Source organism: Bos javanicus, chromosome 7 (genome assembly GCF_032452875.1).
Source record: "Bos javanicus breed banteng chromosome 7, ARS-OSU_banteng_1.0, whole genome shotgun sequence".
NCBI lineage: Eukaryota > Metazoa > Chordata > Mammalia > Artiodactyla > Bovidae > Bos > Bos javanicus.
The window spans coordinates 10,849,473-10,910,279 of NC_083874.1; the positions used below are offsets into that span (position 1 = coordinate 10,849,473).

The window sequence follows — 60,807 nt, forward strand, 5'->3', positions numbered from 1 at the left end:
GGAGACACATGGAACCGGACGGCCTGGTACAGCTGTGGAGGCTGTGCACTGCACAACTCCAGGAGTGCCATTCACGAAGACCGGAGTGGGAATGCTGCCCCCTGGCGTCAGGAAGTGCACGGAATCACAAATCTATGCCATGTTCTGGAGACAGGGCACAGGTGGCCCTGGAAAGGAAGTCTCAGTCACCCACTGGACTGTCCTCTATAGTTTGTGTTCTGTACTAGGTTTGTCGGCCTGACACACAGCAAGCCAAGCCTGAAACACCAAGATTTGTAGCAGAGAAAGGGTTTGCTCACAAGGCAGCTAAGCAAGGAGAAGGAGGAGCAAATCTCAAACCCACCTCCCTGAAGGTGAGGGGCTCAGGATATTTATAAGAAACAGCTGAGGCTTGGGGAGCGAGGGAAAAGGGATCTGAGATTTTTTTCATATTTATTTATTTATTTGGTTGCACTTGGTCTTAGTTGAGACCATGTGAATCCTTACTTGTGGCATGTGGGATCTAGTTGCTTGACCAGAGATGGAACCCAGGCCCCCTGTATTGGGAGCACAGACTCTTAGCCACTGGACCACCAGGGAAGTCCCTGGAGCCAAAGAATTAAATTAAATTAATCCAAGACAATCTCATCTCAAGATCCTTAATTACATTTGCAAAGGAATGTTTTCCAAATAAGATCACATTCACAGATTTCCAAGATTAGGGTATGGACATACCTTTTGGGGGACCATGATTCAACCTGCTGAAGGTCGTATTTAAAGCCCCACATAGGACTGAGTGTGCATGGAGATAGACGCCATCCAGCCCCACTCTGATCTTCTTGTTCACCTCTGTGTCCTCAAGGTCTGATGCAGCTTTTCATAAAAGAAAGATGTAGTAGTAATAAGTAACACTTATCTAATGCTTTGCCAAGAACTGGGCTTCCCTCATGGCTCAATGGTAAAGAATCTGCCTGCCAATGCAGGAGACACAGGTTTGATCCCTGGGAGGGGAAGATCCCCTGGAGAAGGAAAGGCAACCCACTCCAGTATTCTTGCCTGGGAAATCCCATGGACAGAGGAGTCTGGCAGGCTACAGTCCGCGGGATTGAAAAAGAGTCGGACACAACTGAGCGACTAAACAACATGCCAAGAACTGCTGTAAGTACTTCACATAATTAACATTCAATGTTGCAACATAAAAATTGATATTTCATCTTACAAAAAAGCTAAATAAACTCAACCAGGCCACACAACTAGCATTCTAATCCAGGACACCTGTTCTCTCAAATAGAGGAAAGCCCCTTGGCCCAAGTGGAGGGATCTGGCTTGCGTTAGAGAACCACACATATTACAAACACAAAGTAAACTTACTGAAGGATGCATGATGCTGCTGTCACCTGAGATCTTGCAAAGGAACCTGCATAGAACAACCATAAGTCTAAACATGACATCTATGGGAATTCCCTGATGGTCCAGTAGTTAAGACTCTGTGCTTCCACTGCATGGGACACAGGTTTGATCCCTGGTCAGGGAACTAAGACCCTGCATGCCTCGGTGTGGCCAAAAAACAAAACAAACAAATAAAAAACACATGACGTGTCTTGGTATCAATGTCACTCAGGCCCCAGGAGGGCCCTCCTGGGTGTGAGTGTGGTTCTGCATCTGCCAATGCTGGAAACAGGCTGCTTAGGAATGTGAGGAGGATTTAGGCACTAGACAAGTTTAGGGGTTAAGTTTCTCTGATGGCTCAGTTGGTAGAGAATCTGCCTGCAATGCAAGAGCCGTGGGTTCGATCCCCAGGTCAGGAAGATCCCCTGGCGAAGGAAATGGCAACCCACTCTAGTATTCTTGCCTGGAGAATCCCAGGACCAGAGGCACCTGGTGGGCTACAGTCCATGGGGTCGCAAGAGTCAGATATGATTCAGCAACTAAACCAACAAACCAAGTTTAGGTAAGAGAAAAGACAAATGATTGTGTGTCTCCATGTTCTAAGGCTGCCATAACAGGGTACCACAAAGCAGGTGACTTAAAACAAGAAAAAATTACAGTCTCACAGTTCTGGAGGCTGAAAGTCCAAAACAAGGTGTGAGCAGGGCCGTGCTCACTCCCAAGGCTCTGGGGGAAGAGCCTTCCTGGCGTGGGATCCTTGGTGTCCTAGGCTTGTAGATGCATCACTCCAGCCTCTGCCTCCAGCATCACATGATGTTCTGGGTGTATGTCTGCTTCCACATTTCACTCTCAGGGCTTCCCTGGTGGCTCAGTAGTAAAGAATCCCCGTGTCAAGCAGGAGACGTGGGTTCGATCCCTGGTCCAGGAAGATCCCACATGCTGAGGAACAACTAAGCCCATATGCCACAACTACTGAACCTGTGCTCTAGAGGCTTAGGGCTGCAACTATTGAAGCCTGTGCCCCCTACAGCCTGTGCTCTGAAACAAGAGAAGCCACTGCAATGAGAAGTCGGTGCACCACAACTGCTGCAACTAGAGAAAAAGCCCACAGCAAGGAAGACCCTGCACAGCCAGAAATAAATACACAAAATTACAATTTAAAACATTTCCCTCTTATAAGAAGGGCAACAGTCATTAGATTGGGACCCACCCGAGTCTGCCATGACCACATCTTAACTTGATTACATCTGCAAAACCCTGTTTTCAAGAAAGATCACATTCGCAGCTTCTTGGTGGTTAAGACTTCAACGTGTATTTGACAGGAGGTGGGGGATCAGAGGGTGGAAGATAGTTCAACCCACAGCACCTTGTCAAATGAAATCTAATCTTGCACAGCCAAGTATCATTTCCCAACACTGACAAGCATCCAGTGAAAATTTTTTCTTTTGTGTTCCAATCCTGTGCTGAGATTCCAGAGATAGTAACAAATTAACACATCATTTGCATTTGTTACTGCTGCACATGGAGGCAGGATTTGGCCGAGAAGTATTAAGCAATATATATGTGTGTGTGTATATTGGAGAAGGAAATGGCAACCCACTCCAGTGTTCTTGCCTGGAGAATCCCAGGGACGGGGAAGCCTGGTGGGCTGCCGTCTCTGGGGTCACACAGAGTCGGACACGACTGAAGCAACTTAGCAGCAGCAGCAGCAGCATATATATATATATATATACACAAAATATATGTGTGTATATTTAAAATACTTTTAATCTGTTAGGTTAACACTTCTATATGTGCTAACCTAACAGATGTGAAATGTAATACCAATTCTTTACAGTGGCAAGTGGAGGAATACTAGAATCACAACTTGCTTCATTTTTACAAAGTATTCAGTAGGATTTATTTAAAAGCTCAGTTTAATAGGAACTTCCCTGATGGTCCAGTGGCTAAGATTCTGTGTTCCCAATGCAGGGGCCCTGGGTTTGTTTCCTGGTCAGGGAACTAGATCCCACATGCTGCAATTAGGACCTGGCACAGCCAAATAAATAAAAGTATTTAAAAAAAACTCAGTTTATAAATAGTGTATTGATAAATAACTTTTATTTGCTTATTTAAATTAAAATATTTAAGTAATTTTATTTAAACCTTGTATATTCACTAATATCAGCAACTGTGCAAGCGCTTATGAAAACTTTGAATGTTTTAGAATAAAACTTTTTAAAATTATGATATAAAATATATTTTTCCTTCGTACTCTAGCTTCAGTAGACCAGTGGAGCCCAGGGAGGGTGAGAGGAGACCCCAGGCTCCTGTCGTCCACCCTTCCCGAGCCAAGATATATTTTCCGAGGCAGGGAGGCTCCCTCTGGCGGTAGCCAGAGTAGGGGGTACGCGCCTTGCTGTCCTCTCCTGGCCGCTAGGCGGCGTCAGAGTTACATGAACCCCTCTGGAGTCATTCATCTCTATTATCCCTGCGGCGGCGCAAGCAACCCGGAAGCCGTAGCTGGCCTAGGGGGAATGCTTCCGGGTAGGAATTAGGTGACCCCGGCTGCCGCTGGAACCTGCGGTGACAGCAGCCATGGGGGCTCACCTGGCCCGGAGATACCTGGGCGATGCATCGGTGGAGCCCGATCCCCTGCGGATGCCCACTTTCCCGCCCGACTACGGCTTCCCCGAGCGCAAGGAACGCGGTGAGGCCCAGTGCGCAGAAGCGGCCGGCGGGAGTGGGGCACGGGTGTGGGAACCCCTGAAACTCGGAGTCTCCACTGATGGACTCGAGCATCGTGCGCTGTGTCTGGGTTCAGCCCTGACTTCGGCCCGGAGAAATTCAGAGGACGTTCGTGACCTTGCCGGAGTGTGGAGGCATTGCAAGCAGAGGGGGCTTTTTGTTTGAACAAAAAGCCTAGGGGGCAAGAGAGCAGAGATGCGGGGCTAATGAGGCGATCGAACCTGGGCTTAGTCCTGGAGTGAGTGGGGAGCCATGGGAGAATTTAACACGGAAGAGATGTGCTCACTGTACCTCTGGGTAGATGTCACTGCTCTTTTTAGGTATGCCCGGGAAAACAGAAGGGGGGTGGCGGGCGAGCGGCGGGGGTACTCAGGTCGCACAAGCTGTCCTGCACTTTGCTTTTTTTTAATGAGTTAATATCACAGACATATCGGGCGCCAATCCTGGACCAAGCCAGTTTGGGCACAGAAGACACAGCAGGCACCGACTGAAGAGAACTCACTGTTCTGTAGGGGAGACCGTGGAACCTGGGGGGTCTTCATGATGGTGCCTGGGAGTATCATGGCGGGCTTCCAGGGTGGGGAGCTATAACTGGAAGCTAGACGTGAGGGAGTTGCAAAAGAGCTGACCACACCGAGACTAAGGAGAGGGGCTCTCCCCTTAGTGCTTCGTGCTTCTAAGCTGAGGAGCCATGCGACCTGAATTGTTTTGTCAAAAGGTCACGTTGTTGGCTGCCTGGTGGGCGATGATGACTTGGAGACAGGGAGACCCCTAAGGGAACGTGCGTGGTGCAGAGAAGTTGGGATTTAGGACAACGTTGAAGGGTACACTCCTCTCGATTCCTGGTAGTCCCTTCAGCCCCACCAGAACCTGTAGTCCATCAGTACGCCCACCTCCATGTCAGTCTTTCCCACTGCTCCATACACCCTTCTTTCCCTTGATGTTTTGCAGACACCAAGAGCCACCCCCACTCTGCTCTCTCTGGCTTAACAAGAGCCCTGGTTAAGGCCAGCTCTCCTCCTTGGCTCCTGTCCCTGTGCAGCTGAACATCACGGGAGAAAAACACTCAGCCTCCCTGACGTCTCCTGAGTGCTCCCCTACTTGTTCCCTAATGCTACTGGTTTTCTTGTCACATTCCCTGGCCTCTGTTCTCTCTTGCTCCCCCCTCGACCACAGTGTCAGGCCGTCTCTCTCAGACTCCAGCATATCCTTTCAGCTTGTCACTTGGCATCCTCTTAAGAAAACAGATGCAGGGACTTCTCTGACATGCCAGCAGTTAAGACTCTGCACTTCTAATGCAGGGAACGAAGGTTCAATCCCTGGTTGGGGACCTAAAAATTTTAAAAAAACAGATGCAGCCAAAACTCTCTTGGGCTCCCTTCATCCCTGCTTCCTGCTGGACTCCACCTTCTCTCCCGTTACTCAATCTGCCCCAGCTTCAGCTAAACCTCTGCTCCAGTTGAACTCTGATGCCCTTCATCCCATCCTCTCACCCACCCAAGCACTGTCCCAACCAGTCTCTCCTCGTTGGACATTGGTTTTCCCACAGCATGCAAATACACTGTTATTTCTGCTGTTTTTAAAATATTCTCCTGCCCCGCCTCCCCATCCAGCTGTCTCCCCCCACTTCAATGACCGGGCTCTGGTCAGGCTTCCTCCCCACCACCACTCTACTGTATTGCCAAAACCCATTGTCAGATTCTTAGTTTTAACTCCATTACAGCGGCAGCAGACACAGCCCTTCCTGGGGGCTCTCTTCACATGGTTCCAAGACCCAACAACTCCGTCCCAACTCCCTGCCTTGTAAATGCCCAATATAAATCCACACTGCCTTCTGTCTCCACTCACTCTCACCCCTCCCTGGGGGTCTCTGCTCATCCCCTGGTTTCAAAGGGCTTTTGTGAGGGCTGGAGTTTTTGCTTTGTTTTTAATTGGAGGATAATTGCTGTACAGTGTTGGTTTCTGCTGTACAACGTGAATCAGCCATAAGCGTACATATGTCCAGGCTACCCAGGTGGCACTGGTGGTAAAGAACCTGCCTGCCGACGCAGGAGACATGAGAAATGGGTTATTCCCAATCCCTGGGAAGATCCCCTGGAAGAGGGCATGGCAGCCGATCTGGTGTTCTTGCGTGGAGAATCCCACGGACAGAGGAGTCCTTGGGGTCACAGTCAGGCACAGCTGAGCATGCATGCCCACGTGCAGTACTGAGCATTGCCAAGCATCTTACAGCATTTCTACCTGTTTGTTCAGTGTCTCCCTCCCAGAGCAGGATCCATTCTTGCATAGCATGTTCCCCTGTGGGTCCCCAGCACCTAGCACCCAGTGGGTACCCCAGAAATTCTGGCTGCTGACCGATTATGCCGAAGCATCTGGTATGAGTGCCAGCACACTGACGTGGAAACCATCCAGGGCTGCAGATGGACACGAGGCCTGGGGCTCAGACAAGTTGAGGGTGGAGGGCCCAAGATGGGGTCTAGGTTACAGATTGGAGACCAAAGCCATGAATTAGAATGAGCAGAGAGATCTTAGCAGGAACCACCAGAAGCCATCGCTTCAGGTTTGGGCATAAAATGTATGGACAGCCATAGAGATGGGAGGAAACCTGGGGAGAATATGGTGGAGATGAGGGCCACGGGAAAAGAATGTTCGAGAAAGAAGCAAGAGGCTGAGGAAGCACGGTGCCCTGGGGTCCCGAGTGGCTCTGGAAAGAACCAGCGTGTGGGCATTGCTGGGGTAGAGTGTGGACGCTGGTGGGTTACAGACTCTGGGCCAGAGTGAGACAGAAACTCGGCTGGGAAGCAGAGGGGAGAGGAGCCAGTGGAAGTGGATTGCAGGTAAGCAGTGGACACTACTGCTTGTAGTGATGCTACTTGTGAGGAGACCTTCTGAGACAAGAAAGATGCTGGTGTAAGCTGGGAGAGTGGTTCCCTTGATGCAGGAAGGCTGGTCCTGAGCGCCCCCTGCCAGAGGGCGCAGCTCAGGATCACCCGCACAGCCGGCACAGGCAGGGGTGTGCGCCTACTGTTTCTTAGGGCCCAAACCAGCCCCAGTTGAATGAAGGTTTATTTCATCCAGGTCAGGTTTTCCGGGTGGGTGGGGCAGCAGGACCTGAGGGTTATTAGTTCAGCTCTCCAAGAGGCGGGCACTTCAGCACTTTACATGTAGTTGCTCAGCCCACTTCGGAGCCAAGTCTATGCAGTAGGGGAAGAAGCTGAGGCTGAGAAGTTACAGCTCCAACAAGGGCAGAGCTGGGATTCAAGTCCCACAGGCAGCCTGCCCGCCACCCTCCCCACACACACCGGGTTGTGCCCAGCAGAGGGGAGTGCAGGCTTTGCTGGTAGGACTGTGTGCAGAGTGACCCTGGGGGTGGAGCAGCAAGAATCTCGTGTGGGTGTTGAGGGCAGGAGAGGGACTCTGCCCTTGTTGCTTTTGTGCACATCAGAAGGATCCTCCCACCCTGGCTGAGCCTCCCTGGTTCCCCCTCCACCCGCAGAGATGGTGGCCACTCAGCAGGAGATGAACGACGCCCAGCTGGTACTCCAGCAACGCGACTACTGCGCCCACTACCTCATCCGGTTTCTCAAGTGCAAGCGCGACAGCTTCCCCAACTTCCTGGCCTGCAAGCATGAGCGGCACGACTGGGACTACTGCGAGCACCTCGAGTGAGCCCCAGCCCGCCCCACACCCCCACCCGGCGGGGCCCTGGGCCCACGACTCCGGAGGCAGAGGACCATGAGCTCACACTGAGTTTCTAGCCATGCCCCCCTTAGTAGAAAGAGGAGGCCGAGGGGGCTGTTGGGTGGGTGGGCCTGGAGGAGTGGCCCAGCCCGGTTCCAGGTGGGAGCCCAGTCCTTGCTCTTGGCTCAGTGGTGTCAAGGTGGGGGGTGAACCCCAGACCTAAACCGCAGGCACATGGGTCTTCCCTACTTGGGGAGAGGTCCCCCCCCCAGGCCCATCAGCTCCCGGACCACAGGACGGTTGTGTCCTGACATCCCTCCTTGTGCTGTGCCTGCAGCTATGTGAAGCGCATGAAGGAGTTTGAGCGCGAGCGGCGGCTGCTCCAGCGGAAGAAGAGACGGGAGCAGAGGGAGGCGGACATGGCCAAAGGCCTGGGGCCTGGCGAGGTGGCCCCCGAGGTGGCCCTGTAGCGAACCTGCCCACCACTCTGTGGACCAGTCAAGAAATAAAAGCCTCCAGGCCCCTCGGCCCAAGTTCCGCCTGCCTGTGGTGTGCTGGTCCCTGAACCAACCCCCCAAAGAAACACGGCCGAGTCCGAGTCCAGCCGGGCAGGCAGCTTTTATTCCAGACCCTGGAGAGCAGTGGTCCCCACTCTTCCTCCAGGAGTGGGGGGTGGGACGGGAGCCGGACCTGGCTGGGCCCAGGTGTGGGGAGCCGCTGTTCAGAGCAGGAAGGGGATAATGGGCATGCGCAGGGGCGGGTAGTCCCGGAACTCCTTCAGGTAGCTGCGGTGCTTGCCTTTAGCCCAGATGGTCATCTGGGTGAAGCCCACCAGGGAGAAGAGGGCCACTGTGGGGCGGAACCGGAACGTCAGGAAGAGCGGGCTGCACACGGAAGGGACCAGGGGGACCCCAGAGAAGGACGGGGCCAGGGGCTCACCTGGGAGACACTGGGTCATGATGGCAAAGCCAATCCAGGACCCCACCTGTGGGCAGAACGGCCAGGTGAGGGCGGGCAGGGGTGTTCTGTTGAGGCCTCGCCCACCCTCGGGGCCAACTGGGGATGGCAACCGACCTCCAGTGCTGGAGCAGCCAGCAGTGAAGTGGGGGCTGCACGGTGAAGCTGCCTAGCCTGACAACCGCCCACCCTAGGCCCCAAAAGGCCACAGTCTCCCTCGCCAAATGTTAAAGTTCAAACTGCAAAAGCAGCTACAGAGCCAGGCAGCGCGCCCCCCACCAAAGCTAGCCCTCCCCAGGGGACCCCAAGCCCAGCACAGACCCTCACCTCATAGGTGTAGTTGGGGCAGGACACCAGCAGGAAGAGCCAGGTGAAGGGGTTCCTGGTGGGGTATGGGATCTTCCTAGTCTTAGACCCTGGGAAGACAAGGCAGGAGCAATGAGCCCCCGAGGGCCTGCTCCGGCGGCCACACCCCTGCCCGCGCCGGCCACTCACCAGCCGGCCGAAGGTCCCGCAGAGCCATGTGGATGGAGAAGTTGCCAAGCTGGCAGATCTGAGAGAGAGACCGGGTCAGCTCAGAGCACCCCCCACCCTGCCCCCCTGCCCCGCGACTCCCCCCAACCCCGCTGTCCATCCTGGCCTACTTACCACAAAGATGGCGAGCGCCAGTTTAACCTGCTGAGCTCCGTACGCTGAAGAGGAAGCCGAGAGGAGAGGCCCGTGAGGGGAGAGCCTGGGGGGGGGGGGCGGTGTTCACAGCGGGAGCAGGGTCCCCGGCCACTTACTGGGGGGTGTGTAGAGAGGGTGGTTGATGTAATAGGCCATCCACGCAGCGAAGCCCCAGTAGTAGGTGCAGTTCTGAAAAAGTGGGGCGGGATGGAGGGCCCGTGGAGGGCAGGACCCAGGCGAGGGGCACCAGGGAGGGCGGGGCGGAAGGGCCTGGGCCGATGTGCAGCTGGGGGCTCACCTTGAAGATGTTTCGCAAGGGCATGGTGCCGTGGGAGAAGCGGTGCACGAAGAGCGTCTCCAGCAGGCGCTTGATGTAGTGGAATGAGTGGCAGATGCAGGCGAGGCTGGGGGCGGGGAGCCAGCTCAGCGCAGGCGGGTCCGGCGGGCCCCCCACCCCACACCTCCTCCCAGCCGGCCCCACTCACTGCACCACCGTGTGCCGACTGGACGTGAAGTCGTATTTGCGGCCGTAGATGAAGGGCACCCGGAAGTAGAAGAGCAGGTAGATAAAGAGGGGCCCGGCGTACTCTGTCAGGAAGACCTGGGGAGAGGAGGGCGAGTCACCCGCGGGGCACCGGGAGGCAAGACTGCAGGGGAGGAAGGCTCGGCACTCACCGTCACCCAGCTGATCTGGGCCCCCAGGTCCCGGAAGTAGAGTGTGGCCGTGGTGCCCACGGGCAGCTTCTGCAGGACATCCTCATCCTTCAGGGACTTGCCCTCTGAGGAGAGTTGGGCCAGGGCTCAGGGGCTGCTGGGCCTTCGCCCACAGCCACCCTGGAGCCCGGGGGCAGCCCAGCAGACAGCTGTACTCACTGGGGTCCAGGCGGAGGGACTGGCGGGCGGGGTACCACTGTGGGTCTGTAGGGAGAGTGGGGTGTCATGGCACACAGCCTGGTGGGCTCCTCTGGGCCCCGGTGTGGCTCCGGGACACGGACCGGAAGCGCAGGAACAGCGGGATGTTGTCCTTCCGGAAGCCCTGCAAGGGCGTTCCTGCGGGTGGCCACAGGGGGGCGGCGGCCCCAGGCCAGCCCCGAGAGGCTTGGGCCACACCAGGGGCATCTCTGCAGGGCCTTGAGGGAGAGGCAGGCAGGATGGGGTCCCACCTGGAGGCCCCTGCCCAGAGGGGTCACAGGGGGCCGTGTGTCTGGGCCCTGGACTTACGGGTCTTGGTGAAAAGGTTCTTGATCTCGGCAATGGTGGCTTGGGGCTCCACCTGGGGGAAGCACAGGCCGGAGACAAGTCAGCTGTGGCAGGGAGTTTGGAGGGCCAGGGGCCCAGGATCTCTCTTGGTGAGGTGGGATGGACTGGGGTCCTAGGCAACTGCTATGGGAGGGGGAGGGTTGGAGACCAGGCCCCCCAACCCATGCAGCGGACACCACAGCCATGGGCCGGAAGGCCATTTTAACCAGGCAGCCAGGACGCCTCTGGACCAGCTGGGGGATGGTGTGAGCATGGAAGCCAAGCTTGCTTTGCCCCTCCTCTCTACCCCACCCACAGCTCCTCCCAGAGTGAAGGCCCTCAGTCTGTTCCAGCCCTCCCTGGGATGGGACCACCCCCCTCCCCTGGCCTGGCCTCAGAAAGGGGCAGGTCTCAGGACCCCACCTCCTTCCCAGGCCCCAGAGCCCTGCAGGGTCCACTGAAGCTGCACGGCCTCCTCATGCACCATGAGCTCCAGACCACACCCAGGGAACAGGGCGCTCTGCCCCCAAGGGCCAGGCGGCAGGGGCAGGCCCAGGCACAGGGACACACCCGTCCTGCACACCCTGAAGGGCAGGGGGTGGGTGTCAGGACACAGATGGAGGGGCATATCCATCTCCCTGGGGGCCAAGAGCTCAGGAAAGGAGGGGTCCCAGGCCCAGCACCCTCGGGCCCACGAAGCTGGCGCCATGGCTGGTCCTACCTTGTCCAGGAAGCACAGCTTCTCCCGGGTCTTGGCGTCCAGAATCTCCACCTCAAAGAAGAGAACGGCCTTTTTAGGTTTCTTGGTCGCTTTGGGGGGCGCAGGCCGGGGGAGGCCGTTGAGGCCAAAGCCGGGGCTGAGGCCCTGGCTGCTGTCCCTGGCCGCCAGGCTCACGCTCAGGTCCATGCTGCCCCGCTCTGCCCGCAGCAGCCAGAGTCCCCAGCTGCCGGCCGTCAGCCCCCACCACAGACCTCCCCACGCGAGGCGCTCTGGGCCGGGCCAGCGCGATCAAATTCTGCCGCGGTGCTGGAAGGAAGCCCGTGCCTGCCCTGGCACTGCCAGCTTCTGTGCAGATGTAACCTGAGTGGCCCAGCAGCCACGGCCCAGCTAAATATAAAACTGCCCCACACGGAGTCCCCCAGGAGCCACGCCGCAGACCTCCTGGGGAGGAGGGACCTGGGAGCAGCCCCCCCCCCAGGCCTGGGGGACTCCAACTGTAAGACTTTCCAGTGGACATGGACCCCCAACAGCACGGTGGGGAGATGCCCAGGATGGGCACCGAGGCGGGTCCCAGCCCAGTGCAGAGCAAGGGCCAGTCCACCAGGAGGAGGGGGAGAGGTCAGTGGGCAGCCCAGGGCCCAGCACAGCCCTCAGCGCTCCCTGGGCTTGGAGAAATCCCAGCTATTCTGAGAATCTGTGAGATAGATCATCCATTTCCCCTTCTGAGCTGCAAGGGACACTATGGATTAGTTTCCTCGTGCGTTCGTGTTCCCAGGGAAGGTGACAGATTCCAGGGTTCCCGGTGCAGAGAGCCTCGCTCTAAGTGTGGCAAGGGTCTGGAAATGCAGAAGCTTCCAGCAAGCACCCCCAACCAATACTGAGACCTTGACCCCCACCTCCCTGGCCCCCCTCTCCACCTACTTCTCATTAGGTCCACCCAGGCCTCATTCAAAGCCACCACCAGGGCAGTCCTTCCACCACGCCAGCCCAATACAGCATCTTTGTCCAGGCTCTGAGCCCCCAGAGCCCAGAGCAGACATCCCAGGCACCCCCCAGTCTCTGAGCCCCAGGCAGGGGTGAACGGGGGCAATGCTGGGAGGGGCAGGGCTCCGAGGGGGTCTGACCCAGCCATCCTAAGCAGGCAGGCAGGAGAAGGCATGCCAGCCAGCAGTGAAGGGTGCAAACTTGGGGGAGCTGGAGTGAGGCCTAGTGGCCCCAGCCCGTCATGAAAGGTCTGAGGGCCCCAGGGCAGGGCTTGGTGCGGATCTTCATCAGGCACCGGATGCGGCAGGCAGGACTGGGTCTGACCCCGTCAGCCCTTCCCACCTGGTAGGCCCTCGTCGGAGGCAGCATGGAGAAAAGGAGTAGGACGTGGAACCCAGGGCAGGGCCCTGGACGAGGCTCTCTGAGGGCACACCCACCCACCCAGAGACCCCCACCCAGGGAAAGGGTTTCTCTCTGACACCCCCCACTGCCAGTAGGAGAGGCAGGGGGCACAGCAGGTGGCACACAGGGCTGATCCCAGGCTTCTCTCTCGGTCCCAGCCTGGGGGCTGGTAGGAAGGTGTGTGCCTTGAGGGGCTGGCGTGGTGCCTGACAGACCAGACATACCCCAGAACCTCAGGACGTGAGGAGACCCCGAGGGCCTGCAAAGAGGGAAAGGGGATGGGCCTGGGTTCAGGTCCCAGCTCCCCGTGCCAGCCAGGGGTGGCTGTAGGCCTGTGAGCCATCCATGCTCCACCTGTCCCTCGTCACGGAGCCAGGGCAGGCGAGTCCAGAGCCCAAGAAGTGCTGGCCAACATTCTTGTTACCATGCTAGAGCAGGAGCCTGCCATCACCTGGGGCACGTTACTGAATGCCTTGGAGTCACACAGATGACACAATCAGACAGAAGGGCCAGGAGGAGGGGGCTGGTTGTGCCCCCCAAGCATCTAGCCCCACCCAGGGGACTCCCGGCAAAGGGGAGGGGCACAGGCGAAATGTGCCAGAAAGGGCACTGACAGCAGGTCCCCGAGCGGGCAGAGGGCCCGCAGCCCCGGGGCTGCAGGCATATTAATAGTTGCCGGGTCCCCGGCGGGCAACACCCACATGTCTTCGGGACCCGTGTGGTCTGCAGGACGGCTGCACCACGTCTCCTGGGAGAGCAGGCCTCCAAGTTCCTGCTGAACCACTCAACAGCTTAAAATACAACCAGCCCCTCTCCCGGCCGGCCAGCTGCTGGGGGAGGGCTGAAATCCTACCCTCTCCCCAAACCCGGGCACCAGACCAGGACCCAGGAGGAGACAGTGGGCTGTAGAAGCCCCAACTGGCTGCTGGGAAAGGAAGCAGGGCAGCAGGAGGGGGCAGCGGGGACAGGGGCCACCCCTCCCAGCGGCCGCCGCTGCAGCTGCCGCCACCACTGCCACCGCAGCGACCGCACCCGGGCTGCAAGGAGCAGCGGCGCTCTCGCGGAGGTAAGCCCGCCCGGGGCGGGGGTTGGCGGGGGGGCAGCAAGCAAGGCCCCCGGCCTGCTGGGGAGGGGGCGGCCCCAGCTTAGGGCCACTGTGGCTGGTTGTGTCCTCCTTTCTCATGTCCTGTCCCCAAACCTCCACCCCAGAGAGGTCTGCAAGGCTCTGGGAGGGTGGGCGGGGGCTGGAGGGGTGGGTACCTATTTTGCAACTGTCTGTGCCTCTGCAATTACTTCAAGAAAGGTAAATTTTTAAAGTTTAAAAGCCAGGTAGGAGAATACACACACACACACATGCACACACACGTATGCCAGGTAGAATACAGACACACACACACACACGCATGCGCACACACACACGCACACACACGTGTGCCAGGTAGAATACACACACACACACGCCAGGTGAAAAAAGCCAGATACAAAGGGGTCGCCTGTCCTGTGAAATGTCCAGAACAGGTAAACGGAAGCAGACACACAACAGAACGGTGGGAGGGGGAGGAGAACGTCAGCTGATGGGGACCTGTCTCTTTCTGGGGTGACGAGAAAGCTGTGGAATGAGACAGAGGCTGCCCAACACTGTGAATGTACTGAATGCTGCCAAACCACTTACTTTTTAATGGTTTACTGCATATTATGCGAAATTCACCTCAATAAAGTAGGGTTTTTTTGGGGGGTGGGTGTATAAACCAGTTCTAATTACCCAGAAAAAGAAAAGGTAAGAGACAAGGAGCAGCAAAGGCTCCCCACGCCCCCGCCTCACCCAGACTGAGGGCCTAAATGTGGTGAACCCCACCATGCACTTCCAATCTTCAGCCCCTGAGTTACCCCCCACTGCACCCCTCCCCACCCTCTGCTCTGTGCCAAGCACGCACTCACCCCCATGCTTGTCACATACACACCCCAGTGCCCGGGCCTGAAGCCAGCCTGGGTGGGGGCCCAGGACTGGGGTGAGGTGACCCGGGCGGCTGCCGAGCAGAGATCCTGAGCACAGAAGAGAAGGCTGCAGGCTCAGGACGCTCCCCGCCAAGGGAGAAGGCAGGCTAGGGACAGGGAGGAGTGAGTGGCAGAAGTTCCTGAAGGGGTGGCGTCTCCTCCTGTCCCCCATGGAGGGAAGGGACTGGGGGGACGTGGAGCAGGGCAAGAGCTTGGAGGATGAATGAAACAAAGCCCATCAGGCTGACCTGAAGTCTGGGCACTGGTGAGGCGGAGGGTGTGGCCCCAAAGCCTCGGGCACCATGGCCAGGCAGAGGACAAGGGCAGGGCAGGAGTCTGGCCTGGGGCACAGGGGACAGCTCAGCGATGGCGTCACCCAGCCCAGGAGGATTTCTCGCTCGGAGGCCCCAGGCTCTGGGCTCCAGCCAACAGCAACTCATGGGAGCACAAGGTCAGGGCTGGTGGGAGGGCAGGGTCGGACAAGGGGCAGGGTGCTGCCCACCCTGCAGGAGGGGTGGGGGGAGCGGGCTGCAGACTTGCCCCACCCCAGGGGAGTACCCAGAGACAATGCCAGGCAGTGGGGCCCGCCATTTTCCCCGCCTTCGTGGAAATGGGCAGATGCCGCTGATCAAGGCTCCATTGTAGAAAGGGGCACCCACTTCTTGAGCACCTGTTTCAAGCTAGCTCAAGGACCATAGCCTCAGGGAGGCAAGGCTCCCGGGGTGATCCCCACGTGGCAGATGAGGGAACCGGGCTTGAGAGCAGGACAGACCCGGGGCCTTTGCACATGCAGCTCTCAGTACCGGCGCTGCTCTCCCCCAGACCCCACAGGGCTCTCCCTCGCCACCTCAGCAAGGTCCCTCCTGACCATCACCTTAAAATAGCAACGCAGACATTTACCGTCTGCCTCCCACTGGATGGTCAGCTCCAGGGGGCGGAGACTGTCCTGTCCTCGGCCCTTCCCTGGCACCTAGAACACAGCCCGGGAAGAGCCGTGCTCCAGAAACACCTGCGGGAGGCCCCCTGCCCAAGGCCACGGAGCTGGGGCATAAAGCCCCTTCCCCACCAGCCTCTGAGCCAAGGCCTTTCCCTCACCCCTCCGTCACCATACTGGGGGGCGGGGGGGCCTGCCCACCACGCCAGACCCCAGAGCAGGAGCTGCTGCGGGGAGCTTTCCCCAGCCTCATTCCAAGGAGGCCTCTGTGAGGCCTGCAGGCCACGGCCCAGCTCCGGCGACCCTGCGGGGCCCAGCATTCTGGCCGCCAGACCCTCCTCCCAGGCCCTGGGGCACCACTGACTGAAGCAAAGGGTCAGCAATGAGCCTGCTTTGGCTCCAAGGGAACCCTCTATTTTCCTTCACCAGCACCCCCAACACAGAAGGGGTTCCCCGCTGACAGGCTCCACACACCCTGCCTGCAGGCAGCACCACAGGCCCAGCAGCCCCTGACAAGGAGGCGCTGAGGTCAAAAAGACTCACCTATTTTCGGGCTGTGTGGCGCTGGGCAAGTTACCCAACCTCTCTGAGCCTCCATTTTCTCAGCTACCAAGTGGGCCGCCCTCACCTGCTATCTCACAGGATTACTTTAAGACTTACAGATAATCAGCACCACCATTCTAGTCTGTATGTGCTTGTGGGGGGGCGGTGAGGAGGGGGGGGGACAGACAACAGTGGCAAAGTTTATAACAAGAGATAAGGGGAAAACAGAGAACCGGGGATCAGGAGTGGGGAGGACAGCCATTTTAGACAGAGCAGTCAGGGAAGGCCTCCCTGAGAAAGCACACAAACATGTCTGGTCTAGAATAACTCTCACAGAAAAGTAAATGTTATCAGACCGATACTACCAAAATACAAGTGGCAGACACACGGGGTGCCAGGTCTCTTTCCTGCAAAACCTGACGATGACCCTGAAGGGGCCCGACCACACCAAGGTCAGAGGGGTGGTGCGAGGAGCTGGTGACATTGACTCCGAACCCTAACAATAGCAAGACACGTGCTGATGGCGGAGGCGGGGCGGCACCAAGCGTCCCTGCTCTAGCTCAGCACCAGCGCTCGAGTCAGCAGCCGCGGACGCTGCCGCGCTCTCCACTGCCCCCTTGCGGCCACGGCCCGAAGGGTGCGCACAGCGGCCGGCGCTCCAGGTGAATGACCAGCGTACCTCCGTCCACGGCAGGATGAGATCAGGAGAATGTGCACTAACTGTTCTCCCACTCACCAGCCAGGCGGCCTTGGGGAGCCACTATCTCACGCTCATTCCTTCATTCGCGTATCCTTTCCCGCCTCCCCACTTCCCGCGGGCACTGCCATGACCTGCATGTGTTCTGGCGAGGGCAGGGGACAGGGAGACAGATGGTCAATAGTGGCATGTTTTAAACCAAGAGTTGTGGAGAAAAACAGAAAGGAGGCGGGGTGGGGGAGTCAGGAGCGGGGAGGATGGCCACTTCGGAGTTGTCAGGAGGCCGGCCAGTGGAAGTGGGAACACACCATGCACATGGCCACGTAGACAAGCGTTCCAGGCAGCAGGAGCAGCAAGTGCAAAGGCCCTGAGACTGCACCAGCATGTTTAACTCATTGCTGACCGAGGGGGTTTTGCAGAAACTAACGCCTGTGGCTGGTGACCTGTTATGTAAGTGATACTCATCTGTCTCTGATCAATAACAGGCAACAAAAGCCGTATTAATATGTCCCTGACCAATATAATGCAAGCAGCAGACCCGGTGTGGCAGAAGCAGTGTGTGGAGGGGGAGAGCAGGAAGGCACAAATGGGGAGTGAGGGGGCTGATCACAGCGGGGGAGGGAAGGCGCAGGCACTGTGTGCCACAGGAGGGACTCTGGCTATTACTGATGCAGCTGGGAGCCACGGAGGGTTCTTGAGCAGGGGAGGGTGTGACCTGATTCAGTTGTTCAGAGGCACCCCCTGCAAAGTGAAAGACCAGGGCAGAGGCACCAGTGGGGGCAGGAGCAGGGAGGTGACCATGGAGGGAGTAAGAAGTGGACAGGCTGCGAAGACGGAAGTGACCAGATGTGCTGAGGGTCTGGATGTGGAGGTGAGAAGGGAGGGACTCTGAGGTTCTGACCTGGGCCTCAGAAGGGAGAAGCACCAAGCAGGAGGGTGGCAGGAAGGGGAGGCACCACCTAAGCCCGGGCTGGACGAGTCTGCAACTGCTGCTTTACCCCGTGGGAGCTGCCACACAGGGCCCAGGCGCCAGTTCCCAGGAGGGCTCCCAAGCCAGAAGCCAGACCCCACTCCAGCTTCCATTTCCCCATTTTCATTCACACAGCCGGGCCCAGTGTCCCTCTGGCCCATCCTGGATGTAAACAAGACCCAGGGGCCCCAGGGCAGTCTACATCCCAGGCCCAGGCCTGAGAGTCAGCATGGACTCCAGGTCACCTTTATCACCACCCAGTTCTGTGTGTCCTACAAGGGAACCCTCCCAACAGGAAAGGGTAAGAACTGCAGCTGTTACCCAGACACCTCTCCTCACCCCCCTTTATATTCCCCAAGGCGGCCGAGGGAGCAGGCGCCATTAACTCCATCTCACAGACGGGGAAGCCGAGTTCCGAGGGGTGCTCCCAGCTCATGCAGCAGTAAACTGACCCCAGACTGCCCACCACACAGACTTCTAGAGCTGTGCCCCCAGCAGGCACATGCCCTGGGGAGACCCCCAGGCAGCAATGGCACAGGCCCCCTGTCTAGAGCAGGCTCTCGGGGACCCCACAGGGGCTGCCTGCCAGAGAAGGGCCCTTCGACCAGGCTGCCTTGTGCTGGGCAGCCTGGCACATCGCAGCCGGTGCCAGTGCCTGCACCAGGCAGGACTGTCGGGGTTGGCGGTGGAGGGCTCCTGAGGCTGGGGTGCAAGAGGCCTGTGGTGGGCGCAAGCCCTGCTCAGTGCAACCTCAACTCCGGATAAAGGGGCAGAGGGCCCCATGGGTCCCTCAGCCACTGACCTGGGCTCTCCCGGCCCCTACAGGCCCCACACAGGGCACAAGGGCAGCCACACTCACAGGATGGATGGAGGCCTGGCCCTGAGCAGTGTGGGCCCAACCGGCTCACCCCATTCACTAATGCAGAGTCTTCAGCACGTTCACCTAGACTCGGCAGCTCAGCGCTTTCGGCTCCCTCTCCCTTCCACTTTCCAGAAATGTCGAAGTCACACTACTCCTGCCAGGGCAGCTGAGAAAACCTTGGGCTCAGCTGCCAGGAAGCCAGCACAGGCCGCACCTGCTGGGCCAGAAATACCTCCTTCCCCGGTGGCTTCAGCTCTTGACCCCATTTCTCCAAGGTGCCTGGGGGCACTGCACAGCCTCCCTGAAGTGCTGCAGTGGGGAGGCGGGGAATGTCACCCAGGGTAGGAAAGGCAGAGACTGACCACCCATTCCTAGGGCCTCAAGCGGCCAGACGTCCCACCCCTGCTGGCCAGACGATTAATGGCAGGGTCTGAATGCCAATGTCCCTGGGCTCTGGGATCCAAGGCCAGAAGCTGGTGGAGCCCCCCCACAGGCCAGTAGTAGCCAGCCTTGCAGGGCATTCTCTGGGCACCCAGGTGCCCTGGCTGGTTGCTATGACCACGGAAGGCCCAAGATGAAGGAGCTGGAGCAACACAGCAAGACTCTGGGTCTGGGGCCCAAGAGGGCCACCACACTCTTTGACCAGCAGCCCACTGGTTCCCATGGCTCAGACCCCTCCCTGGGCAGTTACAGGCCTCCGGGGCCTCCAGAGGGCGCTGTCCTGGACACAGCTGCACCGTGAAGGCCCATTTCATTGGCAGTGCCGCCTCTAGTATGGTTTATCAAATGCATGCTTACCTTGTGCTGAGATCTTTACCTGCACAATCACCTGGGCCTGTACACTAAAGACTGCAACCCCAGCTAAGCAGCCCAGAAAACCAGGGCTGGGAAAAGAGGTTGCTCTTGCCTGAGGCACAGAACTAGGTCAGAGCCAGCCAACTTGGGCCGAAAGAATCCCACTGCCCACCCTCACACACACACACACACAAAAACCACTTGCATTCTGGAGAACAGGACTAAACGCTAAATAAAGAAAGGGGGAACAAAGCCTGGACCTGATTATCTGGAAAGCACCCTGCTCCTTGCTGATGTTAAGTTCCAGAGGTTTGGATTCTGCATAACAAGTCACCTCCCCAGGGAGTGTCCTTGGGAGGCTTATCTGTTCAACTCCGGGCCCCCGTTGAACCAGGCCATGCCAAGGGCAAAGGGCCTGTCACCCCAACACCACCCAGAGGGGCGCAGGCAGGGTCAGCAGCTGTTTTGCTGTTTTCTGCCACAGGCTAAAGCCACCAATGAGCTTGGAAAACCAGTGCCATGGGGGCAGAGAGCTGCAGAGACCACAGCCAGACCAGCCTCTGTTCCTGCCTGCGCCCTGACACGGGAATGCTCGCAAGAGGGCCTGACAGAGCGCATCCCCGTGGGAGGTGTGGCAAAGGGCCCTGCCCAATGACCCTGAATCCTGCCCACCTACAAAGCCCACCTCAAGAGCCCTGACCTGGACAATGCAGATGAGAAAATAGGGACCTCTGATGGAGTCAGGCACCCACAGCTTCGAAGTTCCCAGCGACAGATGGAGGTGGCCAACTCACCCTGGGCTGCCGTCCTCAAATAGGCTCTTGCCCTTTGGACAATGCTCCAAATCCTTATCATGACAGACAGACTGCCTGACTGACTGACATGCCCTCGTTGAAACTCTCAGCCAACCCCCCTGCCCCAGTCGCTCCCTACCCAGTCCCTGCCCCCTCCCTCAGCCGTCAAGCAGGGTGCCAGCACCCAGCCTCCACCAGCTCGAGCTGGCCTTGTCACCCCACTTTACAAACAAGGCAGCGGAGGCTCAGGAGTCACAGGCTCCAGGGGCAGGGCCCCACCTGTTTTTGCTCCGTAGAACTGAATGCTCGTCCTCCAGAACCGTCCCTGACCCCAGACTCTGGGAGGACGGCCCAGACCTGCAACCCTGCACACCCTGGCCAGGTCAAGGTTGGTGATCACATCTGGTCTCTCTGCATCTCTGGCAGGAAAGCGCTGTCGGGCCAGGGAGCTGGAAGAAGGGACGCTGGAGCCCTGTGGACACAGGCTGACAACACGCTGACAACAGGCTGACCAGCAGGGGGCGCTCGTCCAGGCTGACTCCAGACCCGCGCACAGCACGCCCAGCTCCACGTGCAGCAGGAAGGTCAGTTTTGCGCGCGACAGCCCAGTCTGAGACCCATGTGGCCGGCCTTAATGCCCACAGCAGCAACAACAGCTAACACCTCCTGTATACTCCCAACGTGCAAGCGGGGAGGCAGGTCCTGACACAAATTATCTCCTTTACTATTACTCCCCTCTTCCAGGTGAGGACACTGAGACTCATTCCACTGTAAAAGCAGTGACTGAATAGTGACTAAATACCTACTACACGCCAGGCACTGTTAGGGACTCTGGGGAGTTCAGCCCTGGAAGGACAGCCCGGAATCCTTGCCCGTGTGGAACTGCCACTTTAGCAGGGAACACAGACCATAAAATAGTTATAGGGACTTCCTTGACCTCCAGAGGTTTAGACTCCATGCATACACTGTAGGAGACATGGGCTTGATCCCTGGTAAGGCAATGGCATCCCACTCCAGTACTCTTGCCTGGAAAATCCCATGGACGGACGCAGCCCACGGGGTCACTGGGAGTCAGACACGACAGAGCAACTTCACTTTCACTTTTCACTCTCATGCATTGGAGAAGGAAAGGGCAACCCACTCCAGTGTTCTTGCCTGGAGAATCCCAGGGATGGGGGAGCCTGGTGGGCTGCTGTCTATGGGGTCGCACAGAGTCGGACACGACTGACGCGACTTAGCAGCAGCAGCAGCAAGGGAACTAAGATCCTACATGCTCTGTAGCATGTCAATAAATAAATAAAACGGGACAGGGAGTGGCAGGTGAAGGGAGCCGGCAGTTTCACATAAAGTGGTCAAGAAAGATCTCCCCCGAAAGGATGTTGAGCCAAGCCCTGAAGGTGATTAAGGAAAGGGCAGTTGAGAGATCGGAGGAGAGCATCCACGCAGAGGAATGCCCTGTGCAAGGGTCCTGAGGTGCCGCCTGCTCGGTGTGCTTAAGCAACAGAGCCAAGGCTTCTGTGGCTGGGGATCAGGGTAGTGGGGGGAGGAGAGGAGGTGAGGACAGGGAGCTGATGGGTCATGCAGGGTCTCCCAAGCCCGGTGAGGACTATGGCTTCTACTCTGACTGAAGTGGGAGCCATGGGGGTTCTGGGCACCAGAGGGATGTGACATGACGAGTTCTTAAAGGACCCCTCTGGACTATATATGGGAGAATAAGGATGGAACCCGGAAGACCAATAAGAAGTTATCAAGATAAAAAAAAAAAAAAAGAAGTTATCAAGATAAAGGATGGCTTAAACCAAGAGGCCAGCAAACTATGGCCCACAGGTTAATTCTGGCCCACCACCTGTTTTTGTACAAGCTAAGATGATTTCTACACTTTTAAGTGGTTAAGAAAAAAATCAGAAGCCTATTGCATGGCACATGGGAATTATATGAAATTCAAATTTCAGTATCCACAAAGTTCACTGGAACGCAGCCATGCTCCCGGGTTGACAGATCGTCCAGGGCTGCTTCTGTGACAGCCGCAGGGTTGAGAAGCCGTCAAGAGGCTGTATGGCCAGAAAAGCCTTGGGCTTTACCATCTGGCCCTTCCCAGGTAGAGTCTGCCAATCCCTGGCCTGGGCCTCATGATGGCAGCAGGGTTGATGAGAAGCAGTTATATTCCACAGGTATTCCCAAGGCAGAGGTACATGATTTGCCAATTCCTGGACATGAGGCGTGAGGGAAAGAGGTGAGTCAAACAGCCTGGGGCCTGGTGATGAGAAGACTGGAACTGCCATTAACTGGCAGGCATGGGTGTGGGGAAGTGGGAGTCACGCAGATCATGCAGGCTGAGGTTGGGGTGGGGGGTGGGGGGGAATCCAGGCTCAGTTTTGGACATGTTAAGTCTGAAATGCTGACTGAACACCCCAAAGAGATTCAGCTCACTGAGAAACACCACTCCTCCTTCCTGTAATCACATGGAAGCATCTGTGAGCAATCTGGGTGCTCTATGAACACGGGTCATGTATGTGGCTTCCCAGGTAGCTCAGTGGTAAGGAACCCGCCTGCCAATGCAGGAGTCCCAGGAGACGTGGGTGAATCACTGGGTTGGGAAGATCCCCTGAAGGAGGAAATGGCAACCCATTCCAGTATTCTTGCCTGGGAAAATTTCATGGACAGAGGAGCCTGGCAGGCTACAGTTCATGGGGTCGAAAAAGAGACTATGACTGAGTAAATGAGCACGCACACATATCCCTAAAATAATTTTGCTGATTGAATGTATCCCCCAACACATTTTTAAGTTGACAATACTTTTTCACCTGAGCTTGAACAGTTGCAAAAGATGTCATTTCTGGCCTACTGCACATATTGCAAATTCTATATAAAATTTATGGGGCTCTGTTAAATCTCACCAGGGTCTAAATACCTAAGTAGCTTCCTATCTACCATCATTCCACTTAAAAAAAAAAAAGGCTATAAACAAGCTCCTTAATATTTGCTCCTTTTTTGCCTTGAAGTTGAATTCTATTCGCTACCCTCCTGCATTGAATTTTATTCAAATACAGGATCGTGATTGAAAGTTTGTGGGGTGTTTTTTTTTGGCTGTGCTGGGTCTTCATTGTGACTCACTAGTTATCTCCAGTTGCAGAGCACAGCAGCTACGCTTCGTGGTGCTCGGGCTTCTCACTGCAGCGGCTTCTCCTGTTTCGGAGCACGGGCTCTAAAGTACGTGGGCTTCAGGAGTTGCAGCACATGCGCTTCCTTGCCCCCAAGGCATGTGGGATATTCCGAGACCAGCGATGGAATCTGTGTCCCCTGCATGGCAGGCTGATTCTTAACCACTGGACCACCAGGGAAGTCCCTGATTGAAGGTTATTACTGAGCATCATATCTGCTGCTCAAATTGAAATTTCTTAAAAACATTTTCATGACCTAAGGTTCTAAGTGTAAAGAGAAAATCCTTCAGGATGAGTTATCATTACATTATCAGCTAAACATAAACTATGAATCAACAACCATCACTAAACATTAACCATAAACAGCAGGTTATCAGCACTGCATCTCTAGATGGCATGGATGTACCATTTTCCCAATCAGGTCATGTAGCCAAGGTGACTATTTCTTATTGCTAGAATGAGATAGAGCTTTTATTCTGACATTTCTTTATTCAAGTAAACACTAAGAAGCCATATTCACATAAATAAGCAGATGAGTATAGACAGGGTCTTGTTAAAGCAAAAAAGTCCCCAATTCTGTGAACTCCTTCTGAGTTACTGGCCCAAAGTCTCACGGTGACCTAGTCTCAGAAATATCTGTAAGGTCTTCCAGCTACCGTTAGGCACCACTCCACTGTTTTTCTGAAAGCAGTGACTCGTGACCTGGTCCCAGGGCCTGGCGTTGCTCACTTTCTCAGCCCCGCGCAGGTCCCCAAGAACACACAGTACGGCAGCCACTGCCCAGTCAGGGTGTGAAAGAAAGAGTCCGTATCCCAGTCCAGTCTCAGCCCCAGGGGCTGCCCAGCTCCCAGGCAACACGTGGCCCAGAGGAGCTCCGAGCAAGCCCATCAAACCTTCCCATACATAAGCCAGAGGGCTCTGCCCCACAGCGATCCCGCTCCCTGTGCTCCTTGCAGACACCTGGCCCAGGCCAGGGAGCCCACAGAGCCCTGGACCCTGTGTCCAGTGCCCAAGCAGAGCAGGAAGGGGTTCCTACACAGAGACCTGCGAAGGGCTCAGCCACATATGGAGGGCATCTCAAACCCCCAAGAACCCCTTCTGCTGGCTGAGAAGTTCCCGTTCTTCATCTGCTCAGGCAACACTGACTGAGACCCTCACTGCGCCAGGCCTGTGCAGGGTGCTAAGCTCGATGATGAACAGAAAGACCTGTGTGCAGCATGCCAGGCACTGGCCCAGATGCTCGGATACCATGGCCAAGTGCCCCCCCACCCCCCGCCCCAGCCCACTGGGTCTGCTCAGGCTCAAGGGGAATATGGGCAAAGAATCTATTACATAACACGAGGTCAGGATGAACCAGCTGCTGGGAAGAAAAGAGCTGGGCAGGGAGCCCAGAGGACCACAGGAGGCGGTCAGGAAAGGCTTCTCTAAGGATGTGAGACTTGAGCCAAAGTGATGGCCAGCATGAGGCTCCCGGAGGAAACTGCAAAGGCCCTGGGGCAGCACACAGGTCGGCAAGGCTCGGGAACATCCAAAGACTGGATGCAGCCCAGTGTGCTCAAAGGCACGCAGCTGCGGAGCAGCCTTGGAGTGGAGGCCGAGACGAGTCCTCCAGGTGTGAGTCCCGGGAGCGGCAGTGGCTCAAGTGCCACAACCCGGTTTGGTTTGAGAAGGAACCCTCTTGCTGCTCGGGACAAGCGTGGAAGCAGTGACCGTCTTTCAGACAACCCAGGCCAGAGACCCTGGCGGCTTTGATGAGAGCATGAAGGTGGCAAGCACTGAGAAAAACGCCCTAATTCCTGGATCCTTAAGTGTCACTGACTCAAAACAAGCTGCTCTTTTTTTTTTTTTTTTTGAGGGGGGACACATATGCCAACATTAGATAAATGGGTGGACAGATACAAATCATAAGATGCATCCCAACTTCAGGAACATGAAAATGCTGAGGGGAAAGATGTACATCGTGGGACAAAGAGAGGAGAGTAACTACCAAGTGAAAGAAGACTCTGACGGAGGAGGGCAGGGTTTCTGGAATACTGAACAGGCCTAGCCACGTCCATAAAGGGAAAGGTAGTTTAACAGAAAATACTCAGCTACAGCTATTGCAGGAGGGGCGCTGGAAGCTGCCCTTGGTTGCCTGCCCCCGTCCAGTGCTGCCTCTGAGCAGCTTCACAGGTCAAGACCCTCAGAGCCTCCCCCAACCCCACAGGGCTCGGCCAGCTCGGCTCCAGCAGAGAGAGTGAAATGAAGCAAGAGGAAATGAGCCCCGGAGTCTTCAGACACCGCTCCCCACGCTTTCTCCCCAGATGGTGCAGGTTCGCAGGCCCAGCTGGAGAGACGGGAAATGCTGCCATCCACCGAGGCCCCCGGGGAGCCGGATGCAGTGCTCAGAATGCGTAGTCGCGGGGCCCACTTCTCAGATGGCGCCTGGAGGAGCCTGGCAGGAAACATTACTGGGGCCTGCCCGTCACGGTTAGTGCTTCCTGTAGAATTTCCATGTCATCCCTACATGAACATTCAGAGTTCAAGCAACTTGGAGTCAAAAACAGGGGGGCAGAAATGGCCAAGTTCCAAAGTACCAAAAGATAAGCAGGCGCCCACGCTAACGCACCGGAGCTACAAGTGCCCTCAGTTAAATCCACCAGTTCCAGGGAACTGCCAGGCACCCCGAAAGCTGGAGGGTCCTCCTGATCGCTGGATGTGGGACAGTTTGGGGGGAGGCATGGACGATGCAGCTAACTGCCTGAGCCCGCCCAGCCTGTTCCCGTGGGTCTCTAATAGGCAGGGACACAATCACTTGATCCACAGCGGGTGTGACAGAGGACAGCCTCACACTAACAGCTCTCTGAAGGTGCTAAGTGCCACTCGGAGAACCAAAACAGGAGCGGTGAGAAGGTGACAAGTGTGGCCTGGGTGGCTCAGAGGGAGCCTTTCGGAGGAAGTGACATTCAAGTTGAGACCTGAATGATGGGATGTGAGGATGGGACAAGCAGAGCTACCTCTCTGGAATCTGGCCCAGCACTGGGATTTCCCGGCTCAACCCCAGCCTGTCCCTCTGTGGATGCCACCTCCAGCCAGGAGACTGCAGGAGATCTGATTCTCCAGAGTGGACTCAACAACACACTGTTCCAGGCTATACGTATCTTCCCGAGAATTCTGCTGTTACCCTCACCACCCCCGACCAGAGACACGCTCTGCCAACCGCACCTCCTGAGAAGCATCAATTCGGCAACTCCCCCAACCCACCCCTCTTCTTCTAGATTAGCTTCCTGAGGTGTCCTGGGAGACAGCTTCTCCTAACAAGAAGACCAGAAGCTACAGCTCTCGGACCCGCTCCAGTTCAGCCTGCCTCCGGTTACTCTATGAAGCCCCAGATGCTAGTGTTAAACTGTGTGTGTGCTCAGTCTGACTCTTCAGCCCCATGGACTGCAGCCTGCCAGGCTCCTCAGTCCATGAGATTTTCCAGGCAAGAACACCAGAGGGGGTTGCCATTTCCTCCTCCAGGAGATCTTCCCGATTCAGGGATCAAATCTGCGTCTCCCGTGTGACTGGCAAGCAGATTGTTTACCACTGCCCTCCCCACCAGCTTGAAAGGCCCACTCACACCCAAAGGCCAGGTAACGTTCCCTCAGGCCCCTCACACAATGGGCATGGTCCCCAGCCATTGCTCCCTGGTCCTTTTAAAGAGGAAAACAAGAATTCAGAAGGCCCTGAGACCAAGAACTCTGCAGTCTCCCGGGGTACCTGAATGGCCCATGAGCTCTGCTTACATAAGAGACTGGTTCGAGCAGGGACAGGGCAGGGAGAGGGCTATGCCAGCCTGCCAGTCACCACAGGCTACTGAGAGGCCCTTTATCCCCCAGAGGACTGAGAGGCTCGTGGCCCATCTCTAACCACTGGACTGGGGGTGGGAGCAGGGAGTGCTGAATACCACCCACAACACAGTTGTCAGTAATAAGGAACAACTACTGTCACATGTTTATATAACACACACCACAGTGGGAGCACTCTCCAAGGAGTCAATAAACTGCTCTCTGAAAGTTAAGCTTTTGGGCAACATCAACAGGAAAAAGGACCTCCATTGCCAGTGAGTCCACAGATATCGTTGCAAAGCCTGGCCTGATCAGCCCCATCACTCATCATACAACCACTTAGCCTGGCCTCCAGACCTCTGCCCAAGCTGAGCTCCTCCCTTCCCGGAAGACTTCTTTCAGGCTTCGGCTTAGACGAAGAGACCCTGAAGGTAGAGTCCACTTTCCTGGCATACAATAGGTACAGAGAAGAAAAAAAAAAAATGTCAGAAGGAATGAACTAGTAAATAGACAATGGAGGACTTCTCTTGTGGTCCAGTGGTTAAGAATCCACTTTCCAATGCCGGGGACCTGGGTTCAGAAAATAAGACCCCACATGGCTCGGGGCAACCAAGCCCACTCACTGCATCTACAGAGCCCAGGTGACACAACAAAGACCCAGGACAGCCAAGGGGGAAAGAAAAGGGAGATGGGCTGGAGAACAGGTGATTGGAGCCTGCACGGCAAAGTGTCCAGACCAGCAGGAGCTGCTAGCAACCTGTGCCAAGACGAGGAGCAGGCCCACAGGCCGGCTTGGCAGGTCCTGGGCTCATCATGCCCAGGTTCCAGGAGGAGGGGGACAACAGGAAACAGTGGCCAGGGTGGACCCAGGGCTTAAAACCACGTGTAAAGCCAACTTCCCTAGGTAGGAACCATTAAGAATGGGTCACACAGGACCACCTCAGCCCAACACACGCGACACTGGACTCATCCAGTGCAGCAAGAACCCACTCGCCCTTCTACACCCGGTGGGCCTGACCCCAGGCAGAAGATACATTCACCCACCCGTTCACAAACCTCCCTCAATCGTCCAGGTGCCAGGGAAGCTGCAGGAACAAGACACCAACAGCCCCTCCCCTCACGGAGCTCACTCTGTCCAGGTAGGAAGGCCATCAAGTTCCCAAATGAAACCACAACCACAGCCCAGGGAGAGCCAGAGGAGAGGAACAGGCTGCAGCGGTCCCTCTCCAGCAGGACAGTCAAGGAAGGCCTCTATGATGACAATGAAGGTAAGCTCTCAATGAGAAGAAAGCAGGCACAGGAAAAACAGAGGGAAGAGCATTTCTGGCTGGGAGAAGGGCTTATGTGCAAGGCAGGAATGTGGCGGTATATGTTCGAGATGAAACCAGCCCAGCAATGAGTGAGGTCAGCAGAGGGCAGAGGACAAGAAGCTCTGAGGGTGGTGTTCTGAGGTGCAGAATGCTACGATCCTCCCTGCCCCAGAGACCCTCTGGCTGCTGCTGGGCGAGGGCCAAGAACAGACACAGTGGTGCGCCTGTAAGGAAGGAGGTTGTGACAGGCATCAGAGGGGACCAGGCCCACTCTGGGCACCTGTTTCCTGGAATGGTTCTTTCTCTCGATGTTAGAAAGTGGGTTCTGACTGTGCTGTGACTTCACTGACAGTCCTCCCACAGAGAAGGACAGAACAGCTCATTCCAAAACGTGGCTTCAAGGTGTGTGACATCAGAACCATCATGGGCTTCTGGGCTTCTTCCTCCATCTCTGGGCATACTGTTTGGCACAACTCCATCTCCAGAAGCCCGCTGGGTCTTGTTCATTAACACATCTGGAGATGTTCTAGAAAGAACGCATGCAGAAAGTATTCCAGGTAGCCTCACTGATACAGCTCTGTCCTTGACCACCTAATGATCTGGACCTTGACCCCGGACCAGTGTGCTGACACTTCAGATGGCCCAGGGGCTCCATGAGACAGGTGTCTTTTTAGTGGGGGAAAAAAAATATTTATTTATTTAGCCATTCTGGGTCTTAGCTGCAGTACACGGGATTGATGATCTTTGTTGCGGCATGCAGGATCTTTGGTTATAGCAGGTAGGATCTAGTTCCGGACCAGGGATGGAACCCGGGCCCCCTGCATTGGAAGCATAGAGTCTTACCCACTGGACCACCAGGGATGTCCCAAGACAGGTGTCTTTACCCCGGCTTCACGGATGAGACAACTGAAATGTTCCAAGACAGTCAAGTAACTGTCCTGAGGGTAGAGGTGGTGGCCTGCCTTTAAAGGGCACGGCCACTGAGCCACACTTCATTCCTTCCGCAACGCGTGGTCGCTTGGGCCCACCCACAGCAAAGCCCACTTTGGGTCTAGTAGAATCCAGGCCCTGCCATTCACCAGCTGTGAATTCACACTGCTTCCCTACTCTGGGTCCCAGTTTCCCCATCTCTCAAATAAGGGTAAGAGTACCAGCTTCACAGGTTCATTTTGAGGAGTCGATAGATAAAAAGCACTTAGAGTAAGCACTGTATCAGTAGTGACTTTCCTCACAATGCTCTGGCTGTGGCCAGGTATTAAAACATTCTCAGCTGCCACTGTCAATATCAGCAGGAGGGTGTTAAGATCTAGCTTGAACTTGACCAACCAGCCCAAGGTCTCCGGGCCTTTCTCATCTGGCCAAGCCTGTCAATCAAAGTACAGGGCTCCCCACCAAACTCAATTGCATTAACAATGTTACCACATGCACAGCTGTCAACTCTCCACCTTTCTCACTGCTCAGGAACCAGTTACTCAAGAGGCTCTGCCAGGCTCAGGGTTCCCCATCCCCACTCGAGCCCCTCACCATTCTCTCCAACAGCTGTCCCACCCTGCACCCAGCTGCCCACCCACCACCACCCGCCACCCGTACTGCCACCCTTACCACTTTGGTTCTTCCCACCCACCTCCTCATCTCAGCCCCGCCTCCTCCCCCAGGCCCCGCCTCCTTCCCCCAGGCCGCGCCTCCTCTCCCTCTCTCAGGCCTTAGGATCACGGTGTAGTTCAGCTGCTGCTAAGTTGCTTCAGTCATGTCTGACTCTGTGCGACCCCATAGACAGCAGCCCACCAGGCTTCCCCGTCCCTGGGATTCTCCAGGCAAGAACACTGGAGCAGGTTGCCATTTCCTTCTCCAATGCACGAAAGTGAAAAGTGAAAGTGAAGTCGCTCAGTCGTGTCTGACTCTTAGCAACTCCATGGACTGCAGCCTACTAGGCTCCTCCATCCATGGGATTTTCCAGACAAGAGTACTGCGAGTGGGGTGCCATTGCCTTCTCCGGTGTAGTTCAGTAGAACTAGTTAAATGTTAGCTGCTGTGCTGCACCCATCTAATGCTCACCAGAGCAGTAATTCCTTGAAGGGATAACCTGTGAGGTAGGGCCCATGGTGCCCAGCGGTGTGCAGGTCATGAGTAACTTGGGACTGGAGAAGAGGGAGGGTCTGCCTGTAGCATCTGCCTCAGTCCATGGTGTAAATACAACCCCTGCCCACGCCCTCTGCTGATTTCAAGCTTAGCAACCTGATGTCCCTGAAGGCAAGGTTGGGAAGAATGGAGCCAAAGTCAGCCACTGAGGGCACACCACCACCAGGATCCCCATTTTATAGATGAGAAAACTGGCTCGAGAGGCTACAGAACCTACGGGCTCCATACTTCGTGCCGGGCAGTTATGGATCTGAACCTAGCCCTGACCCAAAGCTTGGTAGGCTTTTCTGTCTTCCCAGGGAGGATACCACCCCACCCAAAGGGGCCCCGACTGTGTGGCTCTGGGGAAGCACCCCTTATCTGAGAGTTCTAGAACTCACTGAGGCCTGGGGGCAATGAGATTCCAAGAAGCAAGGGGGTGACTAGCTGAAGTGTAGAGCCACAATTCTAATGGTCAGAGAAAGGGGCTCACCAGGAGAATCGCCAGTGTAAGCCTCCACCTGCTCAGAGCCTGCAGGGCATAGAAAAGCCTAAAAACCACCCCAACCCCACAGGCTCCTGGTCTGACACACGCTAACACAAGAAAGGTCCCAAAAGCTCACCATGATCTGAAGCTACCCCATCCCAATCTAATTCACCTCCGGAACTCCAAGGGGCAGCCCATCCAACGTGAGGGCAGAGGGGCTCTGTCTGTCAGAGGACCCCACAGGGCCCCTCCCATCCTCCCTCCAGGGATGCTGGGTACTCAGAACAGCACAGCACAGCCACCAACCCAACTAGCATCAGCAGGGAATCGTCACAGGGACAGAAACTGGAGTCAGGCAAACAAGAGACCAAGGCCCAGCACCACTGCTTGCTGGTTCCGTGACCTTGAGCAACTTAACTGACTTCTCTGGACCTCAGTTTCCTTCCCTGTTAAGTAGAAGTAACACTAATGCCCACCTGATCAGGTGCTCACAGGCCTCAGCAACCACCGGTGGCTCTTACTACCAGCACTGCCAGCATCCCCAACATTACCATGGCTCTGGCTCTTCTACAGACAAACCTAGGTCTGGATCCTGTCTCCACCACGATGTGACCTTGGACAAGCTCCTTCACCTTTCCAAGCCTCAGGTTCTTTATCTACAAAACGGAGGAAGGAGGAGTATCCAACTCTCAGGGTTTTTGCAAGGACACAAGAAATGTGACCTGCCCCTGGTATCCGGCAACAAAAAGGAGCCCAGGGGCTTCCCTGGTGGCTCCGTGGTAAAGAATCCACCTGCCAACGCAGGGAACACAAGTTTGATCCCTGATCTGCGAAGATTTCACATGCGCTGGAGCACCCATTGAGCCCGCATGCTGCAACTACTTAAGCACAGGCAGAGCCTCTGGTCTGCCACAAGAGAAGCCACTGCAATGAGAAGCCTGTGTGCCACAACTTGAGAAAGTCTGTGAGCAGCAATGAAGACCCAGCACAGCCAAATAAAAAGGAAAAAAAAAGTGACCCAGAAAGAGGCGGATCATAACCAGGCTCCCACCCCGTCTGTAATTAAACAATCAATCCCAAAAGCGTTTTCGGAAGGCCTGCTGGATGCAGCACACAGCAGGGTGTGAGTGAAGAGATCAAGCAGGCCCCATCTCAGAACACAATGCTGCTGCTGCTGCTGCTAAGTCGCTTCAGTCGTGTCCCATAGACGGCAGCCCACCAGGCTCCTCCGTCCGTGGGATTCTCCAGGCAAGAGTACTGGAGTGGGTCGCCACTGCCTTCTCCGTCAAAACACAATACCTTCCTACAAACAGGCACCAAATTTAATGTGCAGAAGTCAGAAACCTGCATGTTAACACAGCGCTTGATGGCTACAAAAACCCAAATTATCCCTCACCTTCTACTTCAAAGGCACCCAAGGATTCAGAAGGAAAAAAGTACATGAGACAGCAGACACTTAAGATCCCACCTCCCAGGTTAAACAGATTTATATTTCACTCTATTTATTACAACAAATTCCTTAAAAAAAGAAAAAGACATATCTGAAGCCCTCACTATGCCTTTTCCTCCCGTTCCATCCCTCCCCAAGCAATGGTTCCTCTTACTGTGTAATTCCCATACATTTCTAACCTCATATTACAATTTATCCTTTAATTAGGTGTCTATCCACAAAAAAAACACATATAAATCTCATTTGGTATGTTTTTTTAAATTTAAAAAACCTTTTGCTGTTTGCTTTTTTCTACTCAACATGATGTCTGGAGATTTATTAAAAGTGAAGTGAAGTCGCTCAGTAGTGTCCGACTCTTTGCGACCCCATGGACTGTGGCCCACCAGGCTCCTGCGTCCGTGGATTCTCCAGGCAGGAGTACTGGAGTGGGTTGCCATTTCCTTCTCCAGGAGATCTTCCCAACCCAGGGATAGAACCCAGGTCTCCCACATTGCAGGCAGACACTTTACCATCTGAGCCATCAGGGAAGCTTAAAGGACCAAGTAAATCAAACTAAATTGCTTTTCATGTGAAGAAATCATGCACAACAGTTAAAATAAATGAACCAGTGCTGTGTGCAGCACTCCTCTTTTATAAACACCCCTTATGATATAGTTCCAGCAATTTCATAATGTTATTACTGGCCTTTTCTGTCACAATTATTTTGCTCCGAGGAGCTCAGAGAGATTAAGTAATCTGCCCTATGCTAGTTATTAGTGAGTGGCAAAAATCGCCCCTCCAGCCGGAATCCTAGCTGCCTCAAACAACAGATATCAACCCTCATTCACTTCACTGTGTCACTGAGCGAGTCCCAAACCTTTCTGAGCATCAACTCTCTCTCTTGTAAATTACACTCCATAGTCTCCAAGGTCTCTATCCCAGTCAAAAAGGTCTTTCTGGTGGGTGTTAATCACCCAGTGGTTTAGGGGTTGCTTTGTTGGGGGGGGGAGGGCGTTGGGCAGGTGGAGGGATGTGGAAGAACACACTTAGTCCCAAACAGAAATACAGTCTTTCTCAAGGTGTTAAATGTGAAGGAAAGAATCTCTGCTGTTTTTATTGATATGCAACAAACACCTGTAATAGAGTTGATCAGCCTGCTGTGCAAACTGGGCTGAGAGATATTTTACCCTTGTACAGCAACCCTGGAGCTACCACCTCAGTGCTTATGTGTCAAATGTCAGCAGAGAATGATAACACAGAACATGGAAATATAACAACTTTATTTTTTTCCTCCAAGGTCACTTTGAACAGTGGGTTTGAAGCTTCTACTTCCAGGAGGGACAGGGTTTGAGTGTCCTCCTGATCAAGCCATGACCCTAAGGCTGTGACAAGCTTGCAGAACAAAAGTGTCCACCCCAAGGATCCTTAGGGGCCTACCTTATCTGCCTGCCAACTACTAAAACTAACTCCATTTTGTCAAAGGCCACATGTATCTCCCATCCTCCGTCTTTCAAACTGAATGTGGTTTTTTCTCCAGGGTTACAGAGAGGCTTTGAAAGGTAAAACTGTATTAGAAGAACTGTATTAGAAGAATTTCACTCTACAATCATAAAGTTGAAAGAGGCATAAGAGATTACTAAATTCTACCTCCTCATTTTTGTGCCACGTCAAAAAACCATTAACAACTTCTGGGTTAAAGGTTTCAAAAGATTCTGGGTAAATTACCACAGAAAGTAATAACAGTAATAGTAGCAGTAGTAAAGGGAGTGGGCAGAAGCAGTGGTATTTCACTAGCAAACAAAAATCAGACTGTCTCCTTACACTTATATGAACCACCTAACATGATTAAATTCAAAGAGACAGAAAGTAGGATGACAGTTGCCAGGGGCTGGGCAGAGGAGAGAAGGGGGTTAGTGTTTAATGGGTAGGATTTCTGTTACGCAAGATGAAAACAACAGAGTTCTGGAGGTGGATGTGGATGGTGGTTATGGTGGCACAACAGTGTGAATGTACTTAATGCCATTGAACTGCACCCTTTAAAATGATTAAGACGGTAAATTTTATGTGTATTTTAACACACTTTTTTAAACCCGGGAAGGGGAAAAAAAAGTTTCTCACCTGGCTAATTTACATTTGGGGACCAGTATGGCAAAGTGGTTAGCAACTGACACTCTGGAGTCCTGAGTTTTTCTCTGTCCTGCATTTACTAACTAGCTGGGGACGTTTGAGCAAGTCATTTGACATCTCTGAGACTGTTTCTTCATATACAGAAACAATAATAAGTCTCCTATCTCACAAGGCTGTGAGGCTAAGAAAACAAGGTAACAGACACTCACTGGCAGAAACGTAACACTCTCTAAATTATTATTATGAACTTTAATAATAAATTAATCATTTAATGCTACTTATAAGCCAGCAATAATGAAATTATTAATATTATATTATCAGCTAGGTTGATAAGTTCATCAGAAAACTTCGTTTTAAGGGTAAAAGAGGCCCCAGTTAGGAGTCAGAAGCCCTGAACCTCAAAAGTGGTTGTGGGTGTGAGATTCCTCCTCGGTGACACGCAGGACTTGACAGAGATGATCTCTTAGATTAACAGAAAGCAAAGATCAGCTTTGCTGTTCAGCAGGAGCCAGCATTGCAGCTACACCTCCTTCACCGCCTAAGCCGCTCAGGGAGCCGTCCCGGGAGAGGGAAGGGGTCCAAAGGTCATGCCAGAGAGGACAGACTGCAAAGCCCCTTTCTAAGCCCGAGGCGGAGGCACGGTGCAAGGTTTGTGCAAGACACCCTCAAGAGTGAGAGCAAGGGTTCCACACCCTCGTTCCTCCCCTACCTACAATTCATCCTGCATGGGGAGCTGCGAGGAACCTGCAAGCTTCCCAGGTCCTGCAGAGACCCCAAGAAAAGGCACCCCCAAAACAGCCAGGGTTGCAGAATTATAAATACCTCCCCCGCACATGCGCACTGAAATTTACGAGTGGTCCTGGGCACAACGCGTGCCTACTGCGCCTGCGCCGTCCGGCTCCTTTTCTGGGCACAGGACGTAAAACGGGGAGCCGATTGTCTCACGAAATCGAAAAATAAGGTCTGCGGCAGTCGCTCAATCCCCGTTTTCTCTTTTCTTACCTCATAGTGCTTCATGGCTCCCCCGCACGGCAGCTGCTTCTCCTGCTACCTGCGCACGCTATACCACAGAGTACCTCACGCGGTGACGACCGCCGCGCGAGACTAACCGCGGTCCCGCATCCGCCCCGCCCCTCCCTGCCGCTCGCGCCCCTCCAGCCAATCAGTGCGCAAGGCGCCCACCTTCGTCCCCGCCCCGCAGAGCCGGTCTGCGCAGGAACTAGCCGCTCTCGCCACGGGGCTAGCCAATCAGCTTCCGGGACCCACCGTTGGGGGCGGAGCACGGGCAAGAGGGAGGAGGATGGAGGAAAAAGAAGGGTCTTGGCTATCCACCAATCAAAGAGGGCCTCCGGTCGCACGAGCCCGTTGCCCCGCCCCTTAGTGGCGTCTCTGTGGAAACCAAGGGAAGCGACGGTTATTGCAAGACTGGGGGAGGGAGCTAGCAGTTGAGTGACAGGGAAGGCAACATCAACAGGGCCCGCAGCTCGACTGGGTGAATTCGGAGGTGGGCGGCCCCCGGGGAGTACCGGGGAGCAACGGGAGATAGCAAGGGGTTGGGGGCATGAGCTGGGGCACCTGGATGGAGAGGCTGCTCCGGTGAGGGAACCCCTGTCACGAATGGGAGGAAAGTAAAGGGGAAAGAGGTGGGGAAAGCTCTCAGGCACACACCCCGCTACTTACGTGTAACCTGAGCTCTCTCATTATTCTGGGGGTGTCTTCACTGCCCTTTCTAATGCACGCCCCCGCCCCACCTTGCTAGACCCCATAGGCAGGGAGCCCACTTTTGTCTCTACCTGTACTGCCCGGTATGGTCACCTCTGGCCACATGTGGCTACTGAGTCCTTGAAACGTGGCTGATCAAAATTGAGATGTGCTGTAAAGGTGAAACACACAGAGACTTAGTATAAAAAGGAAGATGTAAAAAAAAAAAACCTCATTAATCAACTTTTATGTTGATTAGTGCTATTATTACTGATGATATTATCAACAATAATATTATTAGTTATGTAACTAATGGTATGCTGAAATATTATTTTGCATATATTAGGTAAAAATACATTATTAAAATTAAATTCCGGTTTTACTTCTTTGATATGCCTATTGGAACATTTAAAATCAGACACAGCTTGGATGTGGCTGGCCTGGCAGTTGTGTGTCTCACACTGGACAGTGCTGGTTTGGGGTCATGTCGTGCTTTTGTTCCATTGATTGTTATAAGCAGGCTGGGGAGGTTGGTTGCCACTACACACACATACAGACTCAAGCAGACACTTAAAACAGGACTTGGCACCCCTCCTTACCTTATCTCCTTTCTCCTGGTTCCAGACCCCACCCCTGAGCCTTCTTCAACTGTTGAGCGCTCCAGAACTCAGAGGCCTGGCATCAGAGACATGGTGAGAAGTCCTCAAAGACAGATTGTTGGTTCACAGGAGAGCAGGGCGGGGAGAAGGTGAGTCAGTGCTCAGCACTTACTCATCCAGGTTAGACTCTAGAAATTTCTGAAGCTACAACTTTTGGGGACCCCTGTCTCAGAATAAAGGAAGCTAGGTCATTACCTTTTTCTGGACTTCCTTGGTGGTCCAGTAATTAAGACACTCTGCTTCCACTGCAGCAGGCCCAGGGTTCAATCCCTGGTTACTGAAATAAGACCCCAAGAAATTAATTACCTTTTTCCTCGGGCCTATCTGGGCAAAACAGAAGGATTTTTTTTGTCTTGGCTGCGTGGGTCTTCGTTGCTTTGTGCGGGCTCTCTCCAGTTGCAGTGAGTCGGGGCTACTCTTTGTTGTAGTGCTCAGGCTTCTCACTGTGATGGCTTCTCTTGTTGTAGGGCATGGGCTCTAGGTGCATGGGCTTCAGTAGTTGTGGCACACAGGCTCAGTAGTTGTGATGCACGGACTTAGTTGCCCTGAAGCATGTAGGATCTTCCCTGATCAGGGATCAAACCCGTGTCCCCTGCATTGGCAGTTGGATTCTTATCCACTGCGGGAAGTGTTTTATACCTGTACTTTCCAAAGCACAGATCTTTTCCTGTTGGCAATTGTGGAGCTCATAGTATCAGGAGAGCCTTTGTGTACCAACAGGCCTTGTTTCCTGGCTTCATGGAGAAGGGTAGGAGATTACTCACTCAGAAGCCACAAGTTTAGCGACTTCCCTGGTGGTCCAGTGGCTAAGACTCCATGCTTCCAATGCAGGGGACCTGGGTTCCAATCCCTGGTCAGGGAACTAGATCTTACATACTGCAACTGAGGCCCAGTGAAGCCAAATAAATAAATATTAAAAAAAAAAAAAAAAAGAACAAGCCACAAGTTAAAATCCTACCAGGTTGAGTTACTTGAAGCATCTACTTCTGAGATGTTGAGGGGGGAGGGTTGAACCCCTAAAATCTAGCCACGTTTTGCTAGCAATTTCCAGGTTCTCCAGTGTGGTCTGAGTAGGTATGTCTTCCCTACGGCTGGGTTCCAGCTAGGTAAGGCATATGGTGTCCAAAAGGACGTCATTTTTGGAGATTCCACACACATTCCTACAGGCTTGGGACATTCTGGAATTTCCCTTTGGAGGCTGCTTTCCTGAGCCCTGAACTCACTCAACAGGCACCAAATAATTTTGTGAACTGTGTGCCAGCTGGGGCATATGAATAGTTTCCACCCGCCTCCTCACCTACAAGAAACTGATAGAAAGGCATGATCCAGCCTGCAGAGGGGAAGTCCTCTTTGGTTTTGATGGGTATTACAGGTGGAGAGGTGGATTTCCCAGGTGGCTCAGTGGTAAAGAATCTGCCTGTCAGTGCAGGAGACGTAGGAGACTCAGGTTCAATCCTTGGGTAGGGAAAATCCCCAGAGGAGGAAATTGCAACCCACTCCAGTATTCTTACCTGGGAAATCCCATGGACAGAGGAGCCTGGTGGGCTACAGTCCATGGCGTCATAAAGAGTCAGACATGACTGAGTTACTGAACACACACAAGTGTGAGGACCCCTTGTTGGCCTCATCTGGCTTCCAGTAATCAGGCTGCCAGCACGAACAGAATTCATCCTCGGAACAAAGCCTGACCACTTTGTTGACACCATACCATGGCTCTGTCTGTACCTGTTGATAGGGACAGCTAGTTTCCCCAGCACACTGGCTGATTCCTAATGGTGACAAGTAAATACGTTTGGTATTTGCTGAGCCAAATGTAACAGGCCCCTTAAAGCAGTTTCCAAAGGGGGAATTCCAGAAAGGTCTTATGCTGTGGCACTGTTGAAGAGTGAGCAGGGCCTCCTTAGGTCTCAGATTCAGGCGAACCCATGATCGTTTGGACCTGGAAGATCTGGTGTGTTTGGTTGTGTCAGTCTCACAAATTCTTTTTCTTTTTTTTAATTCCAGAGTAACTGCTTTACAATGTTGTGCAGGTTTCTACTGTACAACAATGTGAATCAGCTAAAAGTATACATGTATCTCCTCCCTCTTGAACCTTCCCCATAACCCCCATCCCAGCCCTCTAAGTCATCACAGAGCACCAAGACAAGCTCTTTTTCTATTTCCCAGGTGCAAGTAAGATAGGATCTTGATTCTTCCAGAAACCTGGCTTGGCTTGTTTTGGGGTTTGTGATCAAACTGGTTCAGAGCTGTGTGAGGGAAGGTAGAGCCTACAGTAGACAAGCCAGGGCTGATTTGCAACTTTCCCCTGTGTCAGGAGCCCCGGAGAGAAGTTTCCCAACCTTTCTGCCTTTTGAATTTTTAAATTCATGGGATGGATTTTCTTTCTTTTTATTAAGATATAGTTTACATCCAGTAAAAATCACCTTTTCTGCTATACAATTCTGAATAAATACAGACATGTAACCACCATCACAGTCAAGATATGGAACATTTCTATCATCCCCCCAAACTCCCCTGTCTCCCTTTGTCAAAGATCCCAGCCCCTGGCAACCACTGATCCAGTTTCTGCATCAATACTTTTACCTTTCCCAGAAGTACCTTAAAATGGAATCACACAGTGCACAGACTTTTGAAACTGGCTTCTTAACATAATGCATTTGAGGTTCCTCTGCATTGCTTCCTATGTCAATAGCTCAATCCTTTTTTATGACTGAATAGTATTCAGTTTGTTTACATTTCACCCATGGAGGGACATTCAGGTTTTAATGGCTGTTGGTAATGACAAATAAAGCCTTGATAAGTATTTGCTCACTGGTTTTTATGTGAACATAGGTTTTTATTTCACATGGGCATTCTACCAGGGCAGATTGTTAGCTTATATGACTGTAATGCTTTTGAAGTTCTTTTTGATGAAGAGAAGAGTTGAAAAGAGTGGTGATGCTTTAAAAAAAAAAAATTAAGGTTTTATCATCATCTGAATCACATCTTACACAAGATTACCATAAACACTCAATATGCTAAACAGTTTACACCTCAGCATTTTATTCACTAAGTGGCCTCAGGCAAGTCACATAACCTCTCAGAGCCTTGGTTTCCCTACCTGTAAAACGAGGTAATGACAGGCCAACCTCATAGGATTATTTTTTTAAATGAAGTTCTTTTTGGCTATGCTGGGTCTTCATTGCTGCACTTGGGCTGTCTCTAGTTGCAGAGCTTTGGCTTCTCATTGTGGTGGCTTTTCTTGTTGCAGAGCATGGGCTTTAGGCACAAAGGCTTCAGTAGTTATGGCTCTCGGGCTTAGTTGCCCCACGCACGTGAGATCTTCCCGGACCAGGGATGGAACCCATATTCCCTGCACTGGCAAGCAGATTCTTAACCACTGGACTACCAGTGAAGCCTGTCACAGGATTATTGTCAGGATTAAATGAGTTCATACACATTGAATGTCTGGAACCGATTTGACACAGAGTAGGACCTTGTCAGTGTTAGCTATTATTATAAGGTTTATTGCCTGGGCCCTCTCAGATTCACATAGCAACCCTGGGAGGTAAGATCTACTCTTATCCCAATTTTATGGAAGACATACTTAGCAATTACAGAGAACAAGTTGTGCAAGAGCACATGGGCAGTAAATAAGCAAACAGCAGGTCCAGGTTTTCAACTAAGGCTGACTGACTCCAGACTGACCTGCTTAGTTCTTATATTCTTATATTCTTAGTTCTTAGTTCTACCAATGAAACGGAAGCAATAGGATATATGTGTTTGTGAGTGTGTCTGTGTATTAAGAGACTTGTTTCAGGCATTGGCTCTCACAGTTGTGAGGGCTGGCAAGACAAGTGTGAAATCTGTAGGGCAGACCAGCAGGTCTTGGCCAGGAACTAATGCTTCATTCTCAGGCAGACCTCCATATTTGCTTTTAAGGTCTTTCAGTGTTTGCTTTTAAAGCCTTTCAAGTGACTGAATGAGGTCTACCCACAAAATCAAGGGTCATCTCCTGTACTTAAACCCAACTGATTATAGATGTTAACCTAACCACATCTGCAAAACACCTTCACAGCAGCAGTTAGATTAGTGTTTAATTGAATAACTGGGTACTATTGCCTAGCCAAGTCTGTGCATACAACTACCCATCACATCGTCTCCTCTTCTCTGAGTTGATAGCTCAAACCTCTGCCAAGTTTCTGTGAAAGTCACTTTTCCAGTAACATTCCAACGTGCCTGGTGAGGGAATTCCCTGGAAGTCCAGTGGCTAGGACTCTGCACTTCCATTGCTCAGGCGCAATCCCTGGTCAGGGAACTAAGATTCCACAAGCCACTCAGCCTGGCTGGAAAAAATAAAACAACAGTGCCCAGTGAGTATGTGTCCAGGTCAAAGAGCATAATAAGAGAAGTTGAGTTTGGGCTGTTTTTTTTTTTTTTTTTTGGTGGGGGTTGGGGGTTAAACAATTAAAACTTATGAGTATGATCCAGGCTTACTCAAGGAAGAGAGATTTCCCAGCCCTAAGGTTGCCCCCAAATACAGGGACACCCCTTGCATGATGTTTTTGGTCCACCAGAGCTATGTGAAGACCTTTAGAGGCCTCCACATCTGTTAACTTTTTTTTTTAGGGTGGGTTTATTAGTGGCATGTGGGATCTTAGTTCCCCGACTAGGGATCAAACCCACGCCCCCTGAAGTGGAAGCAGGGAGCCTTAACCACTGGACCACCAGAAAAGTCCCCACATCTGTAACTCCCTTTTTTTTTTTTTTTTTTAAATTTTTGGCCACACAGCATGTGGGATCTTAGTTCCCTGACCAAGTACTGAACCCATACCCCCTGCATTAGAAGCAGAATCCTAACCACTGGACTGCCAAGGATGTCCCCACATCTGTAACCCTTAAATTTATAAGTGTGAAGAAATCCACAAGCTCTGGGTTTTTTCCCCCATTATGACTCCCCCACTATCTCTTTATGTAACTTTATATAAAAAAAAAAATCAAACTCCCTCCCCTCCATGATTAGTTCAGGACCCCTGCAGTGCTGTGCCCCTGGGTATCCAGCCTAGACTCATCCTCCCAGGTTGGCTGGTGTGTGTGGCTTAGTCCAGAGTCCTTTGATGGTGGTGGTTTAGTCACTAAGTTCTGTCTGACTCTTTTTGACCCCATGGACTGTAGCCCACCAGGATCCTCTGTCCATAGGATTTTCCAGGCAAGAGTACTGGAGTGGGTTGCCATTCCCTTCTCCAGGAGATCTTCCTGACCCAAGGATCGAACCCGGTTCTCCTACACTGCAGGCAGATTCTTTCCAACTGAGCTACCACGGAATCCCTTCCTGACACGGTTACACTGGGGTCAGGGAGTGGCCAGGGATGGCCGGAAGGCCATGGTGTCTTTCTCAAGAGTTCCAGTTTGCACAAGGACAGTGGTTACCAGAAATGTTTTGCTGTGTCCTGCCAGGAAGGGGGATCCTCAGCAGCCCACCATTCAACTGGATGGTTAGTCACCCCTTTGACAGAACTTCCTCTAAGCTAGGTCTGTCCCAGGCACTTTACAAATGTTGACTCAATGCCAACTTCAAAGCCCTATGAAGCTGGTACAACTACTACCCCCATTGTACAGATGAGGACGCTAAAGGCCCTAGAAGGCTCAGTAACCAGCCCAAGATCACACAGCCACAAAGTGCTAGAACCAAGAATGAAACGTGACTATTTGGCTCCAGCACCAGTGTCACACCGCCCAGACTTCCCAAGCAGTTCTTCCAAGAACCTTTCCCCACTGTAGGCCGCCACCACCTACTCCCCTCTTCCCTTCTCAGGTGGTACCTCTTTCTGAGCCTCCTTTCCACGTCAGCCCTGTCCTTGACCACAGACACACCAGACTATAGGAGCCAAAAGGGATCATGTTGCCCAGAGATGAAGATACTGAGGCCCTGAGAGGTGTATTGCATGCCCATGTCTCCCCCACATCATGAACATAGTGGGGCGGGGGTAAAGAACCAGGTGCATTAAAAACAGCCAGGACTTTTTAGTCTGCGGAGGGAGAGGGGCAATTGAGTCTGGCCTGGCCTGAAAGGTCGGGCAGGTGGAAATCAACGAGAACTTGCCCGCCAGAAAAACATGAAGAAATCCCAGGAAATTAGTAAGGGAAAAAGAAAAGAGGATAGCCTGACTACCTCTCAGAGGAAGCAGCGGGACTCTGAGATCATGCAAGAAAAGCAGAAGGCAGCCAATGATAAGAAGTCTATGCAAACAAGAGAGAAATAATGACTATGTGGAAAACCTGGGTGCTACTGCAAACTAGTTGTATCATAAGCTCTATGATCAAGATTTTGTAGAGTGAACAGTCAGTACTTGCTATGCTAAGTCACTTCAGTCGTGTCCAACTCTGTGCGACCCCATAGACGGCAGCCCACCAGGCTCCCCCATCCCTGGGACTCTCCAGGCAAGATCACTGGAGTGGGTTGCCATTTCCTTCTTCAATGCATGAAAGTGAAAAGTGAAAGTGAAGTCACTCAGTCGTGACTGACTCTTAGCGACCCCATGGATTTCAGCCTAACAGGCTCCTCCGTCCATGGGATTTTCCAAGCAAGAGTACTGGAGTGGGGTGCCATTGCCTTCTCCGATGTTATACCTTATAAAACTATTTTAAACTTTTCCTTTCAACCTGACTTAGTCTGATGTTTCAGAACCATTCTTCAAAGAATAAAACACTAACCATACATTTGAAAAAAAATAAAAACAGCCAGGAATATTTATGAAGCTTTGGTTCCAGACACTTCCTGGCACTGGAGACTCAGCAGTGACAGGACCCAGTCCCTGACCTTATGGTGATTCCAGGCTAGGAGTGGGGGAGACATTTAACATGAAAACCAAGGAACAATTTCAGATTTCAGTGGCAGGTGTTCTTGAGAAAACGGTAAAGTGAGAGGCTTGAAGGGCTGGACTGAGAAGACCTCTGCAGGGAGGTGAGCTTTGGCTCCCGGTGCTCACCTCACTTTGCAGGGTCCTTTATGACTGAGGACGCAGATAATACTGGAGCTCCCACCTGCATTCTGCTCGCAAAGAGTTGGATATGACTGAGCATACACACACAGCTGGTAGAACAGGGCGGGTGACTATTTTTATTTCCAGAAGGAAGCGGGTATCTGGGGCTGGGGAAAATTAGGCAACTCCTGGAGACACCTGGCAATAACTCATTCCTGGCCCTGTGAGATAGGGGCGGGCATATTTGCATCTGCTAGTGAAGGGGCTAATAGATGGGGAAACAATGGAAACAGTGAGAGACTTTATTTTCTTGGGCTCTAAAAATCACTACAAATGGTGACTGCAGCCATGAAATTAAAAGATGCTTGCTCCTTGGAAGAAAAGCTATTACCTACCTAGACAGCACATTAAAAAGCAGACACATTACTTTGCACACAAACGTGCATCTAGTCAAAACTATGGTTTTTCCAGTAGTCATGTATGGATGTGAGAGTTGGACCATAAAGAAGTTGAGCACGGAAGAACTGATGCTTTTGAACTGTCGTGTTGGAGAAAACTCGAGAGTCCCTTGGACTGCAAGAAGATCAAACCAGTCAATCCTAAAGAAAATTGGTCCTGAATATTCATTGGAAGGACTGATGCTGAAGCTGAGGCTCCAATACTTTGGCCACCTGATGCGAAGAACTGACCACTGGAAAAGACCCTGATGCTGGGAACGATTGAAGGCAGGAGGAGAAGGGGACAACGGAGAATGAGATGGTTGGATGGCATCAACCACTCGATGGGACATGAGTCAGAGCAAGCTTCGGGAGTTGGTGATGGACAGGGAAGCCTGGCGCGCTGAAGTGAGGTCGCACAGAATGGGACACGAATGAGCGGCTGAACTGAACAGTGAAGGGGCGGTGTCTTCCCCAGACCCGCCCCTTCCTGGAGTAGCGCGTCGTAACCTATTGACCCAAACAGGAGGCGGGCCGCAAGGCCGGCCTGGTTGCAGGAAGCAATAAAACATGGTCGCTATTGGTGCCCGCTGAGGGTGGGCGGGGCCTCCGTCGCCCGGGGTGCGCGCCGCTGAGAAGCGTTGCCCGGGAGGGGGCGGGGCCGCGCGCAGGCGGCCGTTGGCGGCACGACCCCGCCCCGGATGTCGCGCGTCGCAGCCTGGACGACGGGGATTGGCCAAAGCCGCGTGGGGGGCGGGGCGGAAGGTTCTGGAGGGGGCTGGCGGGCTCTGGAAGCTTCCGCCGGACGGGTATATAGAGTCCGGGACGGGGCGGTGGCGGAGCCGGGGGACGGCGACAGCTGGGTGGCGGGCCGCAGGCGGGGGCAATGGGAAAGGACTATTACCAGACGCTGGGCCTGGCCCGCGGTGCGTCGGACGAGGAGATCAAGAGGGCCTACCGCCGTCAGGCGCTGCGTTACCACCCGGACAAGAACAAGGAGCCCGGCGCTGAGGAGAAGTTCAAGGAGATCGCCGAGGCCTACGACGTGCTCAGCGACCCGCGCAAGCGCGAGATCTTCGACCGCTACGGGGAGGAAGGTGCGTGCGCGCGCGCAGCCGGGGGCGCGCCTTCGCCGTTTGACAGGCGGAGAAACCGAGGCAGGGCGGCCTCGCTGCAGCATCTCCGGGGGGCGCTTCGGACGCAGGGGTTGAAGCAGCCCCCGTCCTCGGGCCACAAGGGCCTCCGCCCTCGGATTGGCGGCCGCCCGATGGGAGGAGGGGCCCTGGCCGCGCTGCTTGTTCAGAAGCTTCTAGTATGTCTGGGGCTGCCCCTCCCTGGGCGCTCGCCTCCACCCACGTCCGAGATCGGTCTGGGGGTGCGGGTGCGGAAGGAGAGGATTCGGAGGCCTAGCTTGGCTGCTGGCGTTGCGGGCCTGGGCTCACCTGGGCGAGGTGGGAGGCTCTGCCACCCCGGGGTTCAGGGCAGGGCCTCTGGCTGAACCCTGGGCACAGGCTGCGAGTAGTGAGCCTGCAAATGAGGTGCCAATTAGCGCCGAGCGACCTTCCGCGCCTCTCCGAGGGTGGAGTGAGGTAATCCTTGTAAAGTGCTTACCTAGTCGGCCGTCAAGGTGCAAGGAACAGTGGGGCCAGCCCTCTTCAGGGTAAAAGAAAGAAGCTTTCTTGTCCTGTCTCCCATTGATGACTCAGGCAGGTTGCTGGGCTTAGTCCTCAGGAAGAAGCGGCTTATTATATGAGAAAGGGGGCAGTTAGTGCCAGGGTGCGAGAATTTGAAAGGCTGCATTTTGCAGTTTAACGTTCCTTTTACTCTCCCACACGTCTCTAGCAGTAGGGGATTTAAGAGTAAGCATTTAGTGAAAACTGATCGGGGGTTAAGCATTTTTTTCTTGGATCTCTTAGTGAGTTTTTCGTACTCATTGTAACAGTGCAAGGGGAATGAGTTACTCAGATGTGAGGACCTGAGTGGCCCCAAGAGATGCCTGTCTCAGAGCTTGAACCCTTCACCGCTGTCTTGCCACAGTGGACTACCTGCCATAAGTGGGTGGGGGTTCTGTTTCTGCTGCTGCAAGTGGGAGGTAAAAGCTTGGAGTTCTTCCTTGTTCTTCCCTGACAGGCTAAAAAAAAATTCTCCCCCAATGGCTCCTAAGCTTTTTTCCTTGAAGGAAAGTTCCTGGAGAGTTAAGTTCCAAGCCCGCCATCTGATTTCTTCTGCTTTTGCTCCTCAGGCCTGAAGGGCAGTGGCCCCAGCGGTGGGAGCAGCGGCGGTACTAACGGTACCTCCTTCAGCTACACATTCCATGGAGACCCTCATGCCATGTTTGCTGAGTTCTTCGGTGGCCGAAATCCCTTTGACAACTTTTTTGGGCAGCGCAACGGGGAGGAAGGCATGGACATCGATGACCCGTTCTCTGGCTTCCCCATGGGCATGGGTGGCTTCACCAACATGAACTTTGGCCGCTCCCGCCCTGCCCAAGAGCCCACCCGAAAGAAACAAGATCCCCCCGTCACCCATGACCTTAGGGTCTCACTTGAAGAGATCTACAGCGGCTGTACCAAGAAGATGAAAATCTCTCATAAGCGGCTGAACCCCGACGGAAAGAGCATTCGCAATGAAGACAAAATCTTGACCATCGAAGTGAAGCGGGGGTGGAAAGAAGGGACCAAAATCACCTTCCCCAAGGAAGGAGACCAGACTTCCAACAACATTCCAGCCGATATTGTCTTTGTTTTAAAGGACAAGCCACACAATATCTTTAAGAGAGATGGCTCTGATGTCATTTATCCAGCCAGGATCAGCCTTCGGGAGGTAAGGCACTAGGCAGGGCAGCGTCTGGGGAGGGAGAAGCTGTTTTGTGATGCCGTTCAGTGTTTGCTTGACAGATGTTTCTGGGCATTTGGTGCGGCCAGGCTTGGACAGTGCAATGGCGACAAGACCGTCCAGGGCTCTGTTTTTACGGAGCTTCTGTTCTGGTGACCTGGGTAGATCTTAAGGCAGGGTCTTAGCTGCAGAGGCCTGATGGCGCTTACCCTCCAGTCAGCAGCCTCTGGGCAAGATGTGAGCTTCCTAAGCTACTCTTTCTAATGCTGTCCCTTTGCTTTCCAAGGCTCTGTGTGGCTGTACAGTGAATGTCCCCACTCTGGACGGCAGGACCATACCCGTTGTGTTCAAAGATGTCATCAGGCCTGGCATGCGGCGAAAAGTTCCTGGAGAAGGCCTTCCTCTCCCCAAAACACCCGAGAAACGCGGGGACCTCATTATTGAGTTTGAAGTGATCTTCCCTGAAAGGATTCCCCAGACGTCAAGAACCGTTCTTGAGCAGGTTCTTCCGATATAGTCAACCCGTGTTCCCCAAGGACTGACCAGGGACCTTTCCAGAGCTCAAGGATTTCCGGACCGTTCCACCAACTGTGGACCCGCGAGAGGGCGGGAGGGCCCAGGGAGGGCTTTCATACTGCTGAATGTTTTCCAGAGAATATATTACAATCTTTCAAAGTCATGCACTAGACTAAAGTTGTTTTTCGAGCGGTAGGGCGGCAGGTGGTGGGGACAGCAAGCAAAGGCAATGCAGTCTGCCCCACTGGGTCCTTGCAGCCCTCCTGGGTGGGCAGCACCCGCCTCCTCCCTCCCTCAGGCCCTGCCCAGAGGGAGAGGCAGACCGCAGACCCACAGTTGGACTTGATCCCCCTGTTGTAGTCCCTCCACTTGTAGACATCCTGTGGTGTGGACCTGCCTTCATGGTTACCAGACCCTGTACACTCCTCAGTTTCTATTGTGTGATCAGTTTGTGTTTTATTTTGTATTTGTCTCCCCCATCTTGCCCTTCTCCTAAGAAACCCTGTCTTCTCTTTTGCCATCTCAAATTGAGAATCTCAACTCTGGTTGCTGAACTGCCTGGCCAGCTCCCACAAGCAATACCTCCCTTGTTCCAGCAGGACCAAGGGAGCCGGCCTTTACTGAGTGAGTAACTTGTGCAACTGCCTCTCCCTCAAGGGTCGGGGACCTTGGCTGGAGTCCTGACCCTGGGCTCCCAGACAGAGATCTTCGCCTTCCTTTGCTGTGAGGCAATCTTTTGGCACACCTGGGATTTCCCCATGACCCAGGTCATTTTTTTTTTTGTTCAACGGACTCTGGACTCTCAAAAGGATCTGATCCTTTTGAATTTTGCACAGCCCTAGCTATAATCCCTTTTGATAAAAGGGTCTTTGCTTCTGATTACAGGAGCACTGTGGAACGTCTGTAAATATGTTTTTATAATTCTGTGTAAAGTTGGTGTGCAGTCAGACGAAACCGGTCCACAGCAGCTGCTGCTCTCTGTATAGGGCCATGATGGAACTGAGAAAGAACCTGGGGGCGGGGGGGTGGGGGGGATGTTGGAACAAGTGTTTGTTCCTTGCAGGTCAGTCTGGTGCTCAGACTTTTAGACTCATTGTAAGTTGCCACTGCCAACACAAGACCAAAGTGTGTGACTTGTCAATGTGCAGCGTGACAGCATTAAAGACTGATGCTAAACCTCAGGGGAGCAGTCCTGCGACTCTGTTTGAGGGTTCTGCTGACGGGATGGGGTGGGGTCCGGGCAGCCCTCCAGAGGCTGCCAGGGTGGGTGGGAGGGAGGGGCAGGCAGGAGGTAGGAGTCCTCTGCAATGGAAAGAGAAGTTGCCCTCCTGAGCTAAATGTGGGGTGAACAAGAGAAACCCGCCGGACTGGATCTGGGCATCAGAAGAGCCCAGTGGATTCAGAGCTTGTTTTTTGGTGAAGGTTGGGGCCAAAGTTAAACAGATCCCTTCCCAGTCTTGTAAGATCTGGTTGCTAGGGCCAAGGAGATGTGTGTGCCCTACTCTCTTAATCTCCACCCACCCCCCAACCCCTGCTTTCTTGCTAGAACAAGCTGGTGTCAGGCAGGCCCTGGCCAAACCAGATTAGGATTCCAGCCCAGGGCCACCCCACCCTGGTTAGGACCTATTTCCTGCCCTCCCTTTATTTACAGGCCACTGAAACTGCTTTTACTTTGTAACTTTTTTTTAAGGAACTGGTTTTATTATAAGGTAAGTAATTACACAGGCCAAAAACCGCATTGCTATTTTGCTACAAGATAATCTGGGTGTAGAAACTTAAATAACTATATTTAACATAACCTTGGAGGGCTTTCCCTTCCCACTGAAACAGTTTAACCACTGGAAGCAATCTAAGTCCAGTGCTGTCCCAGAGAACCTTCTTCAGGGATGGAAATGTTCTTTTTAAAACAAATTCTTTAAGATTCAACAGAACACAAGTTGCTTAGTAGCTACAGGCACATTTCAAGTGCTCAGCACCCACCCCTGGTGGCTAGCAGTGACTATTGGACAGCACAGATCTTAGACGGCTTTTCACCCAAACCTAAGCCATGGGTCTCTGAGAGGAGCAGCTGCTTCAAGCCCAGAGAGGCCATCCTCGTTCGGAGGTGACCCCTGGAGTATTAGAGCCAAAAGGAACCCTATCACCACTTCCAGGATGAGGAATGATATTTACTGCAGAATTGGCCCTGGCCTCAACTGGGGTCACAGACCGCCTTGAGCTGCCATCCGCCTGCCCCAGCCTCCCTCATTAACATAGCTGGTCTGTATGGGGTTCTTACCCAAGGGCTGTGGGCACAGATGAGCACAAAGCTTCAGTGTGTCACACGCAATCCTGGTAAGTTGGAGAAATAACCTTCCTGTGGTGGTGGATGGGACAGTGTCACTCTTGAGGAAAATGACAAGGACCCTAGTAAACAGGCCTGTCCCTCGGATGCACAGCCTTTGCCGACACAACTTTGCTGCACATGGGTGTCACGTGTTTGGTTTGTCTGCAAGCTGGCTTCTCCCCTCGCTCCCTTAGCTCCCCTCTTAATGGATTTATTTTCCCACGATGCCTATCTGACCACATTTCGTAGTTTGCTCCTTCCACAACAGTGTGAGGGGAGCTGCCTCTGTTTTGCACCCACCTCATGGGGTCGCAAAGAGTTGGACACGACTGAGCAACTAAGCACAGTATCTTTATCCATCACACCAGGAGCGCTGCATTTTTCCCTGATTCAAACAATAGAAAACAAAAATTCACATTCAGCCTGTGGTGAGTAGTTTCCTCAGGACCACTGTAGACAAGCCATGGCATTAGAATTTTTTTTCCCTCTTTTAAAAATGTTTTTTTGTGCAGTCTCCTAGAGACAATCTGCTTATATAAGCATAAACATAATTTCTAAATTTTCAGTTTCGATTTTTGGCTATATAATCACAGTACTGAATTTGTAAGGGCATATAGAGTTAAAAATTCTCCTTCCCATGCTGCTTTTGGGTCCACCGCCAGGAAAATTTTCCCAGTTTTCTCCTGTGCCTTTCCTTCTGCGATGTTGCATGAAGACATTTTTCTTTTTTTACACAAGTGGTACATACTGTATGCTCTGCCCACCCCCTTTTTCTCTTCTCACATATGGAAATAGCTTCTTCTCTTCTGTTTTTCCATATGTTGATTCTACCAGACACGTGCAGGTGGATGTGAAAATCTAGTTTCATGTTTGGTGGCTTCTATCTCTCCTCTGTCATTGCTCCTGCTTCCAGGTTTGAATCTCAACCACTTTGTAGCTGTGTGATCTTGAGCAAGTGACTTGACTAATCTGTACCTCAGTTTTTTCAACTGTAGAATAAGCACAAAAATTGTACTTCTACGGTCGTGAGGATTTTCAGGTATAGATACATAGAGGCACACAGCAGAGCCTGACACAGAACAAGTGCTGTGTGTCAGTTACTGTACCCTAATGTGAAAACATCCCTCAGCCCACTCCAAAGAAACCTCTGAGTTGTGTCCACGGTCTTTCGGGTCTGTGTTCCTGGCTAAGCTCCAGGAACCAAACCCCCAGGCAAGCCCCTGAGACCCACAACTCCACCCTGGCCTTCACCCCACTTGAGAAGGCTCACTCCGGGAATTCTCTGCTGGTCCAGTGGTTTGGGCTCTGTGCTCTCACTGCCAAGGACCTGGGTTCAATACCTGGTCGGAACTAAAATCCCACAAGCCATGCAATGCAGCCAAAAAGAAAAAGCAGGCTCACTCCCATGCTGTTTGGTCACAACCTGCTCACTTGACACCAGCAGTGGAACAACAGGCCCTAGGACTGAGCAGCCTGGGTTTGAGTCCCAGCTCTGTCACTCAGCTGCTGTGTGTGTTCTCGGGCAAGTGACTTCGCTTCTGTGAGTCTCAGTGGCCACCTTTGAAAACAGGGGGACTGAAGTTACAGACTTCATAGAGGTATTGTGAAAACTGGGCAAGGTAGGGCACTGAGGAAGCAAAAGAACATGGCATTAAGAACTTGGTTTCCCAAGACTTCCTGGTAGTCCAGTGGCTAAGACTCTGAACTCCCAACTGAGGGGGCCTGGGTTCCATCCCTGGTCAGGGAACTAGATCCCATATGTGACAAGACCAGGTGCAGACAAATATTTAAACAAAGAACTTGGCTTCTGAACAGTGACCGTGCTGAGTTCAAGTTCTGCTCACTGCATTCCCCTGGACAAATGAGAAACCTCTCAGCCACTGTTTCCTCTTATGTGAAACAAGACTAAGCATAGCCACTCCCACCTTCTCACAACCCCAGGGCCACAACTCAGAAAGCTAACCCCTGCCTGAGAATTTGACACAGGCCCAGCACAGGACAATTGTGAATTAACATGAGGAAAGAAATACTAAGGAACTTGGGGAAAAATTTGCCCCAGGTCTCCTTAAATATTGGTTATTCTCATTAGCTGTTAATTATTGAAAAACACAGTATAATGCCTGATACGTAATAAGCATTGTCCATTCAATAAACATTTATTGAATGCCTCCAGTGTGTCCAGTCCTGTTCTTTTTTTATTATTTTCTTTTTTGGCCATACCCTGAGGCATGTGGGACTTTATTACCCCGACTGGGGATTGAACCTGCACCCCCTGAAATGGGAGGTGGATTCCCAACCACTGGACCACTTAGGGAAGTCCCCTGTTCAGTACTGCTCCTGATGCTGAGGAGACAGTATTAGACAAAACTGGCAAAAATTCCTGCCTTTGCAGAGCTGACAGTCATGTGGGGTGAGAAAGAATAAAACCAAAAATAAATGGTGGTGCTAGTGGTAAAGAGGGCTTCCCTGGTGGCTCAGACAGTAAAGAATGTGCCTGCAGTGTGGGAGACCGGGGTTCGATCACTGGGTCAGGAAGATCCCCTCTAGGAGGAAATGGCAACATACTCCAGTATTCTTGCCTGGGTAATCCCATGGACAGAGGAGCCTAGTGGGCTATCCATGGGGTCGAGAAGAGTTGGACATGACTGAGCAGCAGCGGCGGCGGCAGAGAGTGATGGAGAAATATGGAACAAGTAGGTAGAGAGTGTTGTGCTGTGTGCTTAGTTGCTCAGTTGTGTCCGACTCTTTGTGACCCCGTGGACTGCAGCCCACTAGGCTCCTCTGTCCATGGGTGTTGGGTGCAGTTTTAAGTGACACGGTCAGTGAATGCCTCACCCTGAAGGCAACATTTGAAAAAAGAGTTGAAGGAAATAAGAGGAGAGCCACGTGAATACTGAGGGAAGGACTTTTCAGGCAGAGGAAACAGCCTGTGCAAAGGCGCTGAAGCAGGAGCCTGAGTTTAAGGAACAGCCAGGGGACTTCTAATGCAGGGGGTCTGGGTTCCATCCCTGGTGAGGGAATTAGATCCCACATACCACGATAACAACAACAAAAGATCCCACATGCTGCAACTAAGATCCTGCACAGCCAAATAATTTTTTTTTTAAGGAACAGCTGGGAGTCCAATGAAGCTGGACCAGAGTAAATGAGGGGTGCTGCTGCTGCTGCTAAGTCACTTCAGTCGTGTCCGACTGTGTGTGACCCCATAGACGGCAGCCCACCAGGCTCCCCTGTCCCTGGGATTCTCCAGGCAAGAACACTGGAGTGGGTTGCCATTTCCTTCTCCAATGCATGAAAGTAAAAAGTGAAAAGTGAAAGGGAAGTCGCTCAGTCAAGTCTGACTCTTTGCAACCCCATGGACTGAAGCCCACCAGACTCCTCTGTCCACGGGATTTTCCAGGCAAGAGTACTGGAGTGGGGTGCCATTGCCTTCAAGTGGGAGGCAAAAGCAGACAGTACAGGGCCCATGGGCCACTGGAGACTTTTGACTTTTCCTGAGTGAGGCAGGAGCTTGCAAAGATTTGGGGTTTTGTTCTGTCTTAATATTCCTTCCGGAGGTGGGGGTGGGAAGGGGAGAGAGTCATTTGATTATATAACAACTAAAAGTACCTGAGCTATATATATGATCAGTCTCTTGAAATTTCAATGCACCAACCTATTTCCAACTAGCATAACACAAGCAATAAGCATCTATTTTCTATTAAAATCTACTCCTTAAAGTACATGTTCCCCCCACACAACCTGAGAATTCTTTCACAGTCTGCTGATTCCATGCTTGGTGGCGGAGAGGAGTGTGGTGGTGTCTGATTTCTTCTGAGTTCTGAAACTCTCTTGATTACTCAGATGATTTCCTCTTTGTCATGAAGAGAGGAGAGAGCCTCAGGAACACTTCAGAAGATTCTCCTCCTGAGCAACCCCAGTTTCCTTGAGGTTACTGGGTCTGACTCTTTGTGACCCCAAAGAGGTCACTCTTTGTGACTGCCAGGCTCCTCTAGGGGTTTTCTAGGAAAGAATACTGAAGTGGGTTGCCATTTCCTTCTCCAGAACATCATCCCTACGCAGGGATCGAACCCATGTCTCCTGCATTTACAGGTGGATTCTTTACCACTGAGCCACCTGGAGAGTCCAAGGTCACCTACCATGCCCTAATAATTGTCGCATCACTGGTATCCAGGGTAGCACTTGACCCAGAGCTGCCCCTCTGAATGTTTGTTGAAAGAGTAATTGAGTGACAAAGTGATTCAGACAAGAGGACCTGCAACATTTGCCCTGTCACCGCTCATGTCAGGGAGTGTGCCAAGGAAGAACAACCCAGCCTTGAGGTCTGCTGGCGGTTCCCCCAAGAAAGGGGTCCCCCACACCCCACTGCCTCCAACTCCCACCTGGGAGAAATGGATATTCTGTCTGGCTCCAGGAAAGGCCCTCTTTCCTAGGATTCTGTTCCTACAACACAATTCATGCATCAGTCATTGGGCACAGTTCCTGAGGGCCAGCTCACTAGCCCCAGGAGATCCAGCTAGAGGCAAACAAAGCAGTTGGGGAGGAACTTGTGGAGCTCATAGTCTGCCAGGAAACAGAGACTTCTGTTTTAGTTTCCTGCGGCTGCTGTGACAAAGTACAACGAACTGGGAGGCCTAAATCAACAGGATTTATTCTCTTGCAGTTCAGGCAACCACAGGGCCAAAACTAAGGTCTCAGTAGGGTTGGCTTCTGCTTTAGGCTCTGAAGGAGCCTAAAGTGAGTTCCACACACCTCTCCCAGTTTCTGGGGGCTGCCAACAATCCTTGGCCTTCCTTAGCTTGTAGCTACCTCACTCCAATCTCTGCCTCTATCTTCACAAGAAGCCATCTCCCCTTCCTGTCTCTGTGTTTTCTTTTTTTTTTTTTAATCTTATTTATTTATTTATGGCTGCTCTGAGTCTTCATTGCTGCTCATGGGCTTTCTCTAGTTGCAGCAAGAGGGGGCTACTCTCTAGTTGCAGCAAGCATGGGCTTTCCGTTGCAGTGGCTTCTCTTGTTGTGGAGCTCAAACTTTGGGACATGCAGGCTTAGTTGCTCCTCGGTATGTGGAATCTTCCCAAACGAGGGATCGAACCCGTGTCCCCTGCATTGGCAGGCAGACTCCTAACCACTGGACCACCAGGAAAGTCCTCTGTATCTTCTTTTCTGTCTCTTTAAAAGGACACACTGCATTCAGGGCCCATTTAAATCCAGGATGATCTCATCTTGAGATCCTCAATTTATTTAATTACTTCTGCAAGACCCTGATGCCAAATAAGGTTATAGTCGCAGATTCAGGCACACGGGCATGTCTTCTAAGGGTCCACTATGCAACCTGTAGTGGGCAAAGTATGGTACTTCCCATCACCAGAGAGCTTGGAGAGAGGACGCATACGTGGCAGGTCCTGAGCATACCATCCAAGGTACAGGAACTTGTCAGGGCTCAGAGACAGGCCATTGGAGCAGCAGCCCCATGGATAAAGCTCCAAGGAAGACCAGGGGCATGCATAAAGCAGTTCTGAGCTGAAGAACATGAGGCCCTGGAGGCCTGGTGTGGGTGGAGCAGAGACAGCAGAAGAGAGTAACGTGGGGTGTGCCCAGGAATGAGACAGGCCCAGAGTCAGGGCCCTGCTGAGACAGGCCCACATGCCTGAGGCAGAAGAGAAGCCAGTTGAAAGAGTTTGAGTCAGGAGGGACATGACATGATCTGCTTTTACCCAGAAATTTGAGTTGAGGTCTGGGTGGTTTGTCTCAATGCGGGCCCAACTTTCCTCGGGAAAATAATGCTGGACATCAGTGTGGCTGGGCCTGACTCCAGATGAAATATTTCACTGAAGTATTTCAAGGGCACATGGCCTCTTGGTGTGGGGGTCATCAGCAGCGAAAGAATGGGAGCAGACTTGGGTGCTCACAGGTGCCCCCTGGCTGCCAGTGGGGGAAATAGATTGGGGCGGGGGGCGGGGGGCAGGGCGGCGGTGATCCAGGGTGGAGTTGGGAGATCAGGGAGAAATTGGTTGGGGCTGGACCAGGTGGGGGTCAAGGAAGAGATGGGTAGTGACTGAATATGTATTTTGAAAGGAGACCTGCTCATTGTCCCTCCAGAAAGTAGCCCTACTGTTTTAGGAGTTGTCGTTTATTTCTAAAATATTTATTTATTTATAAACCCATTGGAAGTTTGCCTTTGGGGATGGGAGGGGAGTAGAAGTATTCGTTTCAGGTATTTATTTTTAAAATTTCAAAGCTAGGGCTTCCCAGTGGTCTAGTGGTTAAGAATCTGCCTTGCAACGCAAGGGATGACACAGTTTGATCCCTGATCCAGAAAGATCCCAAATGCTGACGGGAAACTAAGCTCGTGGACCATAACTACTAAGCCTGCACTCTAGAGCCCTCGAGCCACAACTACTGAAGCCCACGTGCCCTACAGCCGATGCTCCGCAACAAGAGAGGCCACTGCAATGAGAAGCCTGTGCTGTGCTTATTCACTCAGTTGTGTCTGACTCTTTGCAACCCCATGGACTGAAGCCTGAGTATCACAAATAGAGTAGCCCCCACTTGCCACAACTAGAGAAAGCCCATGCACAGCAACAAGACCCAGTGCAGCCAAAAATAAATATATATATATATATATATATATATATTTTTTTTTTTAAATTTCAAAGCTTAGAAAACTTACAGGAATAGTAAAGTGATACCCATATTCCACTCTCCTGGATTCAGCAGCAATTGTTATTATTTTGTTACATTTGTTTTCTCTATCTCCCTATATGTTCATAGGGATGTATACAATATTATAATATGGTATATAAAATGTTTTATACGTGTATAATTTTTTCTGAACCATGTGACAGTTGCGGGCATCGTGACTTTAACACTTAGTAATTCAGTGTTTGGACTTCCCAGGTGGTGCTAGCAGTACAAAATCTGCCTGCCGATGAAGGAGACGTAAGAGTCCCAGTTTCAATCCCTGGGTTGGGAAGATCCCCTGGAGGAGGGCACGGAAATTCACTCTACTATTCTTGCCTGGAGAATCCCATGGACAGAGCAGCCTGGCGGGCCACAGTTCATGGGGTTGCAAAGAGTTGGACACGACTGAAGCGACTTAGCACACAAGCAAATCAGTGTGTATGTCCTAAGAGTAAGAATATTCTCTTGTGTAACCCAGAGAAGGCAATGGGACCCCACTCCAGTACTCTTGCCTGGAAAATCCCATGGACGGAGGAGCCTGGTGGGCTGCAGTCCATGTGGTCACTAAGAGTCGGACACGACTGAGCAACTTCACTTTCACTTTTCACTTTCATGCATTGGAGAAGGAAATGGCAACCCACTCCAGTGTTCTTGCCTGGAGAATCCCAAGGATGGTGGAGCCTGGTGGGCTGCCGTCTATGGGGTCGCACAGAGTCGGACACGACTGAAGCGACTTAGCAGCAGCAGCAGCTTGTGCAACCACAGCACAACACTCACACTTAGGAAATATAACGTGGATATGGTATTATTGTCTAATATTCAGGCAACATTCAAATATCCTGGATTATCCCAAGAATATCCATCATAACTCTTTTACCATTCTTTGAAATTCTTATCAAGGATCCAATCAAGAATCAAAGACTGATTTTTGTTGTCTTCTATCTTTTATCTCCTTCAATCTAGAACCATTTACCAGTCATTTATTCATTTAATTAATGGATTGATTTTGCCTTTCATGACATGAATCTGTTTGAAGAGTCCAGACCATTTTGTTTTTGTTTTTTAAAGAATGTCCCTCCATCAGGTTGTGTCTGTTGTTGTTGTTTTTTTTCCCTAGTAATTAATTTGAGCAAACTCCGGGAGAAGGTGAAGGACAGGGAAGCCTGGCGTGCTGCAGTCCAGGGAGTTGCAAAGAGTCGGACACAACTGAGTGACTGAACAACAACAATCAGATTCAGGTTAAACACTTTGGGCAGGACCAAGTTCTTCGAAGGTGATGTGTCTTTCTGAGTAATACATCACAGCAGTAATAGTGAGACAGCCTATTCTATCAGAGGTCATATCTTTTTATCACTTGGTTACAGTGGTGACTGCCAGCTTTCTCCACTGCACCTTTTCCAAGGTAACTTTTTCACCACTGAAATTAACAAGTGATATGCGGGCTGGTTCTTTGACAGTGAATATCTACTGCCCCATTTAACAAAGAACTGTCTGAATCAATCATTCCTCTGGTAGATGAAAAATGGTGTTTTTCTAACCTGATCTTTCCTTCTGCATCTATTAGTTGGCATTCCAGAACTCCACCCCCAACTCCCCACACACAAGGGTAGAGGTAGCATTCAAATCTGAGCTCCTGACAAGGGCGTGGGGGACGAATTGAGAGAGAAACACGGAAACATATACAGTATCATGTGTAAAACAGATGGCCAGTGGGAAGCAGCTGTATAGTACAGGGAGCTCAGCTCAGTGCTCTGTGATGACCTCGATGGGTGGGATGGGGGTGGGTGGGAGGGAGGCTCAGAGGGGGATAATATATGTATACTTACAGCTGATTGTTGGACAGCAGAAACCAACACAACATTGTAAAGCAATTATCTTCCAATTTAAAAATAAATATTAAAAAAAAAAATCTGAGCTCCTCGCCAGCTGGGCCTCCCAACCTCTTGAGCTATAAAATCAAGAAGGAAGGAGATACCCAGTATTGCTCTGTGCCCTTGGGCAACCTGCTCACCCCTCCCTGGGCACTTCCTCATCAGTCAACAGGTGGCTTCAGGTGGATTCTGCTCAGGACTCTGTTATCCCCATGTCTCACATACCGTCTCTCCAGATGTGTAGAAGGAAGCAGCTCAGATGTCAGGCACAAGCAGCACAATGGAGACAGTCCCACAGAGGGCACTGGCCTAGCCAGAGGCAATTGATAGCTCAGTGGGGGTGGCAGAGGTCAGCAGAACAGGAAGAGAAGGACAATAGCTGTGCCCGCTGCCACAGCAGTTTCAGTATTTGCCAGCTGGGTGGGGCTGGCCAGGCAGCCCTCAGCAACAGCCCAGGGCCCACTCTCCCCTTCACTTTACCACTCTGCAGGCCCTAGCCCAGCTGGAATGTGCAGCAGCTCACCCAGGGAACTGCAAAGACTCATTCCATGAGGCTTGAACAGTTGAAGTCTCCAAGAACTACAACTCCCAGAACACACAGTGAATCCTTGATCTGGCCCCAGCTGTCCAAGTGGCTGTTGTTCCTAGAACAAGGAAATGTCATCTGTCCTGGGAACTGACAGTCCTGGCCTATTGTTGTTCAGTCACTAAATAGTAGCTGACTCCTTGCAACCCCATGAACTGCAGCACGCCAGGCTTCCCTGTCCTTCACTCTCTCCCAATAGTGAGATAATCAAAATCATGATTTGCTCAAAATCATGTCCACTGAGTCGGTGATGCCATCTAACCATCTCATGTTCTGTCGCTCCCTTCTCCTCATGCCCTCAGTCTTCCCCAGCGTCAGGGTCTTTTCCAGTGAATCGGCTGTTTGCATCAGGTGGCCAAAGGTGGAGCTTCAGTATCAGTCCTTGCAATGAGTATTCAGGGTTGATTTCCTTTAGAATTGACTGGTTCAATCTCCTTGCTGTCCAATGGACTCTCAAGAGTCTTCTCCAGGACCACAGTTCGAAAGCATCACTTATTCGGTGCTCAGCCTTCTTTATGGCCCAACTTTCACATCTCTACATGACAACTGGAAAAATCACAGCTTTGACTATACAGACCTTTGTTGGCAAAGTGATGTCCTTGCTTTTTTTAAATATGCTGTCTAGGTTTGTCCTGGCCTGGGAAGGGTGCATTTGTGTCTTTGTTTCTTGTACCTGCTTCTGCCTAAGAAATTCCAGTTACAAGCCAAACCTGGAGATGGTGAGATTACCTAGTTCTTTCATCCACGTATGTATACTGAAATCCCGCTCTGTGCCATTCTCAGGGCTGGAGGGTGGGGGACGGAGGGCCAACAGAGATGAAGGAGACAGACTCGTGAATGTCAGCTCCCTGAGGGCTGAGACTTGGGTTGGCTGGCTATCCTTTGCAATCTAGCACAAAATATGTGCTCAATAAATATTCGCTGGTCAACCAGCAAGCGAACAGACCGTTTTGCCCTTGTCTTTCGTACCACTGCAACCTAAAGATGCTTTGGTAGCTGCTTTGCAAGCTCCTTCGCTATTGCCCTCTTCTAAAGTGTGCTCTGTCTCTCTGTCCGCCCTCCAGGCCTTTGCATGCCCTGTTTCCTTTACCAAGAGCACATTCATTCAGCTTACTCGTAGACGTATCTGTTGAGATAGGACAGAGCCTGGCACGGAGCAGGAGCGCCTTAAATAGTTGATGAGTAAATGAATGAATGAATGAATGCCCTTGTCCATTGTCCATCCAGGACGCCGGACACGCGGGACCCTCCCTATTCATCTCAGTCCCCCGCCCTCCCGCCCAGAATGAATACATCTTTTTATCCGCCCTGAGGATGGCCGAGCTGGGGCATGGGCAGGCCGAGTGGAGGATTGGATTAGGGACAGCCCTTGGCTTCCTCCGGGTATCCGAAAGGGTTCCATTTTCTGGACTTTGGAAGTTTGTATCCTTCCCCCCCCCCCCCCGCCCACCC

At 52.6% G+C, this 60,807-nt stretch overlaps 4 protein-coding genes across 6 annotated transcripts; 3 read left to right on the top strand and 1 right to left on the bottom strand.

Annotated features, from left to right (window-relative positions):
• Positions 1-3,859: 3,859 nt before the first annotated feature.
• Positions 3,860-8,309, top strand: NDUFB7 (NADH:ubiquinone oxidoreductase subunit B7). Its single transcript, XM_061421876.1, has 3 exons — positions 3,860-4,057; positions 7,592-7,760; positions 8,114-8,309. The coding sequence occupies exons 1-3, from the start codon at positions 3,946-3,948 to the stop codon at positions 8,244-8,246; spliced, it is 414 nt and encodes a 137-aa protein (XP_061277860.1). The 5' UTR covers positions 3,860-3,945; the 3' UTR covers positions 8,247-8,309.
• Positions 8,310-8,375: 66 nt separating this feature from the next.
• On the bottom strand, positions 8,376-35,925 carry TECR (trans-2,3-enoyl-CoA reductase). The gene is made up of 13 exons (XM_061421875.1): positions 35,782-35,925; positions 11,363-11,413; positions 10,624-10,675; positions 10,276-10,320; positions 10,078-10,181; positions 9,888-10,003; positions 9,701-9,806; positions 9,519-9,591; positions 9,382-9,425; positions 9,229-9,286; positions 9,061-9,149; positions 8,716-8,761; positions 8,376-8,625 (listed from the first exon to the last, which is right to left on the bottom strand). Exons 1-13 carry the CDS (start codon positions 35,794-35,796, stop codon positions 8,498-8,500), a joined length of 927 nt encoding a protein of 308 aa, XP_061277859.1. The 5' UTR covers positions 35,797-35,925; the 3' UTR covers positions 8,376-8,497.
• Positions 35,926-36,032: 107 nt separating this feature from the next.
• DNAJB1 (DnaJ heat shock protein family (Hsp40) member B1) lies at positions 36,033-49,070 on the top strand. 3 transcript variants are annotated; one of them, XM_061421873.1, is made up of 4 exons: positions 36,033-36,283; positions 37,105-37,172; positions 46,781-47,361; positions 47,660-49,070. In XM_061421873.1, exons 3-4 carry the CDS (start codon positions 46,870-46,872, stop codon positions 47,888-47,890), a joined length of 723 nt encoding a protein of 240 aa, XP_061277857.1. In that variant the 5' UTR covers positions 36,033-36,283; positions 37,105-37,172; positions 46,781-46,869; the 3' UTR covers positions 47,891-49,070. The 3 variants fall into 3 exon arrangements, with proteins under 3 accessions (XP_061277857.1, XP_061277854.1, XP_061277858.1); XM_061421870.1 differs by lacking the exons at positions 36,033-36,283; positions 37,105-37,172 and adding an exon at positions 45,329-45,635; XM_061421874.1 differs by lacking the exons at positions 36,033-36,283; positions 37,105-37,172 and adding an exon at positions 45,685-45,850.
• On the top strand, positions 43,018-45,244 carry LOC133251872 (small EDRK-rich factor 1-like). The gene is made up of 2 exons (XM_061424626.1): positions 43,018-43,054; positions 43,173-45,244. Exons 1-2 carry the CDS (start codon positions 43,018-43,020, stop codon positions 43,379-43,381), a joined length of 246 nt encoding a protein of 81 aa, XP_061280610.1. The 3' UTR covers positions 43,382-45,244.
• Positions 49,071-60,807: the final 11,737 nt, after the last annotated feature.

Excerpts from the sequence above, each read along its gene's own strand:
- NDUFB7 (XM_061421876.1), top strand. The coding sequence starts at position 3,946 with ATGGGGGCTCACCTGGCCCGGAGATACCTGGGCGATGCATCGGTGGAG. Across the intron at positions 4,058-7,591 it reads CCCCGAGCGCAAGGAACGCG|AGATGGTGGCCACTCAGCAG; the intron begins GTGAGGCCCAGT and ends CTCCACCCGCAG. Across the intron at positions 7,761-8,113 it reads GACTACTGCGAGCACCTCGA|CTATGTGAAGCGCATGAAGG; the intron begins GTGAGCCCCAGC and ends CTGTGCCTGCAG.
- TECR (XM_061421875.1), bottom strand. Across the intron at positions 10,182-10,275 it reads GTCCCTCCGCCTGGACCCCA|AGGGCAAGTCCCTGAAGGAT; the intron begins GTGAGTACAGCT and ends AACTCTCCTCAG. Across the intron at positions 9,592-9,700 it reads CCTTGCGAAACATCTTCAAG|AACTGCACCTACTACTGGGG; the intron begins GTGAGCCCCCAG and ends CCACTTTTTCAG.
- LOC133251872 (XM_061424626.1), top strand. The coding sequence starts at position 43,018 with ATGTTGCCCAGAGATGAAGATACTGAGGCCCTGAGAG. Across the intron at positions 43,055-43,172 it reads AGATACTGAGGCCCTGAGAG|TCTGGCCTGGCCTGAAAGGT; the intron begins GTGTATTGCATG and ends GGGGCAATTGAG.
- DNAJB1 (XM_061421870.1), top strand. The coding sequence starts at position 45,425 with ATGGGAAAGGACTATTACCAGACGCTGGGCCTGGCCCGCGGTGCGTCG. Across the intron at positions 45,636-46,780 it reads CGACCGCTACGGGGAGGAAG|GCCTGAAGGGCAGTGGCCCC; the intron begins GTGCGTGCGCGC and ends TTTGCTCCTCAG. Across the intron at positions 47,362-47,659 it reads CCAGGATCAGCCTTCGGGAG|GCTCTGTGTGGCTGTACAGT; the intron begins GTAAGGCACTAG and ends TTGCTTTCCAAG.